The following is a 72089-nucleotide window of genomic DNA, read 5'->3' on the forward strand; positions in this document are numbered from 1 at the left end:
ATTTTGAATCAAATGCAGACAAATGATTTTTACCATTATTGTGCACAAAGCATTTACAACCAAACACATGAAAATATGATACATTAGGCTTACTCCTTTTCCATATCTCATATGGGGTCTGATTGTGTCTCTTGTTGATCATAGTTCCGTTTTGTGTGAAACACGCTGTATTGATTGCTTCTGCCCAGAAGCGCTGAGAGATGTCTGCATCTGCTAGCATTGTTCTAGCAGCTTCTTTAAGAGTTCTGTTTCTCCTCTCAGCTACTCCATTTTGTTGAGGCGTTCTGGCAGCTGAATATTCATGATGAATACCCTGTTCATCCAAATATAACTCAAGAATCTTGTTAGTAAATTCAGTTCCCCGACCACTTTTGATTTTGATGACACAAACTGATTTTTCATTTTGAATCTTTTTCAGAAGCTTGATCAGGAGGCTACTGGTTTGATCTTTTCCAGTAAGAAATATCACCCAAGTAATTCTAGAAAAGTCATCAACAACAACAAATGTATACTTCATTCTCCCTAAGCTCATGATAGGGATTGGACCAAATAAATCCATATGTAATAATTCTAAACACCTTGAAGTTGAATTACTACCTTTATTCTTGAAGCTAGATCTCACTTGTTTGCCAAGTTGACATGCAGAGCATACATGATTCTTAACGAAATTAATATCAGGTAAACCATCAATTATGTTATGCTTCTTGAGATAATTAATTGACTTGAAGTTCAGGTGATTCAATCTCTTGTGCCATAGCCAGTGTTTATCACTTAGGAGGCAACTAAACATGTAGGAACATTTACATGATCTATGTTCCAAGATACTTTGTAAGTATTGCCTTATCTTTTTTCCGTTAATACAGTAGAATCATCAAAATTTTTAACTGTGCATGTGTGCTTCTGAAATGCTACTGAATAACCATTATCACACAGTTGACTAATACTGATTAAATTATAACAAAGATTTTCAACCAAGAGCACGTCATTTATAGTAATGTTACCATGGATAATCTTACCCATACCCATGGTTTCACCTTTTGAGTTGTCCTCAAAAGTTATCTTTGGTCCAGTAAAACTCATTATTTCTGAGAGTAGACTCTTTTTTCCAGTCATATGTATGGAACATCCACTGTCCAGATGCCATGTGGAGCTGCTGATCTTGGTTTTCTTCTCCTGTTCCTGCGAGCACAAGTTTTAGTAACTGGTACCCAATCTATTTGGGTCCGAGCCTTAGCAGTCCTTTAGAAACCCACATTTTTACAATTCTAGGTGACCTTGTACTTCGGGTATCCACAGAGGTGTGTGCAACAGAATGTCTATTATTTCTAACAGAATGCATCTTAGAATGTTGTTCTTCCCTTCTGTTTTTGTTGCTGGCATGTATCTCTTCTGAATAGGTCTAGAATTATAGTACTGGTAGTTTCTAACCTTCATATAGGGTTGTCCTCCTGAGTTGAATCCTTTACTGGATCCAGAACTCTGGTGGACTCTTCCCTTAGGTTCAACATAACCCAGACCATAATGCTTTCTTCTGTTCGTCTTATCTTCAAACCTTTCAAATTGAACCGTTGGTATTACTGGTTCATATACCATACTGGATTTAACAAAATGAATCTATTTCCCTTTGCTTGTATCCAGTTCTGGCTTAGTACTTGTTTCAGAAGTGGTTTCATTATTATTGAATCCGAGACCACTCCTGTCTCCAGATTGCTTCTGAAATTCTTGCATCTTCTCTAATGAAACAGAAGACTTGTTCCATGCATTTACCATAACCGATAACTTCTGATTCTCAGACCTCATTGTCTGGTAATCTGCATTTACTCTGTCATTCTCAGTCTTCAATTTACTTATCTCAACTTTTAGATTACTACAGCTGTTCTCTTGCAAGCAAGTGAACTTACTGATTTGATCTTTTAAGTTTTGATTTTCAGTTTTAACTTCCTCGAATGATTGAGAAAGTCTTGAGTACTCTTCTACCATGTCATGCAGTGCTTTAACCAAATCAGTTCGTGTAAATTCATTAGAGTCAAAGTCAAATACCTCTCCAGATGTCGAGGTTGATTCAGTGTCTTTCATGAGACATTTGATCTCTTCTGCATCGCTATCAATGGAATGACTTTCTGAGTCAGAAGACTCAGAACTAGAATCCGCCCATTTTGATTTGCTTTATTCTACAATCATCGCCTTGCGGTCTCTTCTGGATTTCTTGTCATTCCTCTTGTGTTCCTTTTTCTTTTGATCATCCTTCTTTGGCTTAGGGCAATCAGCAATGAAATGCCCGACTTTTCCACAGTTGAAACACGCCATGTCACCAGGTGGTGAATCCTTCTTAAAGTTTCGGTTAGGACCCTGGTAAGCTCGATGATTCTTCTTCATGAATCTGGAAAATTTCTTCACAAATAAAGACATAGCATCGTTGCTGATCTGTTCAGAAGTCTTTTCAGATGTGCTTTCAATGACAATAGCAGGTGATGCACTTGGAATAACTGCAGCAGTAGCAGTAAGAGCCTTGGTAGGTGAATTTGATGAGGGTTCTTCTCCACTTCTCACTTCCACTTCAAACTCATAGGCTTTTAAGTCTGCAAACAAGTCATATAGTTCTAACTTGTTCAAATCTTTAGATACTCTCATAGCCATAGTTTTTACATCTCATTCTCTGGGTAAAGCGCTCATAACTTTGAGTGCTATTTCTCTGTTGCCATATTCTTTCCCCAGAGCTGCTAGCTCATTAACCAAACTGCTGAAGCGTTCATCAAACTCATTCAGAGTTTCTTCAACTTTTTCATTTTGAGATTTTCAAATTTCTGCATTGCTACAGACATCTTATTCTCCTTTGTCTGTTCACTTCCTTCACAGATTTGGATGAGTTTTTCCCAAATCTCTTTTGCAGTAGAACACATCTTTATCTTACTGAAGTTGTTCTTATCAAGCATTTTGTAGAGAATGTCCTTCACAACATTGTCTATATTGGCTTTCTTTTTGTCCTCGTCAGTCCATTCACTTTTGTGCTTCTCAACCATCTGAGGTGCTCTCTCAGTGACAGCAATAGCAGTGTTAGGCTTTAAAATCTTCAGTGGACCATCTGTGATTACAAACCACATTTCATCGTCTTGAGCTGCAAGATGAGCTTGCATCCGGATCTTCCAGTCATCGAAATCTTCTTTTGAGAACATGGATACTTTGCTGAAATGTGCATTATCTATTGTAAATATTTAGAGCAAGAAAAATCTGCTCTGATACCACTTGTTGGGGATCGAAAAGGAATTTAGAGGGGTGAATAAACTCTTTCCTTTGTTGGATGATTTTGCAAATGGTGCTAGAATCCTGTTAGAGATTGTAGCTGATCTTGTTCGAATGTAAGTCCAGAAGATCACAATAATAAGTGCGGAAACGATCCAATGAAGTATGATAAAAAATAATAAAATAGTATGCAGTTGAACAGTGGTTGTTTCTGGAATTTCGAAGATAAAATCTTCTACGTATCCCCTTCTTCTGTTTCTAGAAGGTATCACTAAAAGACTTTGGATATTACAGTACAACACTTGTACACACCTACTTCAGTAGGGCTTACCTTAGCCTACTGAAACTCTTAGTTACATAACTCGGTAAAACGAATACAACAAAGTTCTGGAAAAGACTCTTTTCCAGTTTACAAACTCTTGTCAATAAAATATAGTAAAGTGTTTAGCTTAAAGAGGTCTACGAAACAGTCAGCAGCAAAAAATGATCTCAGAAGATCAGATAAAGATAATGAAGCGTATGCTGCTTTTCTGTATATTAAGCTTGAGGATAAGTAGACGATGATAGCTCAAAATTCACGCTGGAATAATCGTCGCGTTGATAATGATAATAACATTGTTTTCTATAAAAGATTGACCTCTATATATATAGAAAACTTTGAGTCCAACATCTATAATCAAAAACAGCTTCTGTGACTCCTGAGCAAGATCGACTTTAATACCTAAAAAAAAGGTCCTGCAGAAAGCTTTAGAGTAATCAGTCTTGTTTCATACCAAAACTAGTAAGGAGCGTTAAATGTCTTTGTTCAACATTAATGGTGCAATAAATGCTAGTACTAGGTAAAGTAACGGTAACATTTAAGATTGTAACGATTCAAGTAAAAACGTTAAGTTACTTCTGCTTAAGCTAAGTTATGCTCTTAAAGCTAAGTGCTGCTTCTGATTTTCTAAACCGTTTAAGTACTTGAAGAGTACTGTTTCTGTTAATGCGATACGAGAGCTTCTGATTTTATATTGTCTTCTGATTTTTTGCTATCGCGACTTACTGGTTTTGACTCTCATCACAACAATAAAATTAAGTTTAACAAACATTTTCATTGATCAATTGTTTACGATTATTTTTAAATGACATATTTTCGGTAAGGTTGCATGCATGCAAAATATTTAAACGATTAATTTTCGAAAATGGGAGTTTTTTTTAAAAAAAATTACCAGCATTTTAAATTAGTAGACTTCACAGTGTAGGCCCACAAATATAACCATTATTTCTCTCCAAGATGGTTGGGATTTCAACATCAATCTTTGTAAGGAAATTTCTTATAATTAGTTTGCCTTATGGATAAGCTACACATGGATAATCATTGTGTAAAATAATCTTCTGGCCAGATATAATAGATGTTATGCAAATGCATTCAACATTATTCTAATTAAAGGTTTCAAAATGATATCCATGTCGGCGGATATCTTTAAAGCTAATCAAATTTCTACTAGATTAGCTAGCATATAGAGCATTTTCAATGTACAGGCTTGTATCATTTGGTAAAATGAATTTTGTCTTTCCATATACTTCAATAATTTTTTACGCACCCGATATTGTTGTAACATTATTTTCAGTCAATGTTAACTCCAAAAAATATCATTTATTTTGAAGAATGGTATGTGGTTTACTACTATCTGCTATGCATTCATCATGAAATTTCATCATTAATCTAAAATAAAAATATAACTCAATAAGCTAAAAATGATAAATATATTTAAGATTTCCAAAGGAAATGTTTTATTGAATAATAATAAAAATATTTATGGAATAACAAAATAAACTTTCACGAAAAATATTAAACATGAACTGAACTTTAAAATAAAAATGAGATCAGAATAACCTGAGAAATAATAGAAATCCAAAGTAAAAGCAAGACCAATAAAAAAAATTATTTATTTTTTCCATCTAGATCAGATACGTCAAAGTAAGTTATATCAATTGGCTCATCATTGTCCACAAAATTTGTCTCCATTTTTTCTTTTTCTTTTTTGATTGAGTTTTGGTAAAGATCTACAATTTGCTTTGTTGTACGACAGATATCAGACCAATGCCTTTCCACTCCACATCTATAACATTTTTCTTCATACACTTTGAAACTTTCCTCCTTTGCTTATTCATTATTGGAATTCCACTACCGGCGGCTTGTTTTATTTTTCTTTCTATTTTGTTCCTTATAATATCCTCTTTGGCTACACCTATACCCATACCCACGCTCACGCCCACGTCCACCTTTGCTATCACTATTATGATTTTGAGTTGAATTAACATTTCTCTCCACAAAGTCTACACAAGGAAATCATTCCTTATAGAGAAAAAGAATAAGACACATCATCTAATCATATATGCGATGCGATTGCAAAAATTTCATGTCAGACACAATGATTGAAAAGTTAGTTGTTCATACCAGTACGTATTTCGCAAGTGCAACAAAAATCAGAACACTCAATTACGACTCATCATTCAAAACCATTGTATAATATTTCTTAACTGCAAATCATAAAGACATTAACCACCGAAAATTACTTGAGATTTTAGCAAAACACCACATTTAAAGTAAACGCAATGTTAGCGCAAATATAATACTCTTTACGTAATACTATGCGTAAATATGTGAGAGAAGAAAGCAATATATCATACATGAGGAGGTCTCTTGTGAGACGATCTCACGAATGAAACAGGTCAACCCTACTGATATTCACAATAAAAAGTAATACTTTTAGCATAAAAAGTAATACTTTTCATGGATGACCCAAATAAGATATTCGTCTCACAAAATACGACCCGTGACACCGTCTCACACAAATTTTTGTCATCATACATATATCAAAACACAAAAAAGAATATATATATTCAATGGATAGAAAATGGTCGTTGGACGATAAGGAAGAGCAGAACGACGATGCCTCTGCGGCGGTGGCGAAGGAGCACTATGAATGAAAATTAGGAATCTGGGATGGAGTTGCCTGTTTCAGTCAATTAGCTACGAAAAATTAGGGAATTTGGTGAAGATAATACAAATTTGTTTTGTGATGTTTGGCACAAAAGGAGGTTTTCCCGGCGATTAAAAAATCAAATTCTTGATCTAAAGCCGGATAAGCAGGAAGTTGATGGGTGGAATTCACCTCCCTTTGAGTGTAAGACCAAATTACTGAGATGGTATTTAATTTGGGAACTTTACGGTAATTATTAACACATGATATTTACATGGAAGTGGTTTTAATTTATCATCCAAAGTGATTGTTGGATGGAGCGGGACTAATAAACTCTTCTTATTTTATCAGTTGTCTGGGAAAATTAATTTCAGCGCGATGCAAGCAAGGGAGTCAACTCAACTGACTGCTTTCTCCATTTAGTATTAGAGCTAGCTGATAGGTCAAAGGCTAAAGTTTCTGGTTTGCAAGACATTTATATGTATTTTACTGATTTTATTTTAAAGAACATTTGTTGTCGAAATTTAGAACCATTAATTCTTTTTTGCTTCATCAACAAATTATTGATAGCACAACTCTAGCCTGTAGCAACAAAAACCCCGGTAATCTGGTGGCTGAGCTGCTAAGATTTGAAGATCTAGTGGAATAAAAGCTACCTTTCTGACCGTATCAGCATTTACAACCTGGGAAAGTTTATGGTGAAACCAAGTTGCCAAACACTGGATTGCTTCTGAAAATGGACAGAGCAGGGAACTTTTGACATTTTGATTTCACCATGATCTCCTCCTGCGGACTCGCTACAGATGCAACATCAAATGCGCTAACACTACTCTCTCATGTATCTTCACAATTACTTTATCTATGATTTATGCAAGAGTATAACAGTTTCCAAGAGCAAGGAAGTCCATGTCCATGAGCAAACCATCATGGCTCGACGGATGCCATGCAAACTCTGGCGGCAATTTCCTATTAACTTATTTACAGAAGACTGGTTATCCGATCTCCCTTGTCACCTATCAAGGGAGTTCTCATTATTCTCCCTCTCTTTCTCGGGATGCTCTTCGTCAAGTGTATAAGTCTGATAACCAGCAGGGGTGGACAATTGACCGGATCCACTACAGCTCACCGATCTCTCGATGTGATCAATATTTGCATTCAAAGATATTGGTCTTTCGGGTATTGAAGGTACCGTAACATCCATGTCCAGCATCTTAACGACCTGGTCCATTGTCGGCCTGGCATACAACTGTGGGTGTGAACAAAGAACAGCCACCAAAACATAATTCTCTATTATCTCTGGAGGGCCCAAATCGGGCATATTCTCTTCGGCAACAGACATTGCTCTCCCCTTTCTAACCAAGGACCAGGCCCAATCAGATAAAAGGGTAGGTTGTCCATCATTGAACGCCATGAGTGCTTTTTTCCCGCTTATCAATTCAAGAAGTACAACTCCAAAGCTATAAACATCGCTCCTCTCCGTCAACTGTCCATATAATGCATACTCAGGTGCCACGTATCCCATTGTACCTGCGACTCTGGTACTCAAGTGAGTCATTCCCTCTGGAGTAAACTTCGCCAATCCAAAGTCCGCAACCTTGGGCTCAAACTTCTCATCCAAGAGTATGTTACTAGCTTTGATGTCCCTGTGAATAATAGCAGGCTGTGCTCCATAATGCAAATAGGCCAAGCCCCTAGCTGTACCGAGCGCAATCTTCTGGCGTATAGGCCAACTCAACTTCTTGTCCGATAATGAAAACAAATGATCATGAACGCTCCCGTTTTTCATCAAATCACATACAATTATTCTTTGGTGCCCTTCCATTGGAGTCGTGGCAGTACAGTACCCTCTCAAAGCCACCAAGTTTACATGCCTAACACTAGCGATGACTTCTACCTCGTGCGTAAAATTTGAATCTCCAGCAGCGGAGCAATTCTTGAACCTCTTCAATGCCACTTCAGCACCATCTGGTAATACACCTTTATAAACATTTCCATAGCCACCTTTCCCAACTATATTTTGCCTAGAGAAATTGTTAGTTGCGGCCTTAATTTCATCAAATGTAAACCTAATCAAATTAGTGCTCGCATTGATGGAATCTAATCCAAAAAGCACATCACTAGAATTTCTCATGTTCTTCCACTTTTGCCTCAAACCTCTTGCCTTTTTCCTCCTCAACCACCAAAACCCAGAAAAACCAAGAATCAATACGAGTCCACAAACCGCCGCCACAACAGAAATCACGATCACTCTCGTCCTACCACTCGAATTAGAAGATGTAAAATCGAGATTAAACAAACACTTTGCCGTACCTTGGTCAGTAGGCGCAAACTGATTAGCAAAAGCTGCGGCGTAGATAAAAGGATATGCCGTGCAATCGGAGACATTCCCATCCGTAGGTCCCGAGAGATAAGATGCCTGGAGACTAGAAAGTGCGGTGGTGCACGTAGCGCAAGGGGAGTTGTTGAGCAGCGATTGATTACACGCCGTAACTACGTCCTTCAGCGCGGCTTGCGGGACCACAGACTCAAACGCAACGCGGCTGGTGATGTTCATGCATCCGCGAGCGATCCACGTCGTTTGAAAGCCGCAGCGCTGGCGGATATTGAAATTGGGCATATAGTCGTTGACCAGCGAATCGTACGAGTCCCAGCACGACTCGGCCGAATTGATGGGCGGGAGGAACGAATTGCTGCGACGGAGATACTCTGACTGGACGAGTCGGAGGCCTTGCAGGATATACTGGCACTCCGCGAGGGGATCGACGCTCAGCAGCTTATCGCCCTGCGCCAGGCGCCTCAGCACACTGAAATCCATGGGACATGCAGTCGAAGCACTGGCGTTTTGCTGGAGGGCCCGTTTAGCAGACATAGTAGTGATGAATAGTTGTAAAATCAACACCAAAACACAACAAATCAAACGACCCATCTGGGTTTGGGGATATCAATTAGGTGAGGAAAAAAAATTTATTTTGACGAGTTCGGAAGAAGGCGGCGAAGAATCGCATCTGTGGGTTGAATAAGGTGAACTTGTAGTGGTGGGACTGATGTTGATGTGGGAGGAAAATTGAAATGGAGCTCATTTGGAGAAGCCAAAATGGAGATCTGCGTTGGATTGTTGGTGGGTGGACGAAACCAGGCAGTAGTTTCTCAGAAATTAAAAGAGACGACTGAAAGAATCGAAACACGTTGTTCCTTTTATTCTCGAAACTATTGTATTATTATTTACCTCGAGTAGCTTGAGTTTGTAATTGAGTCGACTTTAAGTGTACGATAAACACCGAAGAATTGAAATTTTAGATTAACGCACTATGCATGGAAGATATCAACTGCCCGAACAAGAAAGTTTTTTGAAATTAAGATAAAATTTAAATCGAATTTAAATCGAATGTTATCAAGTCGAGTTCGAACTTGAAAATTAATACTTGAATCGAGTTGACCTCTAGTTTGAGTATTTTAAATTTTTTTCGAGGTTACATCTCACAATATCGATTCATGTCATCTAAATTTTCATCCAAAAAAAATCAGAGAACATGAAGTGAAAAGTCGCTTGAAGTTATTGATTTGCCCATTTATTCAAAAAACATGTCTCTTGTTAGACTGTCTTATTGATTTATATTCGTGAGACAGATCGATCCGATATATAAATGTAATGAAAATCAATATTTTTTATTATTATTTGGGTCGGGTCGAAGATTTATCTCACAAAAATAAGTCGTGAAACGATCTCTCAAGAGTTTTGCATTCATAAAATAAACATATTTTGAAGATATATTTATTTTGTGTTTACTAAATATAAACAAATTTTTGAAGAAAATACAAATATTAAATGATGATTATACCAATAAAATGTAGTAACTTTTAATTTTCTATCATTTTAAAACCAATTCACTCAAATATGGAAAAATATTAACAAATAAGATGCATTTCTTGTTATAATGAAATACTTAACGATATTAAATGATGACAATAGTATCTTATCTTAAATATAAAAAAATATGAAAATAAGATATAAACTAAGATGAAATAATAATAACACCTATTTTTATTATTAAAACCACCCATTGGTCTTGTTGCGTAGGTTCTGTTCATTTAGCAGATATTTTGATTATATATACACTAAGAAAATGTGTTTTAAATGAAAAATTAGTCACCGAGCATCTTTTAAATTGTCTACAGAGACAATGAAAAATGTAATATTATATTTCATCAATGACGCGACAATTTATATGGGACAGTATGTAAAGTGAAGCATATAACATAAATTTAATTGTGTTTTGTTCAATAATAATCCTGCAGACAGTATAGTCATCTATGTAACAACACAATAAGGCCACGTTTGGTATGAGTGATTACCGGAGGATTAAGGAAGAAATATTGAACTATCCTTTGTTTGACTGGTTTTTTAGCTAAGCAGTGATAACTTCCGGCCCGTGATAATTCCACTGTGTAGCCATGAAAAGATGAGAAAGTAATCCCAACTATTTGGTGGTATACCAAATCCTGACATGAACAGTAGTACATCTTTATGTTTACCCTCCCCAATTTACCCTTTATCCCACCGACCTAAATTACGAACCTCATCTCATCTCTCTTCAATGGCTGGCTCTCGTTTCTGTGAAGGCGTAGTTACTGTTGAAGTGTGACGTACTTTTCTGTTGTCTGCAGCCGTCTTTGTAAGCTTTCGTTTGTGGAGGTAAATGTTGTAGTTGTTCAAATGGGTTTTGTTTTGTTGAGTAATTCATTCTCCCGTGTCATATTCTTGAAAATAATGATTTATGCTGAGTTTTGGTGTCATTTATTTGTATTGCGAGCCTGGAGAAGCTTGTGCTATGCAATGGAAGTGAGGTTTGGTTAGTTGTGAAGTTCCTCCAATTTTTTTCAAACCACTTTTTCTGCATTTTTTTTATCGCAGTGAAAATTAATTGTCATTCTTTTCTTTAGCATACTCTACGTAATTCTTAATGCATAAGTCTTCGGTTTTCTTAATTACCATTTAATTTTGAAACAAATTTTTTTTCTTATTGTATTGAATTTTTTAGAGCTGATAATTGAAATACATATTTGAATTCTGCATTTTGGTTAATATCCATATCCGTTGATCTCGAATCCATTAATCACATGTGTTTGTTTACAATGTCCCTGTCATATTATTGGTAATCACACATAAATTTCCAGTTTTCGGTTGAGTTTACTGACAACATGGAGCAACGTAGAAAAATTGTTATCCTACTACTGGTCAACCATATGTTATGTCGATCTTTTTTGATGTTATGCCTCCTAATACGAGAGCATACACGAATGGTCTCAGTTACCCGTCGTGCCCGTCGAAGACAAGCTGCTTCGTACAGCATGATTGAAAGAGTAAATGCTCAATTGAGCAATTTGCATAGGATTATTGAAGTCGGAGATATACAATGTGTGAATAACTTAAGGATGAATCGAAGCGCGTTTGGACGACTATGTTATTTGTTAACAAACTTAGGAGGTTTAGTTGATTCAAGATACGTACGAGTCGAAGAGAAAGTGGCCATGTTCTTGTCTATATTGGCGCATCATAAAAAGAATCGGGTTGCTGGGCATGATTACATACGTAGTGGACAGACAGTTAGTGCTCATTTTCATGATGTTTTTACAGCGTTGCTAAAGTTACATCCACTACTCCTTGTCAAGCAGTCTCCTGTCGATGAAGATTGTAGAAACGAAGCATGGACGTGTTTTAAGGTAATACCTCATTTCGATCTATCTCTTTTTTGTAGTTTGGTTTCCTTAGTCTGTGGTTTGACGATATAAATGTTACTTACACATTGCTTGCAGGGTTGCCTTGGCGCATTGGATGGAACACATATCGGTGTACATGTCCCTTGCCGAGATAAAGCAAGACACAGAAATCGAAATGGTCCTATTGCGGTGAATGTGTTGGGGGTATGTGACCGCGATATGAATTTCATATACGCTCTCACGGGCTGGGAGGGATCCGCGGCAGATGCTCGAGTTTTAAGAGATGCGCTAAATAGGGATGATTCATTGAGAGTTCCACGAGGTTATATCTGTATTTTAGAGGTTTATATTTCTTTATCACTTTTGTAGCAAGATTTTACATTAATCATTTATAGTAGAAAAGATATGTCAACGTTTTCATTATTGGTGTTACGAAAACGCAGGTTCTTATTATCTATGTGATAATAGATATGCAAATGTTGAGGGTATCTTGACGCTGTATCGCCGTGTTAGGTATCATCGCGATGCTCGGGGCAATCGTGCTTGCGGTCCACAAGATTACAAGGAGTTGTTCAACTGGAGACACTCTCAAGCTCGTAACGTGATAGAAAGAGCATTTGGTTTGTTGAAAAAAAGATGGGCAATCCTTCGAAGTCCTTCGTTTTACCCACTAAAAGTTCAGAACCATATAATTTTGGCTTGCATTCTATTACACAATTTCATACAAACTCAAATGGATGAAGATCCAATTGACAACGTTGAAGAATCTATTGGTAGCCCGATTAATGACACACATAATGATTTCATTAACAGTTTGGAGTCTTCAATTGGGTGGGATGCTTGGAGAGACGAGTTAGCAATGTCGATGTGGAACATGAACAATTAACTTGCTTGTATTTCATTTCAGTTGTTAGCTACTGTACTTTTAATTTCTTGTTCTTTGTTTTGTTATGGTCTATTCACCAAGGCTCTGACAATAGTTACTTTATGTTGACTAATGTATGTTTTCATAAACTTGTTCAATATAGCTTTCGCACTATAGTTTGATTCATATTTCCGTAGGTCTTTACTTCGTGAAGCATTATGACACATTTGAAGTATGTTGTGTTTTGTACAGAGACAGATAAACAACTCAGTGAACTGTTTATGGATAGTGGATCATCGTCTGCGAGCGTTGTCGGTAAGAGCAGAAAACAAGACAAGACCCGACGTAGTTGGAATGCTCGAGAAGAAGAAGTTCTAATCCACGCACTGAAAGATGTCACAACAAAGGGATGGAAAAGTGAGAATGGATTTAAGGCTGGTTATTTAAATCTGCTGGAGAATGCAATGCAGGAATCTATCCCCGGGAATAGCTTATGTGGAAATCCACATATCAATTCGAAGATCCACGTGTGGAAGAAAACATATAGTACTATAGTGACATTAAAAGTGGTGTGGGCTGGAACGATTCTAATAACACAATCGATGTGACGGATGAGACATGGGAGACAATCGTGAAGGTATTGTTTTCAATGTTAATTTTATATATTCGTTACAAAGTTGAATTTTCTTGATGAATTCTTCGATTTATCGTAGACCGATCCAATGTTACATTCAATGAGACACAAGCAGTGGACACATTACCATGACTCGTGTGAGATATTTGGAAATGATCATGCTACCGGTGAGCGCGCAACCAATTTCGAGAATGCAATTCATGAGGTCCTAAACATAGACAATGAACTACGTACTGCTACGTGGCTTGCCGAGACACCTGCATTTGACACAGTTGATGCTGCTGAAGACTCTAAATCTGAGACTAATACCCCGTCATCAAAACGTAAGGAATGTGTAACTTCGAAGATTAAGAAAAGGAAGAAAGCCACTGACGACGAACAGACAATTGTTGAAGCCATCAAAAACCTTGCTGACATAACTCAAAACACAATGATAGATTTGATCAAGAAGCTTGCTTCAGAGATAACCTTTCAGATGCACAAGATCATGTGTTGAATGCGTTGGACGAGATGACTCATCTTTCGGAGGACGAGCAAATGCTTGCTGCTAAATTGTTGTTTAACAACCACAACGACTTGGCTCTGTTTCAACGTTTAGGTAATCGCGGAAAGATTAGTTTAGTGAATAGGCTTTTGGGTGGACAGTAATGGGTGAAGAAGCTGAGCATTTTGTGCAGATGAATCATTTTAACTCGATCATGTATCACCTCTATGATTCTAGTCTTTTTGAAGGGCATTGAACCAGTACTTGTTTTGGTTATGTGTTTTGCTCATTTTCAGTATGTTTCATGGATAAGCACCTTAGTCGTGTGTAAAAAGTAGTTAATGTACGTGTACGATTACAAAAAAGTACTGCATTTGTGGTAAATTTTGGACATCAGAGTGGTACTTATTCAAAGTGTGATACGTTTAATTTTATCCAGAATATGAATGCCATCGCTTACAGAACAGAGAATGTAAAAGAATGCACATCTTGCTTGTCCACTTTGAAATTAGGAGGTGAAGTAGAAAATTAAAACCACAAGATCACAAAAGTAATAGGATTTCTTAGTCTAAGAACACTCCTTTCTCATTAATTTGCAACGTTCATATACAAAATGTTGGTACAAAGTCTGCTCTTCCCCACCGATGGAAACATGACTAACAACGTGTCTAATCTAGTAACATGGTGACAAAAGGGATAGTACTATACCATGCATTCAAAAGTGTGGGGAAAGAACGAAACCTAGTCCACTCTTAAACCTACTACCCACTGTACTCAGTGGTGAGGTCAATGACGAGGATGGCCGATTTTCCATGGCCAGCCAATTTTGTCTTAGACTCTTCACCTTTGGTAGCACAACGAAGTTTGACCTTGGTGTTGTCATCTTCTTCTTTACAGACAGGCTGTAGCTCCATTGTTGGGTGACATAACTTCATTTTCTTCCTCCTGTTTGGCAAATCAGATGATGGTTGAAGCATTTCAACACCCTGGCATTTCACTTCACACTTGTCACCTTTGTGAACCTTATTGGTTTCATCGTCCGAACACAGATCAATCATCGGTACAATGTAGGGGCTTGTGACAGTATCTTCAGAACCAAAGTTAAAAGTAACAGACATGTTTTCGAAAAGGCTAAGAAATTTGCATGAAATTGGAGGATCTGTACGTGCAAGCATGAGTAAGAAGAGGTCTTTAAATATACAAATTTAATGTGGAGGAACTTACCCAACTGCTTCTATTTATTACGAGTCTTTCAACTTGTTCTCTCAATTTTGCAGATTTGTACGTGAAGTCCAAAGAAGATATGCAAATCAAATTTGAAAAGGGTCCCAGGGTGGTAGATATTAGCCTTAATAACTTGGTCAAATATTTACATTAGTAATTATATTGGAAAACCAACCAAAATTGTTGTTCTCGATCCAATTGTACATGCTGCAATACCTCCTCGCGCACACGGGATTGAGTACATAATTTCACCACTAATCTGCAAAGAAATCGTGAAATAGTTTAAACTGATGCATTACCGAAGTTTGAGACCATTGAATTACAAAGTTGTAGGATATATTTCAATTAATCAATACGACATGAACTAATTCATGGACATACAACACTGAAGGAATGAATATTGCACAAAATAATACTGATGATCAGTCAAAGGTTTGTACAACCATAAACAAAGTACACACTTAAATAAAATCGCCTTTGAACATCAAAAAGACAATAGCAGAATGCAGTGGACACTTAAATAATATGTGCTTACAAGTTTAGTACATCAGACATGGAAGAAAATCAAAAAATTTGTACCACACATACTTACGTGGAAATACTAAGAAAGAATTAAACTTCATATTCATAAGTCATCTACTAATCGTCGCTCAACTCCATTTTCTCCAACAACAGAGCTATCTCTTCGGAGTTCTTCTCCATTTTCTTCGCTAGATTGCGATTTTCACGAGTCAAATCTGATATAGCTTGCATTAAATCACCTAGTTTCTTACAAGGCTTACGTTCATTGTCACCAGTAGCATTCGGATTTGAAGTGGACAAATTAGGCTGTAAGCACGAAGTATCATCAGACTTTTTTTTAAAAAAACTCTGAAATGCGTCCTCAGCCTCTTTCCTAGTTTCGTACCCTTTGAAACAAGCCCCAAGAAATCTATAAACTTCGAAGTTTGCTTCAAACCAATTGTCATATACACCAGCTTTTCTTCCAACAAAAAAAGCATAGGTTTTAGGCTGCATTCAAAGATGTTTCATAAGAAACCATGTGGAGCCCTTAGCTCCTAATCGTTATTACAATGCAATCTGATTAGGGTTAATTAATTACAGCGAAAAACGAGTTTAAATTTTCTTTACAATGAGCCCAAATCATTTTATTTGAATACTAAAAATAGTATTCCACCTCACATCATAAACATGCCCACACGTAATCAAAACCAATCACATACAAACAACTCATATCCTCGGGACATGCCCCGGTATATAGATACATATATATACATATATACTGGGAACAAAATATAAACCTCAACTCAAACTGTGACTCTCTCCAGAAGCACCCTCTTCGGTCTCCTGATATCCTGGAGTACCTGCCATTGTCCACACACAAAGACAACAACAGCCCCCCTTGAGGGTTAGCAAAGCTCCGTATGGAACAACCATCATGTATACCACAGATATCTAAACAATGATATATGGTGTGCAATGCATGTATGTCGTGGAGGTATCGGGTCAAATGCCCATCCACTGAGCACATGTCAGAATCAAACGAATCGCTATCAAATCAATGCTCGAGCTGGCACACCGGCCAATATGGGATACTCGTATGATAGCGTCGGCAAAGCGCCATCAAGTCCCAAATCTCATATCCAATCATATGGGGCCACAATTGTCTATGCTTTACGGGCCATATAATACCGGCATAGCGATTGTGTTCACAAACCCCGGAATCCAATCAAATCATATCAGGGTATCCAAGGATCATAGCTCAATGTGCATGTCATGTATCGATGTATGCATAAAATGATGTGTGTTAACAAAACATTTATTTTATACATCGATATCTCAATCTCAATGTCATGTATGCCACATCAATCAACAAATAAGGCATATAGACACATAATCTCATTCCAATCAGTCAAATCAATCCGACATATATCATATAATACAGATACCTGTCGTATGTTACCCGGTCGCAACATACCTCAATTCTTCGTTTCCAGTTGATGTAGCTTGAAGATATCAGTATAAAAATCTATCTACATCAATAACATATTCATTTCAATCAATAACATCATTCAAATTCAATAATACAAGTTTCAAATATCTTTTGAAACTTTGAAAATTCATATCAAATTAAAATCATATCATAATTCAATTCCGACTTCAAAACTTAGTTTCTTGTCGGTTATTCTACCACATATAGGAATCTCGACTTCAAATACATGCTATTTCAGCACTTTCATATTTAGAGGTACTGAAACTAGAAGAAAATTACCTCAAAAGGAAGCTCTTGACGCGAGGATTCTGAATATATAATTTGTTCCAAGTTTGGACAACGTTTCGAGGTGATTTCGTACGTTTGAATTCGAGTTTCCAACTTTTCTCTCGAATTTCAGAGAAAGAGATGAGGAATTTCTCGTAAAACTCATCCTTATCAGCCTTAAATCGTGTGATACAGAGGTATTCGCGCATATGCGCGACCAAACTCGTGCATATGCGCGACCAAACTCGTGCATATGCGCGCATGGTTCTGCCCGCGCGCGCAGTTCTGCGCAGGTGCGCGCCTTGATCTGTCCGAAACGCTATTTTAGGTTTCGAATTTGCAAAAATGGTAAACAGGAAAGTTGTAGATCTATGTCTTAGCTTTCATTTGCCACTGACCTCACTCAATTTGGATATCGGATGCGAGAGTTATGCTCATTCTCCCAAACTGTGTCATTGTAGGAACTACAACGCACACGATACACTTCGGGATGATTTTGCCCATTTCCAAATGGATTTGGACAAAACTCAACACATGAAGGTTTTAGTATTATGTATTATCTTTCCAATGAAATTGACCTCATGTCATTTGGACCAATACTCTGTTAATTATGCTAAAAACCGTAACATGTGTCACTTTTCTGTTGCGGTTCATCACATGTTCCAAATACAAATCAATTTCTAATATAATCTTTCATCCTCACCACCTATTTTCTCACTTTCATTGTCATGATATACATCATATACATAATCACATGACAATTTCATGAATTATCGATAATCAACATAGGATTTACAATAATACGATACACGGTCCTTACATTTCTCCCCACTTAAAAGATTTCGTCCTCGAAATCTCAAGTGTCAATATATACATAACATTGGCAAACATATAGTACGTCACCAATTATAGTATATATCAAAACTAAAATCAGTAAATGGATCACTATACATTGAATACAATGGAACAGATGGAAGAGAATCAAACAAATGCGGATATGAATCTCGCATCTTGCTCTCCAATTCCCACGTCGACTCTTCCACCCCATGTCGTGTCCATTGCACTCGAACTAGCGGAATCGATTTATTACACAATACTTTCTCCTTCCGATCCATAATACGAACGGGTTGTTCGACATAGGAAAGAGAAGGATCAAGTTCAACCTCATCAGGTGCAAGTACATGTGATGGATCTGGTTCATATTTCCTCAGCATAGAAACATGAAACACATCATGAATAGCAGATAGAGCTGGTGGCAATGCCAATCGATACGCAAGATCACCAACTCGATCCAGAATCTCGTATGGACCAACATAACGAGGAGATAATTTCCCTCGCATGCCAAATCGAACAGTGCCTCTAAAGGGATATATTTTCAAAAATACTCTGTCACCTTTCTGGAATTCCAAGGGTCGTCTTCGTTTATTCGCATAACTCGTTCGACGATCCTGAGCAGCTTTCATCCGCTGCCGAATTAACTGAACCTTATCATTCATTTCCTGTATCATTTCAGGTCCAGTCAATTGTCTCTCACCAATCTCATCCCAGAATAACGGTGATCTACATCGTCTCCCATATAGAGCTTCAAACGGTGCCATACCGATACTCGTCTGAAAGCTATTATTATAAGAAAATTCGACCAATGGTAAGGCATCTTGCCATCCCATTCTGAAGTCCATCACAACAGCACGCAACATATCCTCTAACGTTCGAATCGTACGCTCGGTCTGGCCATCAGTTTGAGGATGATAAGCGGTACTCATAGCCAAACGCGTACCCATCGCTTCCTGAAAACTACCCCAGAATTTTGAAGCAAATCTGGGATCACGATCAGATATAATCGGGACTGGCACACCGTGCAGTCTCACCACATTCTCAATGTATAAACGGGCCATTCTCTTATAAGGATAAGTCCGCTCATATGAAATAAAATGTGCAGATTTCGAAAGTCGATCAATAATAACCAAAATAGCATCACAGCACTTGGGCGAACGAGGTAAATGAGTCACGAAGTCCATAGCAATATGTTCCCAATTCCACTTTGGGATTTCGAGACTATGGAGTAAACCTCCAGGTTTCATTCTTTCGGCTTTCACTTGCTAGCAGACAAGATATTTCGAAATAAACTCAGCAATGTCCTTCTTCATAAGTTTCCACCAGAATTGGGGTCTCAATGTCAAATACATCTTTCGACCTCCTGTTGATATTGAATCTCACAATCAAAATCCTTCAGGAGATCCATCCACCTGCGTTGCCTCATATTTAGATCAGATTGAGAAAAGAGATATTTCAGACTCTTATGGTCCGAGTATATAACAAACTTCTCTCCGTACAAATAATGGCGCCAGATCTTCAATGCAAACACAATGGCGGCCAGTTCGAGATCATGAACAAGATAACGTGTTTCATGAGATTTCAATTGACGAGATGCATAAGCAACCACTTTGCCATGTTGCATCAGATCACAGCCCAAACCTTTACCAGACGCATCTGTACACACCACAAATCCTCCGGTACCTGAACGAATATTAAGCACAGGTGCTGTGGTCAATCTCGTCTTCAATTCAAGAAAACTAGTTTCACATTCATCTGACCAAATGAATCGCTGATTCTTCTGTGTCAGTTGAGTAATAGGTTTAGCTATTTTCGAAAATCCTTCAATAAAACGACGATAATATCCCGCTAAACCCATGAAGCTACGGATCTCAGGAACATTCGTAGGTCTCGGCCAATTCAATACAGCTCCGACCTTCGCAGGATCAACAGATATGCCATGTCTCGAAATGACGTGGCCCAGAAATACCACTTTGTCCATCCAGAATTCACATTTGGACAATTTGGCATATAAATGACTAGTACGAAAAATTTGAAGCACCAGTCTCAAATATTCAGCATGCTCCTTTTTCGATTTCGAATACACAAGAATATCATCAATAAATACAATAATGAATCAGTCAAGATAATCTCGGAAGACACAATTCATTAAGTCCATAAAAATAGCAGGAGCATTCGTGAGACCAAAAGGCATATCCAAAAATTCATAGTGGCCATACCTCGTACGAAAAGCAGTTTTGGGCACATCTTCTTCTCGAACACGTACTTGATGATATCCAGAACGAAGATCAATCTTCGAGTATACAGAAGTACCCTGAAGCTGATCAAATAAATCATCAATACGAGGAAGTGGGTACTTGTTTTTCACAGTAGCCCGATTCAATTGTCTATAATCGATACAGATTCGCATAGTACCATCTTTCTTTCGAACAAATAAAACTGGAGCTCCCCAAGGTGATACACTCGGTCGAATATATCCCTTATCGAGAAGATCCTGTAATTGTTCTTTCAATTCTTTCAATTCCAGAGGTGCCATGCGATAGGGAGCTTTAGATATGGGAGCAGTCTCTGGCATAAGATCAATACTAAACTCAACTTCTCGATGAGGAGGAAAATCAGGAATCTCATCGGGAAATACATCTAGGAATTCTTTTGCAACAGGAATCTCAGATAAAGAAGACTCCTTCTTCGAAATATCAATAGCGTAGATAAGATAACCCTCATCTCCGCTAGTCAACAATCGGGACATTTCCAAGGAAGATACCAATGGAATTTTGGCTTGGGAACCCTTGCCATAAAAATTCCACTTGGGTCCATCAATCGGTCGAAATCGAACCACCCCATAACAACAATCAACAGTAGCTCGATTTGTCGTCAAGATATCCATGCCAACAATACAATCAAAGTCGTGCATTGGGAGGACAATCAAATTCAAGAACATCACATTATCCTCATATATTAATACACAATTATGCACAACTTGCTCAGACAAAATAATCTTCCCTGCTGGCGTGGCTATCGATAGGGTATCATACAACGGGGTACACTCAATATCGTGAGATGCAACAAATGCATGAGATATGAATGAATGAGATGCTCCTGTATCAAATAAAACACGTGCAGGATAATCGCAAAGCGTGCAAATACCTGCAATCACGCTACCAGGAGCTTCTCTCGCCTGATCCTCGGTCAGGGCATACACTCTTACTTGAGGAGGAACTTGGGCACTCTGACCACCCGGTCCTCGATATCGTGGGACACTCGACTGCTGAAAGGATGGAACAGGAACAGCAGGTCTCATCATGCTAGGGCCACCTCTAAATCTTGGTTGGGGTTGAGCAGAAGTCGTACCCCTGTTCGGACATACTCGAGAGAAATGGCCTTCCTTCCCACACTGATAACAAGTACCAAACATACCTCGACACTGCTCGATAGTATGTTTACCTCCACAATGACTACAGTAGGGAGCAATCACAGGACTCCCTCTCTGGGATCCACTCGAACTCGAAGAAGACGAAGAAACAGAGCCAGTCTTCTTGAACTTCTTACCCCTCGGCCGCAAAGTAGGCTGCTGAGCTGACACCGGAGGTGGAGGAGTATACTGTGGACCTCCTCTCCTAAGTCCAGCCTCGGCTGCCTTGGCTTGTTCAACTGCCTCCGCGTAGCTGGTAGGCAATCCAAAAACAACATAAGTATATATAGCAGGATGTAATCCATTCACAAACCTATTATATTTTGCCTTCGCATTCCCAGCTACGTGAGGTGCATACTTCAACAGAGTAGAAAATTTCGAAGCATACTCCGCAACAGACATCGTTCCATGCTGCAGATTATTGAATTCATTCTCCTGAGCAGTATAATAAGAAGGAGGGGAATACTGCTCCAAAAACTGGGCCTTGAAGACATCCCAAGTGACTTCAATCCCGGCTTCTTTCAATCCAATCTCAGCGGCTTCCCACCAAGATTTAGCTCGGTCCTTCAACTGATAAAGAGCAAGTTTCAGTCTCCAAGCCTTGGAATACTCAACAATATTAAACAGATGCTCAATATCCTTCAACCAGGCTTCAGCTCTTTCAGCACTCTCAGTGCCAAAGAACCTCGGTGGTTTTAGATCCTGGAATCGAGCCATCACCACATCCATGGAAAACCCTTCAAATTGTCCAACTATCCTCTCAGTACTACTACTCGCAGTCTCATTTGTGGGATCCATCTACAAATCAAATGATGAATATCACAAATCAATATCAATCTCATCATCTCATATCGTCAATCTCATCAGATACTTACTCGAATCAAATCAAGTAGGAGCAAGTAATACAAATAAATCAAACACATACGCACAATTCATTGGTGCCTATTCACGTGTACACAAGACTCAATCGAGCATTCCCAGCTATGCTCTGATACCACTCTGTGTGGGGCCCTTAGCTCCTAATCGTTATTACAATGCAATCTGATTAGGGTTAATTAATTACAGCGGAAAACGAGTTTAAATTTTCTTTACAATGAGCCCAAATCATTTTATTTGAATACTAAAAATAGTATTCCACCTCACATCATAAACATGCCCACACGTAATCAAAACCAATCACTTACAAACAACTCATATCCTCGGGACATGCCCCGGTATATAGATACATATATATACATATATACTGGGAACAAAATATAAACCTCAACTCAAACTGTGACTCCCTCCAGAAGCACCCTCTCCGGTCTCCTGATATCCTGGAGTACCTGCCATTGTCCACAGACAAAGACAACAACAGCCCCCCTTGGGGGTGAGCAAAGCTCCGTATGGAACAACCATCATATATACCACAGATATCTAAACAATGATATATGGTATGCAATGCATGTATGTCGTGGAGGTATCGGGTCAAATGCCCATCCACTGAGCACATGTCAGAATCAAACGAATCGCTATCAAATCAATGCTCGAGCTGGCACACCGGCCAATATGGGATACTCGTATGATAGCGTCGGCAAAGCGCCATCAAGTCCCAAATCTCATATCCAATCATATGGGGCCACAATTGTCTATGCTTTACGGGTCACATAATACCGGCATAGCGATTGTGTTCACAAACCCCGGAATCCAATCAAATCATATCAGGGTATCCAAGGATCATAGCTCAACGTGCATGTCATATATCGATGTATGCATAAAATGATGTGTGTTAACAAAACATTTATTTTATACATCGATATCTCAATCTCAATGTCATGTATGCCACATCAATCAACAAATAAGGCATATAGACACATAATCTCATTCCAATCACTCAAATCAACCCGACATATATCATATAATACAGATACCTGTCGTATGTTACCCGATCGCAACATACCTCAATTCTTCGTTTCCAGTTGATGTAGCTTGAAGATATCAGTATAAAAATCTATCTACATCAATAATATATTCATTTCAATCAATAACATCATTCAAATTCAATAATACAAGTTTCAAATATCTTTTGAAACTTTGAAAATTCATATCAAATTAAAATCATATCATAATTCAATTCCGACTTCAAAACTTAGTTTTTTGTCGGTTATTCTACCACATATAGGAATCTCTGTAGAACCCGTAAATTAGTAGACGTATAAGCCATGCATAATTCTAGATTTTTAAATTTAATTAACTTCATTGCATGATGCATTTATTTGAAGTTAATTATTTATTATTTCAGTTCAGTAGATTGATTTTTAGCGTTTCAGTATTTTCAGTGAGGCCGGACCGGAGTTGGAGTTTTGAGATAGAATTTAAGATTCGAGAAATATTTCCAGAAGTTAATTTAGCTAGCAAGTAAGTTCATTTAAGTTAGAAAGGGAGGTTTGAGGATTTAATTTAATTATTTGAGGTGATTAAGAAATGAACTCATTTAAGTTATTTAATTAAGGGGTTAGCTCACTAAAATTATTTAAATGATTAGTAAGGCTTTCAAGGATTATTAGTTGACTAGATAATCAACATTCCCCTTTATTTTATTATGCATTTTTCGGCCACCCTTAGTGGTAGAAGATTCATTTTCCAACTCATCAACTTTGACCAATTCTTTGCATGTAATTAGTAGGATAATTCTAGGATTTTTGGGAGCACAATTTAATTAAATAAATGGACATATCCTAGTCTAGAACAAGAGAAATTTCGGCCACTACCTCCTAGAAGCATCCACCAACTCATTTGATATCAATTCAAAATTTAAAATTCAAAGGGGAGTGGACTTGGTCTTGATTCTTCCTTATATTGTGCACCCTTGTCCTCACCCCTCATAACCATTTTTCCCCCCCTCTCCTTTTCGAAAATTCAGAGTGAATTCACACTCATTTTCAGTAGAAAAATCGTGAGGTACCTAGCCAAAAAGAAGAGAGAAAAAATCGAGAGCAAGAAAGGTAAACAAGAGAAGCGCTCCACCTCCTCCGCGCCGCGTCGTCGTCGTTTCGTTCGTTTTCTTTCGAAACGACACCAGGCATGTCTAGATTTCTTTCAAACCTCAATCAAGTCATATTATCATTTATTTTTCAGTACATGATCATGTTTATTCAAGTAAAAATCGAGATCCATGTCAAAACATTTTGAAACCACACATGCAGAATTTTCGATTTCCTTGGCAAGCTTCACGGTTTCTTTTGGTTTGTGAGTTTCAGGTATTGGATCGACTCCAGGCTCCCAAGGCGGCTTATATACATGTAGTAGGATGCATTAGGACCATGTTGGTCCATTCAAACCAGCCCCATGCTTGCTGGAAATTCAGAATGACAGCAAGTCCCCATAGGTGCAGAAAATGTTGTTCGAAAATTCAGTTTCTTGTCATGGAGGAAGGATCTGATCTTGGCTGCCCCAAGGGCCTATAGCCATGGTTGGATCACTTCCCTAGCAAGTCTAAGACATGACTAAGTTGCCCTTTTGGCGGCTTGGTCCATGGTTCATCGGTTTTTAATAAAAACAAGAACAGCCCCTATACCCCTTTGGCTTTTTCATTTGTTCAGCTTTTGGTTCGTTCTTTTGTTGCTTGGTATGGATCTTGGTTGGCCTATGGCCCTTAGCCACGGTTCATATCATGCTCATAGATGTCTAGATCATGCCATGGTCAATCAAATGGCCATTGGAATGACACGAGACATCGATCATAGCATAAACACTACACACGCATGCACGTTGCTCTCGGTTGGACCCTTCGGTTGAGTTTTGGTGTGATGCGGATTGTGGCTGGCCTAGGGCCCTTATCCATGGTTCAAATCATTCCTTGGGATGTTGGTAAGAGTCTCTGGTTGGTGGTTCACGCCCCTAATGGCCTATAGTCTCGAAACCAACGCAAGTCTTGTAGTTGCGCAGCTGCTGGAAATTACAGCAAGTTGCTGTGTCGTTTAGAAGGCTCGTTTGAGTTCTTGGTTGGCTTTTAGCCCATGGCCTTAGACTGGACAGTGCCTCATTGAGTTAGGAAGGTCATTTTTTTGACTGTTCGTCATTTGGATCATTTTTGAGGTCGTACGAGAATTTACGGTGCAATGTGCCAAATTGACTCTCGAAAGAGCGTTTCGTGTTTTGGCCTCCATTCCACCTAGATTTCGACCCTATCATTTTAGGAACATTATTTTATGATTTTTCAGCGTATTTTAATCATGACTATACGTTGGTTCAGTGTCGGTTCAGGTTGGCTCGGAGTCATGATTAAATGCGAAGTCATTAGGCGTCATAGTCGCATCTTTTGAACGTAAATTGCATAGTTGGTCAAGTTTAAGCTATTGCATAATTTTCATGGCATAGTTAGGTTGCAGCGAGCCTGGGAACGATCCAATCAAATCCAGTTGGGAAAATTACGGGACATTTTCATTATGCCAGTTAATTATTTTACGTGCATTAAATAGAAAATGATTATTTTTGAGATTTATGCGATATGGCTTGTGGTTCATTCACTATGTGGGAGTGTTATTTTATACGGTCGCCAGTGACCGATCAGTTCAGTATGGTACCACCTGGTCGCCAGTGACCGGCCAGCTCAGTTCAGTTTCAGCCTTCCCGGTAGCCAGTTACCGATCAGTTCAGCTTAGTGCAGTGGCCACAGGCGTAAAACATAATCTCAACAGAAAATTTTACCAGATATTTCAGTACAGGCTCCAAGGAGCAAATATTTTTACAGTGATTTCCAGTTCAATTATGCACGTATTATAATTGCTCAGTACATATTATTTTCAGCATGCCTCAGGACATGATATTTTATCCCATGCATATTTTAAATTCAGATTTTTTTCGTTACCTGCGATATATGCATGCTGAGTCTTTAGGCTCACTAGACTTGATTGTTGTAGGAACTGATGAGGCCAGGGCCGAGGGCGGGGACCACTGAGCCAGCTTGGGTCGGCAGTAGTGGCACCCGAGGACCTCAGAGCAGCAGTTGTTATTTTTTTTCCGCAAACAATTTTATCAGTCGTTGGATATTTTTAAATCGTTGTTGTTGGCAAAACTTTAATTTTCTTCCGCTGCAATATTTTGAAATATTGAACTTGATTCACCAGTGATTTTATGAATGAGGCCATTTAAGTTCTTTTAAAAAGAAAATTTTTAATTTTCCGCCAATTTTCAAGAAAGGAGTTTTAGGCCCTTCACAATCTCGACTTCAAATACATGCTATTTCAGCACTTTCATATTTAGAGGTACTGAAACTAGAAGAAAATTACCTCAAAAGGAAGCTCTCGACGCGAGGATTCTGAATATATAATTTGTTCCAAGTTTGGACAACGTTTCGAGGTGATTTCGTACGTTTGAATTCGAGTTTCCAACTTTTCTCTAGAATTTCAGAGGAAGAGATGAGGAATTTCTCGTAAAACTCATCCTTATCAGCCTTAAATCGTGTGATACAGAGGTATTCGCGCATATGCGCGACCAAACTCGTGCATATGCGCGCATGGTTCTGCCCGCGCGCGCAGTTCTGCGCGGGTGCGCGCCTTGATCTGTCCGAAACGCTATTTTAGGTTTCGAATTACCAAAAATGGTAAACAGGAAAGTTGTAGATCTATGTCTTGGCTTTCATTTGCCACTGACCTCACTCAATTTGGATATCGGATGCGAGAGTTATGCTCATTCTCCCAAACTGTGTCATTGTAGGAACTACAACGCACACGATACACTTCGGGATGATTTTGCCCATTTTCAAATGGATTTGGACAAAACTCAACACATGAAGGTTTTAGTATTATGTATTATCTTTCCAATGAAATTGACCTCATGTCATTTGGACCAATACTCTGTTAATTATGCTAAAAACCGTAACATGTGTCACTTTTCTGTTGCGGTTCATCACATGTTCCAAATACAAATCAATTTCTAATATAATCTTTCATCCTCACCACCTATTTTCTCACTTTCATTGTCATAATATACATCATATACATAATCACATGACAATTTCATGAATTATCGATAATCAACATAGGATTTACGATAATACGATACACGGTCCTTACAAACCAGGGAAGAGTTAATCGTATATATAAGTACAAAAAAGTCATTTCAACTAATCAACATAAATTAACTACACATATCCAACAACTGTGATATAGAACATTTCTTAAATAAGATAATAAAAATTTTTCTACATCATGCTTGAACCAATGACATATAAAAATATTGGATTCACATTGAAAATATTCTTCACAGAATAACAAACAAACATAAATAGTCAGAAAAGCAGATTGGTACATGTAACTTTACAATCAGGAAGAACATGAGCAATGTATTTTAATAGAATCAAAATATCCGTTGGATTGGTAATAGGCTTAAACATACGTAAGATAATACACAAAAATTGCAACAAAAACAACAAAAAGCTCTCAAATGCCATTCCGCAATTCTTCAATATTTATTTAAAAAAAAATTCCAAGAATAAAGATTTAGAAGACATCACCATCTTTTCGATTAAATAGGTTGTACAAGTAGCTGGTAATCTTCACGGACGTCAGTTTCAAAATCGGTCAATACGTTGACAACATTCGAATCAACGTTGAACGACCCTAAACAATACGATGCACAACAACGATTCGGTTATAGAACACAAAATAAACTGAAATCGTATGACAACTGTAATAGGTAGAAGAAAAATTAAATTGAAGTGTGCATAAAACAATTTCACTTCTCTTGCAAGAAATTCACCTTCTCAGTACTCGTCAATCCATGTAATTGTGCGAAACCAAGGTGAGGAAATCAAAATACGGAAAGATATTGTTCCACCAGAAGAGGACGTAAGGGTTAGAAATTGGCTTCAGGAAGAAAATCAAGTGGCCCGTCTTTGTACTACAGTTTTTAACTTGGAAGGGTATTTTTGTAATATATATACTTAAACCTACTACTTATACATGTCTGAAAAATTGAAACAAACAAGAAGGACAATTAGCTCATTTACTATATGTCGTCTGGGGCATTTTTGTCTTTACACTAAAAAAGTACAAAATTAGTACATCATTTTAAAACCATACCAAACACCATGTTATTTATCCCATAATACTATTAATCCATATATCTCATTTTATAATCACTTGAATTACTAATCATTTAATTATCTCATCACACATACTAAACGTAGCCTAATTGTGTCATGAAATCCATCACTCTACTTGAGAAACCTCAATGCAAACTAAGGATAATTTCCAGAAATAAACCTTCTAAATTTGTTTCTACAGAAAATTCTCAAAATATCAAATCCTATGAAGACTAAAACTTGGTCATGATGGTTAATAGATCGACTTGATCTTGAATCCATTTGATACTGGTGGAGCAGATGTCCTGTAACTCAAAGATTGGATGAGGAATTTATTGACTCGGCTGTAATTAACAGTCTTTATTTTAATATAATTTACATTTCATAGTTTCGTTTTGCTTTATCTGTATACACATGCAATCAGTATAGATAAAGACCTTGATTATACATTAATAGAAATGAATCGTAAATCGATCTTGAAACTCATTTATAAATACTGTATATTCTAAATTCTTTCCTAGTCGATTCAGCCGCCTAAAAACAAGGATAAAGGCCGCCTGAACTTGAGACTAGCATATGTGATGTTGTGTACAGTTTTTCATCGTAATGACATGGAGATGTCCAACTATGCAGATAGGTAATCATATGATGATTGTACTGAACAACCCTTCTTCGAACTTTCCAACTGGTTGTAATTCATGAGATGAAAAGTATGTTGTTGTGATTGTACATTATTAGTCCTTACGATCCGGGACAACACTAAGGCTCTACATACTAGAATTGTACTTTGACTCGTTTACCGACTCCACGACGGTCACAAAATGGTGAGGTTGGGTGCAATTGCGACATGCGTAAGAGCCAGAGTATTGTAGTCTGAAATTCATTCCTCACCTAAAGGTATGGATATCTTATGTGATCTAATGAAATAGTAGTGCATGAAATCTCTGGTTAGAGTGTAAGATGTACATTAGGACAAGGGTTCTCTAGTTGTGCATGCGATGACACTATGCATATTTCTTCATTGTATGACATAGCTATCGAATCTAGTATGCAACCCTCGATGAATCAATGGTTGCAGAGTCAATCGGGATATATGAGATGAAGGGACCGTACTATACATTTGTAATGCCGGAATTTTAAAAAAAAAAATGAAAACAAGTTAATATTCATGAGTTACTGTTCAAGCACTGCGACACTAGAATAGTAGCGCCTAGGCGCTAGAGCTGCGGCAATTGTGGCGCTGCGGCACTGGCGATAAGGTGCTACAGACGCGAAAAGTGACTATCTAAACTCACTTTGACATCCATCATTCGTTCTCCATCATTTTCCTCATCTTTCACGCAAACCCTCATCTACCACTTCTCCATTATCGAATTTCTTTCCTCATTTTATGGGATATTTTCCTAAGAAAATTTTGAAATGAAGGTAGATTTGTGATCCTCTCATCACGGGCTTCAAGATGATGTAATTATTTCCCATTTTTATTCATGTTTAGAAATGGATTTAAATTTAGAATTGATATTTGAGTTGATGTTTGAGATGTTAAGATGTTGTACTTGAGTTGGTTTGAATTTAAAAGGGATATGAGCATGGATTTTTGTTCTATGCACAAACAGTTTTTTCCTTCTGTATTTCGTGTATATGGGACGGTTGTAGTTGGATTTTGATGTTAGGGTCTTCATCCAACTTGTAGATCATCAAGTTACTTTGATTTGGTTCTTGAATCATTCAATTCCATCAAGTTACTTTGATTTGGTTCTTGAATCATTCAATTCCAGGATGAAATGAAAGAGATATGTGATTTGTACTAAAACTGATCTGGAACTCAATTAATTATGAATTTTGTATGGAAACCGCTATGTTTTGATAAATGATCTTAGTTTTTGACTTATAGTAGACTTCAGGGGTTCGAGACTTCTCAACTACACCTTTCGATCTCCTTTTGGCAATATTTGAAAGATATGTTATGGTCGGTAACATACGAGGTAAAAGTATAATTTTTATTTTAAATTGAAAATTTTATGGCTCAAGAATTACTTGTGATTTGATGATAATTGTTGTCTTGAGATGAGTTTATTATGATATATAGAAGATGATATTTATTTGCATAATTACATTGCATATTGAGCCACTTGTTGATTAAGATTTGATATGGCGGAGATCGCCTTGATTTATCGATTTGTTGGACGTATGGGGCTATAATTGAGTTGGCATAGTGTATGCGGAGGTCGCATATATGGCCTGAACACTCTCTATAGGCACATCATAGTCCTGGGATTGTAGAACACAACACCCCACCCTGAGCGGATGAGTCGGTGGATGTTGCTGGGGGGTTCTCTACCCTTGTGTACCCTATGACCAGATGATTCACTTGATCTTGAGATTTATTGATAGCACATAGCTTCTGATCATGCATTGTATTATATTGTATCTTTATGAAATTCATATGAACTATTTGTCATTTTAATTCTCATATGTTATTGATTGTATTATACTGGGTTTATACTCACCGGCACGTCGGCTATCTCTTGTTTTCATGTGCTTGAATGTAGGAAAGGCGATTCTTGGGATGCCAGAGTCCATGAAACGTCTGCTCCTTAAAATTCTTTTGGATTCTTTTTAAAGCTATGACCGAAAATTCACACACTCATAAATATTTAAATAATTTAATCAGGCATTTTAAAATTCATCCAATCACTTAATAAAAATAACTGCAATTACACAAAATCTTAAAATATAATCAATATTCTAGTCTACTATTTTAAAAGAACTCAACATCTGTGAAAATCATCAATGTATAAAGAGATGCAAAAATATTGTTTACACCCATAACTCATGATCATATTATGCGAAAGAAATGCAAGGTCCTCGGGTTTTCACATGCACCACCAGCTCCGCCTACTCAGTCTTCGGCGCCTCCAGTCTCCTCATCAATATGCTTACCTGCATCGTTCACACATATTGAGTTTAAGGACTCAACACACCTGAACCGTGATAGCAAGTACATATACATAACATACAACGATGAAAAATACTGTAATTAAAATATCTTTCATGATCTTAAAAGTGTGAGCTTAAACATAACGTGTCAAAGCATAAACGTGTCCATAACATATCTCATCATGTCAACATATACGTGTTCAATTTTTCTTTATTTGAATTCCGTTCATTAGTTCTGACTTTCGTATCAGCTCAAGTCAATGGATCCATCTACGTATAACCGCAGTATCAAGCAGCGGGGATATCAGCGACAGTATTATCCATCCACTGAGGTTAATGTTTACCTGCTGGAAGAGGATGAAGGGGGCGGCCAAGTGTAGGGTTAGGATTAGCAACCAAATACAACAAACATGTTTCAGTCCTCCTCTAATCATCTTACTGCTGATCAATAATCGGTTCTGATTCGTTATCTGATTTGATTGCCTGTGATATCCCTGCTGTGGGGACCCGAACCTAATTCATCTTCTTAATCATTATTAAGATTCAATATAACAATTAAGAAATGTGGGACATAAAATTTTTTTTTTAAAATGCAAGTGCGGAAACTTAAAGTAATCAATCTGATATGAATATCAACATAAAGTACAAATCATGTACAACATATGTTTATCGCAACTAGAGTTCAGTCACTACATCAAGTACTGAAAATCAATCTACTCTAAGTCCGGATCTCCACGCTAATTCTGAATCTCTCATCCTCTTCCTGATCCTGATCGTGCCCCACCTGTTGTCATGTACACATACAAACAAGACAACAGCCGGATAACTCCGGTGAGAATTACACCCCAGTATAAACAATGTAAACATGCAGTAATATAAAGCATATATAAAAGCATGAAATACATATCAATATCATGTATCAAATCAGAAGACATGTATCGATATAGAGCTGTAAATAAAACTCTGGACTCATCATCTCAGACTCAACTCATCTCTAATCTAGGGATCCCGGTTCTGGACATTGTATCATATATCGAATTTCAGCGATAGGAATGAATCAACTCCTAAGCGACATCGATATAAACCAAACATCCAGTGTCTTGGCGAATCAGCCGGAGACTTGGCACATCAGCCAATAACTAGGCACATCAGCCCTTGACTCAACACATGCTCTGCTATAAATCAATAGACTAAGCATATCAATATCAAGAATTGCAAATATCAATGCAATAACCATTCAGTATGTGATTTAGGGAAACTCAAGTTAAATCAAACTCGAGTTGTGCAATCCCAGATCAACATTGATTTATACCTTTCTTTCTGTCAATCTGACTCTATCGAAGTCTCGGACTCAAATCTGTCAATACTCAATCTGGCGATGACAATAACGAGAAGTATATTATCAATGTACAACTCCAATCAATACTGGATATAATCAGAACCCAATCTAATTCTGTTTCAACGGCATAACTGCATAATCTCAATATACCCAGCAATACCAATCAACATATATCAATTCCAACATCTCATAATCAATACAACACAAATCTGATATCAAATCAACTCTGAAAATCATAACAATTTCAAATGGTATCCGTTCTTCAATCTGCTTTCGATTATACGATGTCTAACATATCGAAAACACCATATATGAATCATATCTGATTCCTTCAATATCATATTTTCAAATCATAATAAAACGTAGTAAAACTTACGTCCAGTTGAAGCTCTCGTCAATAGAAACACGGTACTGAAGTCGGATTGAAAATCTAACGAACGGATCGTACAAAATCAGAATTCGAAGCTAAGATGAATTCTTCAGTGTAGGGTTTTTGGATGGTAGGTTAATTAAAATATTTAGTGTATAATAAGGCCATAATTAAAAATAATGAGGTTAATTAGACTTTTGGGCCAATTATGCATTAAATAAACCCATTAAGCTCAAAAAATTCTCGAAAAATATTTTGTTTAGGTACATTTTTAAAATTATTGTCCGAACCCTCAAAAAGTCCCCCGACTTGCTAAATTTTGCGTATCGGTTTAAAATATGGTGTAGGACCGAGTGCTTACCGCTTTACCAAAAGTTATAGCTAGCGGTAATGATGCAACTCAAATCTTTTAAACCGCACAGCAGCTCAATCACCACGGTTCGATCGCTCCACCAAGCAAGGATAATTATTGCACCCAACAATCTCCCTCCCAATAATTGTACTCCTTGCAATCAATGGGAATCAAACATGTGACCTTGGCTCTGATACCGATTGTAAGACCGAGTTCTTACCGCTTTACCAAAAGTTATAGCTGGTGATAATGGTGCAACTCAAATCTTTTAAACCATACAGCAGCTCAAGTACCACGGTTCGATAGCTCCATCAAGCAGGGACAATTATTGCACACAACATATGGCTCGTTGAGTAAAAATACCTTGATAAGCCTCATTTTCGAAAATCATACATATTTACACAATATATTAAATAATTAAAAATAATTATTTAATAAAATATTTTTCTGTAACTGTCACCGGTCTCCGTTCCTCGTTTGAGCGCGAAATACTGCTAAAAGCCTAGTAAATAAAATCTTAATGAGTCAAGAATTGAAACACATATTCATGTCACAATCATGCATTAAATGCATTGAAAGTAATTAATTAAAATACTTAAGAAATTTGATAACTTGCATGCATGTTGTTCACGTGGACCCTCAAATTTTTTGGATGTTACAATCTATACCCCTAAATTGAATTTCGTCCTCGAAATTCGTTTGTTCTCGGTAATCAAAAAGTTTACTCTTAATTATAGTATCCCAATAACACACGCTTCTGCTGCGCCAGTCTGATTGAATAAGTGTTAGGATGTCCTTATGTCTCCTCAATCCTAATTAAATTTACATTTGAAATCCCCATTTGCGAATCGCAACTTAAAACGCTATGGTGACTTAGTTTTATTTTATTATGACCTCGAATTTTGACTTTTCTTGCAATTCCTAGTACTAGAAATGGAGGTCTAAACTTATCGCACCTTACTTTCCTTATACTATACCCAAGATGTTCATCGACCTATTATATTTCAACATTAAAATCCCAAAAGCATTTTTCTTAAATTTTATTGAACTCAGGGTATGCTAAGGCTTTAAATCCAAATATTAGCATTCATGCAGTTCAACTTAAGAGATCTTAGCAACAAAATTTACTAATCGACTTCTATCCTAGGTAATACACCTAATAGCTTAACCTTATCTCAACCCTATAACAGTATTAGCCTAAAATCCTTGAATCAAATCTTTATCTTACGAAACCAAACTAACGTAACTTAACTATTTACAAGTACATCCCAAATATCAAATTTTTGCAAATCTTAATTTTGAGTAGTGTTAATCCAAAAAACCCAAAATATACAATATCGATCTTCTACCTATGTAATAAAACCCTTCTAGCATCAATTACATGCTTAAGCTATTTTCTTCCCAATTATTATATAGTTGAGGCCTAAGACACTTGGACTTCCCTCATTGGAACGAATGTCGCATTCTGATGTATCTTTAGTGCTTAATTAGTTCTAGCGTATAAAACTTAATAAGTTATCCCATGTTAGCGTTAGACTAGCTTTAATAATTTGACTTCACTTAAAATCAATAGAATTCTAGAATCCACATACCAAGATTTTAGATTGCTTACTCGATAAAAATATCTAAATATTTGTGTATTGGTAATATATGTTGAACACAACTAATTCTTTTTTGTTTTTTTCGCCCAAAATTTTCATATAAACACATATATCATAAACTTGTAATTCAATCTTAAACAACTCCAATCGTCTTAAATAACACAATTCCAACACATATATCCATTTAATCTCAAGTTTTTTAATGACTTTCAAAAATTCCTTAAGTACCTTTATTACTTATAAAGTATAACATCTAAATTTTTGTGAGTATACCATATTTACTTACTTCCAAATATTATATTACTATACTTTTAAGAACAATAATTTTTAATTTCCCCAAGACATGGTGTATATCTTACTTCTTACTTATGTCTCTCAAGTAACCTAACCATCAATCATACCCCAACTTTCTAAAAAAATTTAATCCTAACAAATGTATAATTTTAACTGTTAAAACCATGACTAAAACTTATGATACATTAAACTTAAGTTCTCAAAAATATGTTAACTTAATGTCTAATCCTATAACTTAACTAATTGATCAACTTTACCTTAAATTGTCATCACTCTAAATTCTTAATTTTCCACAACATTATTCCACAAACACTTAAGATTTTCAAGCCCAATATTGATTCATCCTACAATGCCCTTGATTATCATTCCTTATAACATTATAACCCAGATATTTCAAGGTTCTAAAAATCCCTTCAAGCCTAAATTATCGAAAATTCCTATCATTAAAACCATTCAATTCTCAGTTATTGCTAAAATAGTCCCCAAATTTCTTAACTATTGCAAGATAAATTCCTAATTTCCTCGAAAATTATCCAAAAGGTCCTTAATTTTAAGAATTCTACAATTACCCATAACTTCTTGGAGTTTCTAGTTCCATTTTATAGGTTTCTCGTAATATAAAGTTCAATCATCTTAAGCTTATTAATCCCAAAATCAATTTTCATAACCAATCTTACATTTGCATAAATATCTAAAATCCCAAATTATACATTTTTTTATTCTAAAGATCGTCGTATTTTTTGAATCATTATTCTTTATATGAAATTCTCAATAAATTAACTCAACTAGTAACCACGAATCATCAGTATTTTCTTAGAAAATCTACATGTCCAAAAAGCATTCATAATCTTCATGACTAACTTATGATCCAAAAAGTAGAACATCGATACTACTAACCAAAAATCAATATATTCAAATCATTTTCAACATTTCTTAACACCTATTAGCCAAATTCTTAATCATGTTTAATTTCACCACAAAGCCAGCATGCATGAAAATCATATAATTTCTTATTTTTTATCGTAAAATGCATAAAAATTATAAGGCATATATTCTCAATACATATAGACAGATAAACATGTACTGAAAAAATATAACAAGTAAACATGCATGTGATGGCATAAAACTTTTAAAACATTTAAAACATTTAAACTTACATACTTGAGGCTTGACGACTGAGCTTCTGAAGCTGGCGGTGGCACAACCCTTGGTGGTGTGTATGTGTGTATGAGAATTTATATCTGAAAACAATCCGAAAGGTGTTCTCACACACTGAGAAAATGAGCTTCTATACTAAGCTGATATATCTTGAAGTGTTCCCTCTGGGCTGATTGCTTCTTTGTAAGCTGATATTCAATAAGCGTGCTCTTTCTTTTCTCTCTTGTTTTTCCACTTGTTCATATATGTTTGTTGATGGTCTTAGTCCGTATTTATAGCAGTAACGCGACCATACATCAAGACTCATCTCATGTGATTGTTGCAGCTTGAATGCGTTCCTTGAAGTTTGTGTCTGGACTTTTCTGACAGCTATTCTTAAACGTTTTGTCTTAAAGCTTTACTGCAACGTCTATTATTGTACTATTGATAGTACATATGCTTTTGTACCTTTGTCCACAGCTGAATCCTATTGAATAAGCTTGTAAAGTTCCACAATTAATTGGTTCTAACTGATGTTCTAAACTGGTCAGTTGAACTGGTCTTGAAATGGTGAGGTGAAATCAGTTGACTCGTCAGCTGAACTGATTTCGCTGATTCAGTTGAACTGATCAGTTGAGCTCTTCATCACTTGAACACTTCATCAGCTGGCCGGGCTTCTGAAAGTTTTCTGCTGAATCACCTATCAACTGTAAAATCAGTTGAACTGCTTTTGATACTTCAGTAGTACTGGTTCAGTTCGATTAATCAGTTGGCACTTTCAGTTTGTATTCTTCGATAGCTTCAGTTACGTTCAGCTAGCTTGCAAAGAGAACATAGCAGTAAAACTGATGAGTAGCAATGAATTGAAATAGAAATTTTTTTGATACTATCTCTTTGATATTACACGATTTAATTCCATTTTTACTGCATCTAACCAAATGGATAACCAGCTGGACATTTCCTTAGAAATTTGACTAAAATCCTATGTGAAAACAATTTTTTCCAGTATCCTATACTCTTTGTTGAGCATTAGGTCGTACAGACCTTCATCAGTTACTAGGTCAGAAGTGTGAATGACGTCCAGACAGCACTTATATTTGATTTCAGTTGCCTTCTGTTCATCAGTTGCAACTAATCTATCTCTTTGAATAGTCTGTAGATCATGAACCTTTGTCCAGGTGGACATTACTTTGTCAAAGAAAAAATCTTCGACATCCATCTTCCATATTTCCACGAATGAAAGCTTTCCTGAAGGATTATATTTCTTCGAAATGCTTGCTTTGCTTATCTGCGATTGATTTATATTATCTGTAAAAATGTTTCGTGTCTGATAAATTTGATTTTATTTATAGACATGCTCATTCTCTTAATCTCTTTACTTATATGCATCTATCTAGGGGGAATATCGATAATAAATTGGTTAACTGATAAGACAATAGTCAGTTGGTCTTCAACTGAACTGATTCAGTTCTCAATTTATCATTAAATTATTGACCTAACTAATCTTATCCACAAGTTGACTAATTAGCGATTAAAATTCCATATTAAATGATGAGACTGATAAGATTACGCACTTAATTACGCCTTTCATTGAATAGGTGGCCCCACGTAGTCCAAGCACTTTTATTCACGATTACACATGACGTACGCACGTTTTTACATCAATTCATTTTGGACTGACACGTGTCCAAAAAATTTGAACAGTCACCAACATAAGAAATGAACCCGCTTCATTTCTATAATATCCAAGCTTGGTGAACGGTACGGTTTAAGATTTCTTATGTTTCTGGACTATTTGGTTAAGTTTAAGTATAGTTTAGATGTTAAGAATTTGGATTTATGATTCATAGTATTGTTGATATAGAGGATGTGTGGTTATAGTGTAGCGTCGTTGCGATTTAATTCATGGTAATTCGTAAGTTGATCCAATTGGTATGAGGCCAATTGTAATGGTTAGATAAGATATAGAGTTGCAACTTTCATGTTGAGAGTGTTGCCGAATTATGAGGAGAAGCGACATTGCGATTCAATTTTGTAGCATAGAGTTTATTGTTGGCTACAGAGGAGAGTGCACCCGCACTGGAAAAGGCACCGCACCCGTGGTGTTTGGGCAGAGGCGACACCGCATCCGCGGTCCAAGAGGCAGCGCACCCGCGGTCGCTTGTTTTAGATTTTTGGCTGTACTCCAGTAGGCTTAGCGCACCCGCGGTGTATATTTGAGCACACCCGCGGTGCGTGAATAGTAAAGTCGTGTTTTCGGTTTTAAGTGATATAATAGAAGTGTTGGCTCTTATTTCTCTCATTTATCTCCTCCACTTCTCGAAAATTCAGCTCAAGGGAGACTAGGGTTCCTACATTTCTTTCTTCCCTTTCTTTGATTCAAGCATCTTGTTGGGTATTTGAAGTGAGAACAAGGTTCTTTAGAGTTTAAGGAGCTAAGGTAAGCTTGTGGGTTTGGTTATTATTTGGATTATGATGTTGGGAAATAATGGGATGTTTGATTGTGTTAGTTTTATGGGTTTTATGGTATGGGTTTGTGATTATTGAGATGTTGATGGTGCAATTCATGGTTTATTGTTGTAGGATTTATACCAAGAGTTTAGAATCAAGTGCTCCAAGTGTAGTAAGTGGAATTCATTCCTTGTGCTCACATGAAGTATATGTATTGTATTTCAATGGTTTTAACATGCTATTCCCTTTCATTTGATTCATGTTATTTATTGATACACTTTGTTGTATATTAGAGGCATTTTTATGTCTCAATTATGTACAAGGGAATGCAAGATAAAAGAGTCTTCAAAGTGTTTGATTTAATGCCAAAGAGAGAGTTCAAATTGATTTATTGGATTGATAAAGAGATAGTAAGAGATTGCATGCAATTAGTTGATCAACAACCATAGGCTTATATCCCAACAAAGTAATCGATTTATATCGATGGGATATAGGTACAGAGACAGAGATACTATTTAAATGTCAATCCATCAGAGAAAAGAGTAATACCATCGTTATTATTATGTTATACTATGTTATTCATGTTTCAAGAGTTAGATGGTATTTAATGATTTCAAAGTCATGTTTTACAGAGTATTATACGTACAGATTGTTATGTAAGAGTTTCACTTGCTGAGTTTTATACTCATTTCAGTTATTTCATGTGATGCAGATAAGAGTGACGGGCCGGGACGTTGATTGGAGCCGAGGTCATATGCATAAAAGATGGAAGGAAGAAGGCTATTTTGTTAGCATTTTGGACATGATCAAAAATGATATTTTGTATTTTGATGCAATATTTGATTGATCATGTATATACTTTTGATTGTAAATGTTTTATGTCAAGAAAAGTTTTAAATCCTTCTTCCCTCTAAGTAAATTTTTAATTTTCCGCTGTGTTATTTAATAAAATCAGTCGAGGGCGTTACAATTTCAGTTTCTTTACGAGCACTTCAACTTACAGAGCAAATCAAACTACCAAAGCGTTTCTCTTACGCAAATCCTCCAACACCTCAGAAATAGCAAGCCAAATTCTCGCATACATCCTCAATGCTATGGCTATTGATTTTGATTCAAACATCTCTCTTAAGGATGAATCCATTCGAAGTGTCTTTCTGAAGCTGGAAGCAGCTGGATTGAAGAAGTTTCTTAGGTCATCTACTCAAGAAATTTACTCTAAAAATATTCAAGACTTCTACGACAACGGCTACATCACTGCTGAAGGGAAAATCACAACCACTGTCGACAGTAACTTGCTGGTCTTAGATGAAGAATCATTCAGCACCTTTTTCCAACTGCACTCGGATAGTCTTTCTCAATTCTCTGAAGTGAAAGTTGCTAATGTTGAGGATATGCTAACACTTTTATCTGCTGATGGGAAGAAGATAAAAGTTTATGATCCCAAGAAGGAGCTCAAGTATAAATATCAGTTGCTGGCAAATATAGTTGCCAAGGGTGTTTTGGCTAAGGCAGGCTCTTTTGTTGCCCTCACCCTTGAGAAATTTCAAGTTATGGCAGCTGTGATAAATGCACAGAAATTGAATTGGTCGGCCATTATTTTCAACACTCTGAAAAAAATTGTCGAGTCGAAAAAACACTCCAAAGGATATGCCGTGCCTATCAGCTCCCTCTTGAAGAGCAAAGTTTTGGTAGATGACTCGGTTGAGAAGTCATCCAAATACAAGGTCTTCACTGCTAAGAATGTTCAGCCACCGAAGACCAAGGTGTACATTTCTCCCGAACAGTTTCTAAAAGTCAAAAAGGAGATTGGGACACAGGCAGCTCCCAAGTCAGTAAAGAAGGTCAAGGACTTGGAAAAGTCAAAGAAGGCAATCAAGAGGAAATTGATTGTCAGTGAAAATGAATCGAAAAAACCCCTTCTTCGAAAATTTTGAAAAAGCCAAGGACCCAGAAAATCAAGCCTATTGCAGCCATTCCAGTTGAGAGACTAAATCCAACTGGAGCTAAACATCCCATAATTGCAATACTGATCAAGGCAGTTCCAGTTGCTCCCTCAACTGATCCTCAGCAACCTCCTCCAACTAATCGTTCAAAGAAGACTATCACAGAATCTGGTGATAAACCAAAACAATTTGGAGTGAAGGCACCACTGATCACTATCACCGGTCCAACTAAACTACCTTTTGCAAGACCAAAGGGAGTGGTGATACGTGAGAAATTGGATTCAACAGTCTCTGGGCTGAGCATTACTCATGCCCTCTGTGACCCAAAAGTAAGGCCCAAATGATTGAAGATCTCAGACCAACAAACCCGATTCAGACTCATGTTGACCTGATATAGGAAGAAATACATGAGTTCTCTGAATCAAAGATGAAAGCATACAATGAACGGGTCAGATTCAGGACTGAAGTGTTTGCCAAGCGATTGCAGAAGAAATAGGTTTTGGAAAAATTCATCACTTTGGAAACAATAGTCCTTAAGGTAGTTAAAGCTGCCACGATTTCTCAAGCGCTGGAGAGTAGGACTTACTTCTTCGATCTAATGCGTGCCAAAAAGCTGGCTCGAGTCATAGCTAAGCTACGCAAGAATTATGATCCTACCTGTCTAACTGTCTTCATTGACAAAGCAGTTTTCGATCAGTTGGCCACGGATCTCTCATAACTGCGGATGAAGATCAAAGATTGGGAAATGGGACAAGAATTGATTATTGCTAATTCCCAAAGTCTATCTTCCGAAGAGCAGACTGAAACTTCGACGCATCAGCCAGAGCCATCCCTAGAAGCAGTTGCTGAAAAGTCTGAGCGAGCAACTGATCTTTCTTCCAAGTATGCTCAACTTTCATCTTCTGCTCTTCCATCTCCTCCAGCAGGTCTTAAAATTTACACCGATGCTGAGTTGTCATTGGAAAACGTTGATGAAGTAATACAATCAGTTGCCGCTAACATCCAGCTGAATGCAAGAACTCATGAACTAGTTGAAGAACTCATCAATACTGAACAAACAGCCTTAGAAGATGTAATATCCAAAGTTGTAGAACCAGTTCAGTTTCCTGCCACAACTGAACAAGTGATACAAGCTGAAACTGATATGGCTCAGTTGCACCCGGTGCCAACTGAAGAGCCAATTGAAATGTCAGCTGACAAACCAAATGAAGAGCCTATCAGCTCTACTGCTGCTCAGACTTCCACCCAATTTCAAGAACCTCAACAGGAGGTAGTTGAAGAAATTATTCAAGAAATGTTTACAGCTGTGACTGAATCACCAAATAGGGCCTTGGTCATTTTCAATAAAGAAGATAGAGAGCAAAAACCATAATCATCTGATGCCTTGTCTCCTCACATAACAATGGCTACTGATACCATGATATAAGATATTCAGTCCAGTCTGCACAATTTAATTTCAACTATCTCCGATATGAAGTAAACCCAATTGTTGCATACTTTGAAGATTGATTCAACAAAGGAGAATACCTTAAAGAGCCAACACCAAGTTACTAAGGATATCACTTCCTTATTTCTCTCATTGGATCAATTGAAAAAGGACAGAGTGACAGTTCCAGCACTTCTCCAGACTCAGGACATGCTAATCAATATAATGGATTTTATACAAACCAGCATGACCAAGAGAATGGATCTGATGCAGGAACAGATGATGAATGTTATATCTATAGTCACCTCAGAAATCCGTATATTATCCAGCAAGGTTGATGGGTTTGACAAAAAAAGGGGAAGAACAACAACAACTATCTAAGAAAAGATCCAGTCAACCAACTGGTCAAGGACCGGCTGATAAAAGAGCAAAGAAATGAAGAAGTCCAGATCAGTTAGAAGACGACATATTTATTCAGTTGAGAGTTTTGGCAAATTTTTCAGTCAGTTATTCTTTTATGCTTTGTTCGAATCCGTACACTGAAAGAAGAATCTCTTATTCAGAAATTCTTTTATTTTTTCACTCTTTGTACGAATCTGTACATTGAAAGAGTTATCATTAAAATATTATTTTATCTACTAGATCTCAGTTTAATCAGTTCATATATCTTAAGTTTTGTCAAACACCAAAAAGAGGGAAATTGTTGGAAACTAAATTTCGGAGTTTGACAAATTAAGCGTGAAAAGATTGAACAAATGATCAAGAAAATTGAAGGTAACTGAACTGAAGATTCGTAAACTGATAGTTGCCTAAACTGAAGATTAATACGTATATAATTCTAGGCAACTGAACTGAGCAAAACTAATGTGTTTTCAACTGAACGATCAGTTGAGATTGATCAGTTACACTACAATCAGTTGAGAATGATCAGTTAATCCTATCGGTTAAAGAAGTCAATTGATTTTATCGACTTTATACGTCATCAGTTAAGGACGTAGCCAACACTTGTTTAACGTCTGTGTCAAAGACTACATACACAATTTTTACGTCTTTGTGAAAGACAGAATTTGAGTGTTGGTGTGTATGTGTGTGTGAGAACTGATCTCTGAAAACAACCCGAAAGGCGCTCTCACACACTGAGGGAAATGAGCTTCTATACTAAGCTGATATATCTTGAAGTGTTCCTTCTGAGCTGATTGCTTCTTTTTAAGCTGATATGCAATAAGTGTGCCATTTCTTTTCTCTCTTGTTTTTCAACTCGTTCATATATGTATGTTTATGGTCTGTATTTATAGCAGTAACGTGATCGTTCATATATGTATGTTTATGGTCTTGAATGCTCTCTTTGAAGTTTGTGTCTCGACTTTTCCAACAGCCATTCTGGAACATTTGCCTTAAAGATTTGCTGCAACGTCCATTATTGTACTATTGATAATAAATATTCTTTCGTACTTTTGTGCACAGCTGGATCCCATTGAATAAGCTTGTCGAGTTCTACAACTGATTGGTTGTAACTGATGTTCTGAACTGGTCAGTTCAAATCAGTTGACTCATTAGCTGAACTGATTTCTCTGATTCAGTTGAACTGGTCAGTTGGGCTCTTCATCAGTTGAACACTTTATCAGCTGGCCGGGCTTCTGAAGATCTTCTGTTCTAAGAATATATACACCGATGAATTAGATCGAGTTTGGTTTCACACCAAGAGAAAAAAACTCGAAGTAATCATTCGTTAAGAAAAAATGCCAGATTTTGAACAAACTTTTAGCTTGTGTAAACCAATCGAATGAAATATGGGGAATCAGTTCTGGCTTCTATCAGTTCAGCTATGGACTTAACTAAACTGATATCAGCTGAACTGATCAAATCAATTTAAAACACAGTTAAACAGTAAATACATAAGATATGTTTATGGATGTTCGGAGACTTCAACTGCTCTTACGTCACCCCTTCTACCACCTCGGGTAGGATCCACTAGAATACTTTGATTTATACAACACCTTGTACAAACCCACCCAGCTTAGGACTTACCCACTTCCTAATGGAACTCCTAGTCTAGACTGAAGGCATCACCTTCCAGCCAACACTTGTTTAACGTCTGTGTGTCAAAGACTACATACACAAGTGTTACGTCTTTGTGCAAGACGAAATTTGAGTGATGTTGTATATGTGTGTGTGAGAACTCATATCTGAAAACAACCCGAAAGTTGTTCTCACACACTGATGGCAATGAGCTTCTATACTAAGCTGATATATCTTAAAGTGTTCCCTCTGAGCTGATTGCTTCTTTGTAAGCTGATATGCTATAAGCATGCCCTTTATTTTCTCTCTTTTTGTTCCACTCGTTCATATATGTTTGTTGATGGTCTTGGTCTGTATTTATAGCAGTAACGGGACCGTACATCAAGACTCATCACATGTGATCGTTGCAGCTTGAATGCGTTCCTTGAAGTTCGTGTCTCGAATTTTCCGACAGTCATTCTGGAACATTTTGTCTTAAAGCTTTGCCACAACGTCCACTATTGTACTATTGATAGTACAGATGCTTTTGTACCTTTCTGCACAGCTGGATCCCATTGAATAAGCTTGTCGAGTTCTAAAACTTATTGGTTCTAACTGATGTTCTGAGCTGGTCAGTTGAACTGATCCTGGACTGGTGAGGTGAAATCAGCTGACTCGTCAGCTGAACTGATTTCACTGATTCAGTTGAACTGGTCAGTTGAGCTCTTCATCAGCTGACCGGGCTTTTGAAGGTTTTCTGCTGAATCACTTATCAACTGGACAATCAGTTGAACTGTTTTTGATACTTCAGTTGTACTGGTTCAGTTCGATAAATCAGTTGGCACTTTCAGTTTGCATTATTCGATAGCTTCAGTTACGTTCAGCTAACTGCACACTTAGGTAAAATCATTATTAACAAAATAACACGTTTTTTTTACATAAAAATCAAGTAAGATTGCGAACATGAAATGTTCCAACATCCTTTACAAGAAACATGGCTCTGATTCCAACTGAAACGTCTACTCCTTAAAATTCTACTGAAGTTTTTTTAAAAAATAGCTATGACTGTAAATACACACACTTATAAACATTTAAATAATTTAATCAGGCATTTTAAAATTCATCCAATCACTTAATAAAAATAACTGCAATTACACAAAATCTTAAAATGTAATCTATCTCCTATTCTACTATTTTAAAAGAACTCAACGTCTGTCAAAAGCATCAACATATAAAGAGATGCAATGACATTTAAAATAATTGTTTACACCCATAACTCATGATCATATTATGCGGAAGAAATGCAGGTCTTCGGGTTTTCACGTCCACCCCCAGCTCTGCCTACTCAGTCTTCGGCGTCTCCAGTCTCCTCAACAATATGCTTACCTACATCATTCACACTTAGTGAGTCGAAAGACTCAACACACTTGAACCGTGATAGCAAGTACATATATATATAACATGCAACTATGAAAAATACTGTAATTAAAATAACTTTAATGATCTTAAAAGCATGAGCTTAAACATAACATGTCAAAGCATAAACGTGTCCATAACATATCTCTTCATGACAACATATATGCGTTCAATTTTTCTTTATTTGAATTCAGTTCATTAGTTGTGACTTTTATATCAGCTCTAGTCGATGGATTCATCTACGTATAACCGCGGTACCCGGCAGCGGAGACATCAGCTACAGTATTACCCATCCACTGAGTCATGGCCTTACATGTTCGTGTTCGTGTTCGTATTAGTCACAACCAACTCCTTTCCTTCAAAAACATATAATCGTATTCATGACTTATAAAAATCATGCATATACGTTAATTTCCTTCAAATCAAGCATGCAATGTATTTTTCGTATTTCCATAAAAAGTCATGTTCCTAATAACATATACATTTAAAACATGTAATTATGAGATCAGAGAGTTGCTAGGACCAATAACTCGTTCCAGGTGCAAAATTATCATTTTGCCCTTAGAAGCCCTAATTGACCATTTTACCCCTAAGATCATTTTGCCCTAGAAGCCCTAATTGACCATTTTACCCCCGAACCTTAAAATTTCAAACCGAAGCCAACAAAACTCCTTAAAACACCTCAAAACATAATTATAATTATTTCCTAGACGTAACCTTGAGCTCGTCTCATAACTTTTACGATTCTTTTTAAAACTTGGACCGGGGTCCCGGTTTTAACCCGAATAAACCCGAAACTTAACCAAACTTTTCCAAATTTCAACCACCACTTATTCACACCCTACCAGACCATAGAAAACCTAAATCATACCAATTAAGACCTTCATGTGCCGCTGAAACCTTGTTGGAATTTTCTGTACATGTGTGCCAAAAACCCTAGTTGTACCTAACACTCAAGAACTCGATCTTCGCCCAAACTAGACTGGACCAGCCTCGAACCAACCAATCATATCCCACCTTTGAACCCCTCCTGGACTGAACTAAGAACTACCCTTAGCCCCATGCACGTGCACCCCTCGCTTCACCATGAAACAACTGATCTAGCCACTATCTCGTCTTAATCCGCCTCCTCTCTTCGCTCCATGCATTTTCACCCTACTAGTTGATCATGGACCACTCCAAGGCCTTGTCATAGACCACTCACATCCCAAACCCTCCTCTGGAATGAGCCATGCACGGCTACTCCTCCCACTTAACTCGTTCTAGCTGCTACGTGCCTCCTAGGATTCAAGCGATCGGCCTCTTTCCCTTAGACCTGAACCGACACCCTCTCCACCGTATTCACCATAGAGCTTGACGTGTTTAGCCTCTTGGAACCTATACCTAGCAGCCCCTTGCACAAAACCATAGAAAACATGAGGTACATGTGGAATAGTATGCATATTTCATGACAAACCTCGCAAAACAGATGCGCAACACTATAGTTCTAAGAATTTCTCATGCATAAACACGCAAATAAGCAGATAATGATGTGAATGTTGAGAAAAACGAGATTTAGTATGTGCCTTTGTGTATATACGTCTGAAACCTTAAAGATATTCGCGTAGAACTTGCACCGGAGAGATGGGAAAGGAGTACTTTGGAAGAAGCTTGAGAAACTAAGGAAGATAGCTACTATATTTTTTGAAAATGGGTGCTGGAAGAGGATGAAAGGGGCGGCCAAGTGTAGGGTTTTTGGATGGTAGGTTAAATATAATATGTAGTATATAATGTGCCCTTAAATAAATATAATGATATTAAGTAGAATTTTTGGCCCATTATGCATTAAATAAACTCATTAAGCCCAAAAACACTCCCGAAAAATATTTAGTTTAGGTACATTTTTGACATTATTGCCCGAACCATGAAAAGGTCCATAGACTTGCTAAATTTTGCGTATCGGTATAAAATATGGCTCGTTCAATAAAAATGCCTTAACAAGACCCATTTTAAAAAATTATACATATTTACACCATATATTAAATAATTAAAAATAATAATTTAATAAAATACTTTTTCTTAACTGTCTCTGGTCTCCGTTTCTCTTTCGAGCGCGAAATACAGCTAAAAGCCCTAGTAAATGAAATCTTAATGAGCCAAGAATTAAAACACATATTCATGTCACAATCATGTATTAAATGTATCAAAAATAATTAATTAAAATACCTAAGAAATTTGATAACTTTCACGCATGTGATTCACGTTGATCCTCAAATTTTTGAGACGTTACAGTCCAGCTCCAGACGAGGAGATACGAGTTAGAGTGGGATTCTCGAGTATTATGAGCTATTTGATGATATTTGGATTACTTTAGCTCACTAGTTTATTTTGGCATGTTAAAACTTATATTTCAAACATTTCAGATCTTTAAGTTATTTTGACGATGTTTATGTCGGTTTGTGAACCACAAATTATGTGTTTTACTCAATCGTTTGGTTTTTTACATTTATAATTATTAGTATTAATGTAGGACCCAGGGCTCCACAACATTAATCATAACCGATTTGTTCTTGCAGGCACTATCAGTGATACATAGGAAATCATGGTGTGATGCTACTAGACGCTCTTAGCATGATTCGATGGGTTTAATCAGAAAATGATTTCTGACATTCTCATGAACAAATGATGGTGCATGGAATGAGGCAAATTAGGGTAAGCCCGAATAAAAGAAAATGTCTTGAATCATAATGCACTGTATCCCTAAACCATTGTTCAACCCAAATCAAGCCATTTAGAACCCTCGAAAATACCTAGACAGCCTACTTAATTTTCTGCACCCTTTGTTCAAACACTAATCTCCACCAATCCTCATGTTCTTCTACCCTAGCCCCTAACCAACAAGTCTGGACCCTATGCAACCTTCCTAGGACCTAGACTGAACCCTTAGGACCCAACTGGACTGAGCCTAGTGAGCCATGCACATGCAGCCCTCCAACATGTGCCCTTCATGAGTCGCTCGGCCACACCTCACGCCTCCAGCCCTCGTCCTTACAGTAGGCTCCCCTATGAACATATGGCAACCCTCTTAGGACCTTTGGACACGCCCCAACCGCAGCACGCAGCCGCACCCTTCAAGAACCCAAAAGTAGAAACTATAGTTCCTCTAAAAACCCAACCAACGTTACCTCCTTCCTTGAATCATACCAGGCCTAATTCATGCATCTAAGGACCCTTAAACCCTCTGAAAATCGATCCCATAATAGCCGTCACCTGGCAGCCCCTTTGTGCATCAATATCATGAATTATAAGATATGAAAATCCATGTTTTGGCATGTATATTCGATAAAAACGAAAATAATATGATGCTTATTATATTTTTCATGCAAGAACATATATTCACACATAATATGGTATGAACGATGAGAAAATAAAGAATAAATTGTGCCTTTGCGTGATTCATGCACAAAAATCAATTCTAGACACGAAAAACGTAGGCGGAGAGACGGAGAATCCTTGCTGCGTTTTCTTCCTTAAAAAACTTACGGGATTTCGCTAAAAACATGTGGTGCGTGTTTGTGTGGGGTGGGGAGGGGAGATAAACCCTAGGTTTCTAATCCTTTTGAGTGTATGATATGAAGTGTTTTGTTGTTCAGAAACTCCATCTTTTAATATAAATAATTGGGTAGAAAGCTAGGCCCAATAATCCTAGTATAATAGTCCCATTATAAAATAGAAAAACTATCTCGTTTAGGAAAGTTTTCGAAAATAATAATCGAGCCTCCAAAAAGTCCTTGTTTTATTCCAAAATCGATTACCGGTTTAAAATACGACTCGGCGTGTAAAAACATCTCAAAAAACCACTTTCAAAAATCACCTATTTAATATGATATATATTAAATAATTAAGAATAATAATTTAATAAGAATATTTTCTCTTTACGGTCCCTGGTCTCCGTTCCTCGGGCGTGTCTCGAATAACCCTTAAAAATACTATTTTATGCATTCTAATAGAAAACTCTACTTTTAACATGTAAACTTGCCTACCACAATTAATTAATGCTATTAAAATTATTTAATTAGGCATTTTCTATTTTCTCTAGATTTACATGCAGTTGGATTACGTTATCGTATTTTGGATCTCAAGGAAACGTCGCTCTTCAGCAGATAGATGGTACAATGAACTCGGTCAGCGTCAGTTATATACATATAACGAAAGATAACCTCCAAAGATCAAATCCATCCCTCAGAAACGAATGGATCAGTAGTGACATGAAAATCCTAGGGTTCATCCTCCGAAAACGCTCATAGACTGCCTCTGGTCGAACCCAGCATTTCCAACATGCTGCTCAAGTAATTGTGCCATGCCCGCTAGTACACGAGCTCTAGCATCCTGATTAGGAGGAGGCTGTGGAATTTGCTCCTCCTGTCTACCCTCACTACCACTGCGAAGAACTCGTCTAGGAGGCATCTTTGTACAATTCGTCCCAACCACGTGACCAACATGCACTTAAAATTTTAAAATAACATGCACCTAACCTCTATATCATGCATCATGTAAGCATTAAAGAATTTAACATATAAAATATAAAGCATTAAAAACTCACATATTTGAGACGTGAATTCTTGAGCTTCTCGGAGTAGCAGTACAAAACCCTTTGGGGATCCTTAGCTCTGATACCACCTGAAACGATCCTCACTTTTGATTTTAAAATTCCACTAATTTTGTTTCCATTAATTCGAAAACCAACAATTAAAATAACTTAACATTTTCCATAACTCATAATAATTTAACAATTTAAATCTCAAATGCATAAAATCCCTAAACATCGACAATTACCAAAATTCAACTTCTACCTTTATCATGATCAAAATTAAATTCGAAATAAAGTATAAAATATCTAATGAAATCCATAACAAAAATCCTTTAGAACTTTCAACTAACAAGCTAATGCGGAAAATAAATTCCCTCGGAAGTGTACTGTCGTACTCGATCCACTCAAGGGTCAGCGCCTCCCTCAATATCATCATTACATGCAGCATTCAAACCTAGTGAGTCTAATGACTCAGCACGTCCTGAACATTAGTTACAAGTAATATATATACAAGCACATGCATTAAAATCGTACTTTTATTTAAAAAAATTTAAGCATAAATAAATCATATATCGTAAAATCATGAAATCTTAAAGCTTTGCTTTATTTATCATTTTGCGTGAAGTTTGATCCTTGAAAACGACTATCTTTTTATCCTCTGGTCGACTGATCAGTCTTAGCTCACCATTGCCCATGGGGACAGGCACTAGGAACCGACGTAAAAATATGAAAATACGATCGTCGGGCTCCCTCTGGGCCTTGTCCCATAAACGAGCTCCCTCTGGGGCCTTTTCCCTCATAATATTCTCACAAAATTGTAAGTTTGTTGTTTCTTTCTTAAAACGGATCCCCCACATATCCTTTATCCTCTTTGTCACACTCAATTCACATCCTTCGAAATATTTTTCCTTTCTAATTTTTTTCATAAAATATCATGAATTTCCGAATATAGCATTTTTACAGTCAAAATTTCACAGATTTACAATAAATCGTAAAATATCATATTTTCATCAAAATCATCATAATATATCATTTAACATGCATTATGACCTTTCAGGACGCTGCCAACTCTTTTCGTACTACCAAGGTGTAAAATGACTGTTTTGCCCTTGGATGTGGAATTTCTCGTTTTTGATTTTTTCTTACTTTAGTTGAGTCTAGACCATCTCAAATCATTATTTAAACTTAAATTAAATTTTTAATATTTTTATTTGACTTAAATTCGAGGCTTTCGAATTTCCTATTTATTAATTCGTGAAGCGTTTAATTCCTGAATTATTTCAAACTTTAATATTTTCTTCCCAAATTTTAAATATAGACTTTTTATCCCCAAATTACCCTCGTGAACCATGAATGGACCCCCGTGGACCATGGTTCGACCCTTTTCTTTCTCTCGACCCTAAAATTCGAACCCTAAACCTATTCGGCCTCCTTATTTCCAAATTCTTCGAATCCCTTTCGAACCACTTAGGACCAGACCCTCCTAGACTATGAAGGGCTCGTCCGGAATAGTACCGAACCAGCCTAGCCAGACCACCACAACTTTTCCTTTCCTAGAGTCCACGTCGCAACGCCTCCTCCTAGCCACGCACAGCCAAGACTCAGCCGCCAGCCCCAGACCCCTGTCCCCTACCTAGGACCGCCATGGACCCTTCTGGACCCAGCCTAACCATCGAGCCCTCCTCCCAACCAGCCTGAACAACAATCGCGCAAGTCCCTTACCCATGCAGCTTTGGTTCCCTAGTAGACGCGGCAGTGCCCATCCGCCCTAGGACTCCTCCTAGCCTCTCCACTCAACCCACACTGAGCCCTGACCAAGCCCTGGCCGAGCCCAGGCGCTGCTCTCCTAGCTTTGCCGTAAGGAACCCAAGTTGGTCCATGAAACCCTAGTCTATATTCATCAACCATGCACGGCTCCTTCTCTTCTTCACGTCCAGCCTTCATCTCATCACTTCCCAATTCCATTCTCGTCCCTTAATTGTCCTATGTTGGCAACGTAGTCGTTAGAAATCATAATACGTTCATATATACGTAAAAACTTTCAAAACTTTAAAAATAATCGTCAAAACATTACGGCATTTTAACCCCAATATTTTTCATGAAAAATAAGCAAAACATGCATATTATGGATTGAATGAAGCGTCAAGGGACTTTAGTACTGTGCCTTTGTGTTTTAGAAAGCTCGAAAAGACGATCGTCGGCGTAGGGTGCGAGGAAGAACGAACAGGCGACGAAGACTCATTGTTTTTTCTCCTCCAAATTTTTAAAAATATGTGGTTATCTGTGTGTATTGTTTCAGCTATTACGGTTGTAAGGTCCAAAAATAAGACGACATAATCCAACTGCATGCGAATCTATGGAAAATGGGTAATAGCTAATTAAATAATTTTAATTGCTTAAATTAATTATGTTTGATATGTTTAGATGGTTTTAAAGTAGTTTTCTATTTGAATGCTTAAAACCGTATTTTTTAAAAGGTCATTCGAGATGCGATTGAGGAACGGAGACCGAGAGCTGAAAAATGAAAAATATTTTTATTAAATAATTAATTTTAATTATTTTAAATAAGGTTGATGCTTTATGATATTTTTAAGATTAAGAAGTTTTAAGGTGATTTTATATGCCGAGACGTAATTTTTAACGGTATTCGATTTTCGACGAAAATGTGACAACTCGGCTAATATTTTCAAGAACTTTCCTAAATGAAATATTTTAAATATGCACTAATGGGCCTAATTAACCATGTTATTGGGCATAGGCTTGTTTACATGGTAATTAACAAATTTATAAGCCTAAAAAACTCTCCCCCATTAATTTCATAGCACACGCCCCCATCCCCTAAACACCAAGGACTCTCCCCTCCCCCTTAAAAACACGCACACACGAGTAATCAGCAAGGGAAAGTCATGTTTATTCGAAGGAAATCAGAAAGGGTCCTCCGTTCGTTGCCGTTCGTCGCATTTGAATGTATTTGTCGTGCGTAAAATACGCAAAGGCATGCATTACCTTTATTTTTCTCATCTACCACACGATATTATGTGTTGAATTACGTTCGCATGAAAAACATGTTTATCTTTTGAATAATTTTGTTTTTAAGCTTGATATGTCAATAACATGAAATTTTTATGCTTCGTAACTCATGTATGTTTTGCACAAATGGGCTGTAAAGGGTCATGGTTTAAGGGTCTAGACATGCTTACACCATGGCTGCACACACACAGAAGGAAGCCGAACAAAAAATATCGCATGTTGGTTCACAAGAGTTCGGCTAGGGGTACTGCACCGAGAGCTTGGCCAGAGCTGGGCTGCAGCTCGGTGAGGGGCATGATAATGGGGCTGGAAGGGTCATAGCCCTGCTAGGACCCACGGCTGGTCGTTAGGGAAGAGCCCATGATCGCATGGACTCTTCCCAAGCAAAATTGGTGCGGCCGCGAGGGGCGGCTGCATGGAGGGTTCAGGCGTGGGCAGGGTGATCTAGAATAGGGTTTAGGGTGGTCCAGGGTTAGTCAAGAGGGTTTGGGCTCGGGAGACGGCTTGGGCGAGGAGTCCTAGTCAAGGGAGAAGAGTCCTATTCTTGTAAGGAACTCGCGTGGCTCGTGGTATTCGTATAGGAGGCTGCAACGGGTTAGGGATGGTCCAGTGGGTGCATGATGGTTCCTAGATGGGCTGGGCAAGGGCTGGCTTGGGGTGGCTTGGGTTCGGCTCAAAGATTTCATAAGCTGGTTCGAGGGTGGCTTTGTAGGGTTCGAGTTTTAGGTGTAAAAAGCTTAAGGTTTGAACTGTGGGTGCACAAGGTGGCTCATGGTTCACAAGGGTATTTTAGGCAATAAAAAGTCTATGTTTAAAATTTGGAAATTTAATAATAAAATTTGAATTAATTCGGTAATTAAACGCTCTACGATATAATAATTATGAAATAAATAGAAAGCCTTGAATTTAAGCAAAATAAAAACATAAGAAATTTAATTTAAGTTTAAATAATTATTTGGGACGGTCTAGTGTCAACGAAAGTAAGAAAAAGTCAAAATCAAAAAATTTTACGTCTAGGAGTAAAACAGTCATTTTAATCTGAAAAATAATAAACGTCTTGGCAGTGTCCTGAATGCTATAAAATATGTTAATATGTTGATTCTAAATGTTTATGAAATTTTGTGATTAAACGTTAACGCTAAAAGACGTGTTGCATGCTTGGTTTAAAAGAAAAATGATTATTATTTGCATTAATTTTATAAAGTGATGAAAATATGAAATGTTGAAGGAAGTGAAGTAATTTGACTAATACGATGATACGATAATATGATTATATATAAGGTCAATGCTCAGTTGATGGATGAGAGTGTCGCTGATGTCCATTCCGCCATGTACTGTGGTAATACATAGATGGATCCATTGACCTTCAGCTAATACGAAAGTCATAATTAACGATCTGAATTCAACGAAAGGAAAAGTATATGTATATGATGAAAATGAATATGTATATGATGATATGAAATTTTTTTAAGTTTATGCATGTTTATGAAATGTTATTTTAAGTAAAAGTATTTTCACGGTTGCATGCGATTGTATACGTATTACTTGCTGTTATGGTTATGGTTTGCCGAGTCAATAGACTCACTAGGTGTGATCGATGCGGCTGAGCACGATGTTGATGTTGTTGAGGGTCTTGATAGTTGATCTTATTGGACTGAAGGTGCACATAACCCGAGGACTAGCGTTAGTTTTCCGTATTTATGATTTAAAGTTTATGTTAAATATTTTTACGACTTTTATGATGATCTTGAGTGGTTTTTGAGAGGTTGATAGAGTTAGCTTCATTTCGAAATATTGCTAAGTTTAGGTTTGGTAAAACATTTGAAGATTTTATGCTTTGAATTTTTCTTTGAATTTTCAAATATAGTTGTTACGTTTTATTTTAAAATGGTGTCAAAATTTTTTTATATATATGTATATGTATCGGCCGAGAGTTAGTTTAGGGAAAAATAAAAAAAAATTCTAGTACATTTTAAAGAAAAACGAGTAGTGGACATCTCAGTTGATATCAGAGCAATGTTCCTGCTAAGGGTTGTGCCACCACAGTTCCTGGAAGCTCAGTCGTCAAGCCTTAAATTTGTAAGTTTATATGTTTTATATAATTTTATGCTTAGTACCTGCATGATAGCATAGTTTATATGTTTGAGATGCATGTTTATTACAATTTAATTATATTCATGTTTAAAACTTAAGGATAAATGAAATTTATATGTTGCATGACTAGAAAAATGACAAGCTTATTTGCTTATCAGCTTTCAAGAAGCAATCAGCCTAGAGAGAATACTCAAGTCATATCAGCTTAGTTTAGAAGCTTACTTCCCTCAGTGTGTGAGAACACCTTCGTGGTGCATTCCCTGTTCAGTTCTCACACACGAATACATACCACAACTCAAATATAGTCTTGCACAAAGACAATAAACTTGTGTATGTAGTCTTTGACACACAGACGTTAAACAAGTGTTGACTGGAAGGTTCTGTCTTCAGTCTACTCTAGGAGTTCAGTTAGGCAGCGGGAAAGTCTTAAGCTGGGTGGGTTATTACACATGTTGTAATTATTCAAATTATTCTAGTGGATCCCACCCGAGGAGGTAGAAGAGGTGACGTAGGAGCCGTTGATGTCTCTGAACGTCCATAAATATATCTTGTGCATTTAATTGTTTAACTATTATTTTCAAACTGACTTGATCAGTAAGAGCATCCGTCAGTTCAGTTTTTCACCATAACTAAACTGATATATGTCACAACTGATTCCCGTTATTTTCAGTTATTCAGTTACACGGGATATAAAATATATCAGTGTTTCTTAACGAAGGATTATTTTGAGTGTTTTTCGCTTGATTGAATACCAAACTCGATCAAATTCATCGGTGTATACATTCTTCGAACACGAGCTATTGCAGCTCTTGGAGAATATTTTGTTTGAAACACCTCAAGGTGTCCAGCACACGATCCTTCAATATTCTTAACTACCTAAGGAGGACTAAGAACTTGTTCATGATCTATGGGGGTGGAGAATTAAAATTGGAAGGCCACTCTGATTCTTTCTCCCAAACTTACATAAATTATTCGAAATCGACCTTAGATTTTGTATTCATGCTCAATGGTACAGCTCTTTCCATTCACTCTGAAAGACTTCTGCGTGCAAGACAGCCCTTATGGATTGGACTTTCTAGCTATGGATATCCCCACTTCAAAACTACCTGTTGTACTCTTGTTTCTGTATCTCAGAAGAGTTCCAAGCAAGACACCATTGCGAATTCCACCATTGAAGTTGAATACATTGTTACATCTACTGCAGCCAAAGAGGAAGTTTGGAGGAGGAATTTCGTCCAAGAGTTGGGTGTTATTCCTAATGGAGTTGATATAGTCCTGGTGTACTGCCACAACACTGGTGTCATTGCACAAGCAAAGAAACCAAGTCTCATCAACGATCCAAACATATACAGAGAAAATTCTACATCATTCGGGAGATTGTGGAAAAAGGAGATATTTCAGTCGAAAGAATCGCCTCTATGGGACTAAAGTTTATGAGTAGTTGGTTTTAAGGAAAGTGAAAGGTTTTTAGAGTAGATACCCTGTAAGCCAACGTTTGGCTGGCGAATTTATTGACTCAGTTGTAATTAACAGTCTTCATTTTAATATAATTTACATTTCATGGTTTCGTTTTGCTTCATCTGTATACCCATGCGATCGGTATAGATAAATACCTTGATTATACTTTAATACAAAAAATCGCAATTCGATCTTGAAATTCATTTGTAAACAATATACATTTGAAATTCGTTCCTAGTCGATTCAGCCTCCTAAAAACAAGGATAAAAGACGCTTGAGATTGAGACTGGCATGTGATGTTGTGTGTCGTATTTCATGCTAAGGGCATAGAGATGTCCAATCTTGCAGATGAGTAATCGTATAATGATTGTACTGAACAACCCTCCCTCGGACTTTCCAAGTGGTTAGCATTCATCGAGAGGAAAATTTTGTGGTTGTGATTGTTTATCATTAGTCCTTACGACCTGAGACAACACTGATTCTCTACATATTATAATTGTATTTTGACTCATTTACCCACTCCGCGAGGATCACAAGGTTGGGAGGTTAGGTGCAAATTGCGACTTGTGTAGGAGCCGCTGCATTGTAGTCAGTATTTCACCGCTCACCTGTGGGTGTGGATATTTTATGTGATCTAACGAAATAGTAGTGCATGAAATATCTGGCCATAGTATAAGATGTATATTAGGACAAGGGTTCTCTAGTTGTGCATGCGATGACACTATGAATATTACATGATTATATCACATAGCTATCGAATTTAATATGCAATCCTCGATGAACCATTATTTGCATATTCGATAGAGATGTATGAGATGAAAGGACTATACTGTACGTTAATCATAACCGATTTGTTCTTGCAGGCACTATCAGTGATACCTAGGGAATCATGGGGCGATGCTACTAGATGCTCTTACCATGATTCGATGGGTTTAATCAAAAAATAATTTCTTACATTCTCATGATCTAATGTCGGTGCATGGAATGAGGTAAATTAGGATAAACCCGAATAAAAAAAATGTCCAGAATGACAAAGATTTATGAACCTACAGCTAGTTGTGTCCCTGAACCACTGAGGGTCAAACAAGCACCATATCATTTGCTCCCGTGGAGACAATAAATTCAAGAAGTTGAATTTATATAAAATTATGAGATAGTAAATTCAAAGAGTTGAATTTATGAAAACTGAGATTTTAAAACATTAAACTCAAAGGTTGAATTTATTAAAGATTAAATTAAATGTAGTGAGAAGTATGTATAATGAGCTTATAGAAATACAAGTCGTTGCATACTAAATAATTAAATTTCTTAATGAAATTTAATATAATAATTAATTAAACTAGTTAGACTAGTCAAATTAATTAACGAAGTCCATTAAGTTTAATTAAGGAACCCTAAACCTATAATTAAGAAAACTAGATTAAGGGTTCAATATTTAGCAAGGAGGTCACAAACTCCTACCCTCCATAATATGCAATTTTCAAAAACTCTCATCCACAACACCTCTTTCGGCCAACTCAAAATGGGTTTAGGTTTGAGCCATCAAATAATTTTTTTTTTTACCTCAAACAATAAAAATCTATTCTAGGTTTTCTAGTGTAAATAGAAGAGGAGCAAATCTTCTAGTTGTGGACTTAATTAGAGAAAGAAGATTTCAATAAGATCGTTCCTAAGGAATATTACAATAGTTATTTCTGTCAATCACGGAATAGTTGGTGTCAAGTGATTAATTCACTAAAGGTATATTCATAAACACCCTTTGAATATTTAATTTTGTTTAAACCATACGAGTGTCCAAAGACGTTACTTGAACGTCAAATTAAAAATTTTAAAACTTTCGTTGTGTTTTGAACACGAGAAAATCGATTTCCCAACAGTGGTATCAAAGTCATATCGTATGGTTTAATTTCATGTTAAGTAAATTATTTCTAACCATACAAGAAATTTTTTAGAAAATTGATTCACCATTAAAATCCAACCTGGTTTGTAACACGGTCGGATTTTAATCCGAAAATCTGTTGAACTTGTCGTGAATCGAACCAATTCCGATATTCTAGTTGAATCATAATGGTTTCTTGAATTTTGATATGGAAACCCGGTTCCAAAACCCGGTTTGGAACACGTTGAATTTTTAATTTATTAATTGTAGTAATTTTGGTTTTTTAGAATATAACCAATATTAGTTTATTTTTTTTCAGATTTTTTGAGTACTTTGTTTGTTTTATAAGTGTCACATGAAGTTCTAAATTTAATACATTATAGAATTACTTTTTTTATTTTTGTTTCTTTTTGTCGCAATAAATTTATAAAATAAAATTATATTTAAATTGTCAAATAAATTTTTTTAAATAATATTTAAATTTTAATGAAGGAGCAAGTAACTTAATTAAACTAAACTAAACTAAAATAAAACATGTACTCGGAAAAAATTCTTTAAAATGATTTATATCATTAATTCAACCAAAATTAAGAAAACAAAATATAAACTAAGACAGGTGAAATGGTATGCTATCATTTAATGGGCAGGAAATCCTTTTTCTTTTACTCCACAGGTGAAATGGGCCTAAGACACTTTTCTTTTATGTTTGGGCCGTGAAAGGTTTTGGGCTGGAGTTGGGTCATGATAATTTATCCAATTGATCTAAAATCAGTCCATTCCAATCTGGTATGCTATCGTACAAGTTTGATTCCATTATTTTACAACCCAAAATCTATTAAGTATGTTCTGATCCAGCCGATTCGAGCTGCTGTAGGATGCCTATACCATAGTAAGTAAAGTTCATGATATACTGAAATAAATTTATAGGAAGACCTAATGTTGGAAATTCAGCAATCGCTTAAGTTATAAGATTGATCCAAAATATGATGTTTGAGTCGTTGTATTACTTAAAAAAAAATTATTTTATCATCACAAGTTATAGTTTCTGGTAAAAATCCAAAAGTGTACGTTAAGCAATTTTAAAATCTAATGGTGCACTTGGATATATAGATTTGAAATTCATAGATTTCGATTAGTTTTATTGTTTACTATGAAATAATAAATCAAATATTCAATTCACATCTTACTTTTTTACACATTAGTAATACAAAATAGAATTAATTTCAAATGACGTCATTATTGGTGAATTTGAAATTAATCTTTATTAACATGAATTGACGTATGAACGTGTAAGAGCTGTATTTGAAGTTTATACACTTTACTTTTTTAAACAACCAATCTACATTTGAAATTTATGTATTTAAAATATATTAATCTAAGCACGACATAAAAATGATGAACACGTTGTTGATAAGTCGTGATAATCATAATCAAGGTGGCGTGCCAATGTGAAAATAATTAAGGAGAAAATTTCACTCAGCCGTCTTCTTTGATTGAAATTTATTTATTTATTTGTCTTTGCCAACATAATTAATGGTGTCGGAATTGTTCGCGACTTCCTATTTCTCGAAAATACAATGACTATTAATTGTTGTCCATTGTGAAAAGTCAACAAGATCCTTTTCCATCATGAAAATAAATGGGATTAAAGACAACAAAATAGATATTTTATTCACAAATAATTAATATTCATTTCACGAATCAATATGAAACATCTCTTGCTTTCAACTTTAAATAAATAATTGAGAATTTTTTTATATATATAATATTTTCTTAAAATTCGAAACCACCACCACCTAAATACTTTAACATTTAAAGTATGAAATATATAAAATTCCGTAAATCGTTAATTATAAAACGTAAATCGACTTAAAATAATCTAACAATTTAAGCTTCAAAATCAACCATAAAATTCCATAAAATAATCCACAAAATTTTGCTTAAACTTTAAATATTAAGCTAATTCGGAAAATAGATATTTGTCCATCGGGAGTGCACTGCCGGATCCGATCCATTCAAGTGTCAGCGCCTCCCTCGATAACATCTTTACCTGCAACCATTCAAACCTAATGATTTTAATGACTCAGCACGTCCAAATCATAACTAACAAATAATACGTATATAGACACATGCACTTAAAAATCATAATTTTAATTAAAATAAGCTGGCATAAAACTTGTGAGTGTAAATAAATTATAAATCATTAAATCATAAAATCTTTCATCATGTTATATCATTTTGGGTGAAGTTTGATCCTTGAAAGTGATTATCCTTTATCCTTCGGCCTCTGTTCGATTGATCAATCTATAAACCAAGTACATGGGGACGGGGCGTCAGCAACTCTCGTTACTGAGTCGTGGCAAAGTATAAAAATACGATTGTTGGGCTCTCTCTGGACCTTCTCCCCTAAACAGGCTCCCTATGAGACATTTTCCCTCACGATATTCACATTTGTAAGTTCACCGTTCGTTCTTAAAACGGATCCCCCACATATCTTTTGTATCACAGTCAATTTACATCATTCAAAATATTTTTACTTTATTTTATTTATTAAATATCGTTTTCTTTCAAAAATCGTAAGATAACATTTCTTTTTTCCGGTAAAAATCGTATAAACATTGCATATATCATAAAAATATTATATTTTCATCATAAATATTTTAAAATATCATTTAACATGGATTATGATTCTTCAGGACACTGCCAGATCTCTCGAACTACCCGAGACGTAAAATGACTATTTTACCCTTGGACCCGAACTTTCCGATTTTGACTTTTTCTTACTTTTCTTGACTTGAGCATATCCCGAACCATCATATAAGCTTAAATTTGACTTTTAATATTTTTCTTAGACGTAAACCCGTGTCTTTCGATTTAATGACCTAATAGCCAAATCGTGAAGCGTTTTAAACCCAATAATTTCAAAACTTATTATTTCTTCTCAATTTGAAACATATCTTAATCGTTCCTAGTCTACCCCGTGAACCACCCTCCAGCCCCCCGTGGCCTATGGTTCGAACCCCTTTTTCCTTCCCTAAGCCATGATCGAATCGTCTTTTTCCCAACAAGCCATCACACCCAAAACTCTCGAACCACCTTGGACCAGACCACGTCCAGCCACCAGCCCCCCTCCTGGACCCTAACCGACCAGCCTAGACCAACCCTATCCAGTCGCATAGCTTTTCCATGCTTAGAACCCGAGCCACGGGCATCTAGCTTCCCCTCCTTGCGGTTTGCGGCAGCCCCTCTCATCTACCCCAAGTCCAGCCACCTAGAAATCCTATCCTAATGACGCAGCCAGTACCAGGCTAGGACCACGCCTTGGTCGAGCCGCCTCCCTTAGTCGATCTGACCATCCCAAAACCATGCAAGAAAACCCTAAGTTCTAGCTTCACCCAAGCACGACTCGTTTTGCATATGACCAGCCATAATCCTACCGTTAATCGACACTTTACCCGTCACTTAAACGTCTCGTATTAGCAACGTACCCTTTAGTAATCATTCAATTAAACAGTTAATCATAATAATTCATATCATTTAAGCATTTAAAATCAATTAAATAAAATAAATAAGATATTTAAATAATTTTCATGCATGCGGTTTACGTGAAATGATTTTCTCGGACGTCACACAATTTTATAAGATATATCAATAAGACTGAGTGATTACCGTTTTACCAAAAGTTATAGCTGGTGGTAATAGTGTAACTTAAATCATTTAAACCGCACAGCAGCTCAAGCATCACGGTTCGATCGTTCTACCAAGCATGACAATTATTGCACCCAACAATCTTCCTTTCAATAATTGCACTCATTACAATCAACGTGAATCGAACCCGTGACCTTAGTTCTGATACCAATTATAAGACCGAGTGCTTACCACTTTACCAAAAGCTATAGCTGGTGGTAATAGTGCAACTTAAATTTTTTAAACCGCACAGCAGCTCAAGCACCACGGTTCGATCGCTCTATCAAACAAGGACAATTATTGCACCCAACAAAATTTCAAATCCGACCAAAATCATGAAAATATATCATTTTTTTGACAAAATTATTATTTTTTACGATAATTATAGATCAAATCAACCCGTTTCACGAATAGAGAGCTACTCTTTTTTATAAAGGTAACTATTTTTGTCTATATTGTGATAACAAACTTTGGCAGCTGTCGTGGACGGTTCTAGCCATTGATTTTGTTTCTCAAGAATTCCTAATTTTCAGACATGGAACCTAAAAAACAGCTAATCCTACCGAGGACAAGCCCTTCTTAAGACATAAAAAAAAATTGTGTAATTAAGAAACCAATGTCGAATAATCCAACAAAACAACAAAGTTGTTCATTACAAAATCGAGAGCTAAGGATTTCTATTTATTTATTTATTTATTGCAAAGGCTTTGGGTCACCTTTAAAAAAAAAAAAAAAAAACTATTCCCATTATATCATTTCAGTGAAAAACCTATCCAGGAAATTCGATAGCAAAACTTTTTTTCATTGCTTTTAAAGTTGGTTCTTTCAAAATTAAATATAAAAATCGATAAATTAAAATTAAATAATCAATAAATTCATATATCAATAATTAAATGTGTGTTCAGTCTTTGTCAGACCGATTCTTTTTCTGCCATCTTTGACTAACATAAAAAAATGTTTCTACATTCACTGGACCCGCATGTATTTTTTCGGATGAAATTCGAAAAAGAACATTGAAAATTTAGAAAAAATATATGATATTTCAGAACTAAATTTTTTAAATATGACACTAATATATGATTTTTAGTATTCAAACATGTACACCAAATTTTCATATTAATGACACGTCGGATGAAAATTTGATATAAAACCTTAAAAATCATATATTAATATATGTTATTTGAGTACTAAATGTTTCAAATCTGACGCTAATATATAATTGTTTTTAGTACCCAAAAATGTACAAATTTTTTTGATATTAATGACACATATTTTTCAGATGAAAGTTTACACAAAAAATTAAATATATGACACTAGTATATGATATTTCAATATAAACTATTTTAAATCGGATAATAATATATAATATTTGAGCAAACAAAAAAGTGTAATAAGTATTGATATTAATATAATTGTTCCGAGTTTATACTCAAAATTATATCTTGTATACCAGATATAAAACAATTTGTAAAGGCCTGTAATTCGTATCCATATTTCGCGGAATTTTTAAAATTTTTCTCTTTAAATAAATAAATAACTTGTCTCATTCATAAAATAAATCCGTAAATAGTTTTAACTTTAAAATAATAGCAGAAGTAAATATTGTATTTCAAAACAACACCTTAAAAATAATCCAACATATTAAAAACTGAGTTTGAGTATAAAAAGTGCATAAACTGAAACATGAGGTCTTCGAGTTCCTACTACTGCTGACCCAAGCTAGCTCACTGGTCTCCGCCCTCGGTCTCGGCCTCATCCGTACCTACAACAATCAAGTCTAGTGAGTCTAAAGACTCAACATGCATATATATCGTGAATAGCAAGTAAATATATCATAAAATCGTATGCAACGTAAAATATCGTGTCGTAAAGCGTAACGTAAAAATCGTGTCATGGGTAAATATAAATACGTGCATATTTGAAAATCGTACGTAAAAGATTTGCTCGATAGAGTTCTGTCATAAAATACCATATCAAGTTGTTCTGGCAGAGATAATGTTTCAACGCAAGTGGCCTGTAACATAACATGAACGTCTGATCAGACTAAACCACAGTATATTGGGAGGTAGAGATCACCACAGCCCTTGGACTGGATGTCCGTACCCATACATAATCGTAAACCGGTCGTAAGTCATCGGGTGAAGAGATCCCATAAGCGTGAGGTGGCCACAAGACATATCGCATATATCTCAAAATAAACATTTTATATTTTATGCACGTAATATAATTATAACCATGTTTTTACCGGGTGAGTTTTTACCGGGTGAGTTGGATCGTATCCAGGCTTACTGCGACCTAATCCTAACATGAGACACTTGACAAAAACTTCATATCCGAACCAAAAACGAGACAAACGAGACCAACAACCTAATTTACAACCATGGCTTTGTACCAACCCGAACAAACATTGAACCATCGTTTAGCCATGATTAAAATACACTTAACATAATGAAATAATATCCATAAGAACTGCAATACACGAAAAATAGTGAATGAGGCCAAAATCATGAAACGCTCTTTCGAAAGTCACTTTGACACATTGCACCGTAAATTCTCGTACGGCCTCTAAACTCAACCAAATCACGAACGGCCAAAAACATGACCTTCATAACTCATTGGGATACTGTCCAGTCCAAGGCCATAGGCTAAAAGCCAAACAAGAAATCAAACAAGACCCCTGAACCGAAACAATGCTGCTGTCAAAAGCACGGTGGCAGCAGCTATGCATTTGCTAGTTATTTTAGGGAACTAATGGCCATTGTGCCTGAACCACCGACCAGAGTCCCTTACCAACATCCTAAGGCGTGGCTTGAACCATGACTAAGGGCACTTGGCCAACCAGAACTCAAGCAAATACCTAGGACAACCCACAGCTTAAACCGAGAACACCAAATTCTGTGTAGTGTGGTGTGTCGAAGTGTTGTGCTGTCTTGTGTTGTTCCAGTGGCCATATGATCGACCATGGTTCGATCTAGACTTGATGAGGCATTGTGTGAACCATGGCTATGGGCTAGAAGCCAACCACAATTCACCAAAACACCTCAAAACTGAAAGTTCACTCACACAAACCAGAAACGAAACCGAGGGGCACTTGTATTGTTGTTTTAAAATTTTGATGTATCCGTGAACCAAGTCTTGAATTACTAATTATTGGTGATTTAAAGGTGGGGGAATTAATATATCATGAAGGGCCATTGAAGGGTGACTAGAATGGAGAGTTGCCAAACATATGTGAGTTGATCTATGGGGTGGCCGAAATTTGTTACTACTTAGTAAGGTAAATTGTTGATTGAATCTTGTATTTTAAATCCTTAAGGTTTTAAACACCCATTATATATTTTAGTGACTTAATCAATTAAATTAGGATAAAAGTTTCTTGCATGCCATGGCTTGGTCTTAAAATTAATTATTAAAATGTTATGTTATAATTTCTTGAATATGTTAGGCCTAGATTAATTTTATCCCAATTGGTTACTCCTTTTAATTTAGGCTTTAATTAAATATTGGACATAAAAGAACTTATTTAATAACTTAACTCAAATTAATTTAATAAATCTTAAAAACATTCTTTATCATTAAAATAAATTATTCCTTGGCTTAAATTACATTTAGGGATATTTTCTTATTATTAATCTCATCTCACTTCTCCAAACTCCAGTCCGGCCTCGCGTATTTATCTGAAAAGATAAAACTAAACTTCTGCGATTAAAATAAATAGTTGTGACCTAACAAATTTTAAAATGAATTAAACACTTCATACATACATATATATATATATATATATATATATATATAAATCATTTTTAATTTAAATAATAGCAATTATGCATGGCTTATACGTAATCTGATTTTTCGGGTTCTACAACTCTCTCCCCCTTAAAAGAAATTTCGTCCGCGAAATTAAAACTTACCGAATAACTCGGGATATCGACTCTTTATTTCTGGCTCAGATTCCCACGTAGCTTCTTCCTCCGAATGGTTAAGCCATTTGACCTCCACTTGCTTCACCAGTTTGTTCCGAAGCTTTTCTCCTGTCTGTCTAAGATTTGCACTGGTCTTTCTTCATAAGACAGGTTTGGAGTGAGCTGCAATGGTTCGAAGTTCAAGACATGCAAAGGATTCTCCATGTACTTCCTCAACATAGAGACGTGAAACACGTTGTGTACTCCGACCAGATTCGGCGGAAGAGCAACACGATAAGCTAACGTCCCAAACCTGTCGAGGATCTCAAATGGTCCGATGAATCTCGGACCGAGCTTTCTTTTCTTCCCGAATCGCATTACACCTTTCATAGGTGCTATCTTCACGAAAACATGGTCGCCAACGGCAAACTCTAGATCTCTCCTCCTCTGATCTGCATAACTCTTATGTCGACTCTGAGCAGTCCTCATCCTATCACAGATCTTGACTACTATATCGGCAGTCTGCTGAATTTTCTCCAGACCCAATTCTGATCTCTCCCCTACTTCATCCCAATGAATAGGCGATCTACACTTACGACCGTACAATGCTTCATATGGAGCCATACCTATAGACGGCTGAAAACTGTTGTTATAGGTGAATTCCACTAATGGCAACTTCGACTCCCAACTCCCTGAGCAATCGATGACACATGCACGGAGAAGATCCTCCAGAATCTGGATAACTCGCTCTGACTGACCATCCGTCTGGGGGTGGAAGGCTGTGCTAAACAACAACTTCGTACCCATAACTGAATACAAACTCTTCCAAAATGAGGAAGTGAATCTAGGATCTCGGTCAGACACTATGAAACGGGAATACCATGAAGTCTGACTATCTCTCGGATATACAACTCTGCATACTGAATCATGGTGAAAGTCGTCTTAATAGGCAAGAAGTGCGCTGATTTGGTAAGACGATCAACAATCACCCAGATAGCATTTGACCCTCTGACTGACTTCGGCAAGCCGAAAACGAAGTCCATGGTAATATTCTCCCACTTCCACTCGGGAATAGGAAGAGGCTTGAGCATACCTACTGGGTCTCTGATGTTCCGCTTTCACTAGCTAACACGTCAGACACTCGGATACAAAACGTCTGATATCCTTCTTCATCCCGGGCCACCAATACAACAACTGCAGATCTTTGTACATCTTCGTATTCCCAGGATGAATAGAGTATGGCGACATATGGGCCTCAGATAAAATATCCGCTCGAATAGAATCGCTGCTAGGAACCCACATTCTGTCTCGATATCTCACAATACCGTCGCTAACTGTATACAAGATACTGCCCTTGGCCTCATCTCTCTGCCTCCACTTTGCCAATTGCTCGTCTGCTAGCTGTCCACTGCGAATACGGTCTAGAAGAGTAGAATGAATCGTTAAAGTAGATAGACGAGGAACTCTACCTCGAGGGTATGTCTCTAAATTAAACCTCTGCATCTCAAACTGAAGAGGTCTCAGAACCACCAAATGTGTCATCACTGCGACTTTCCTGCTCAACGCATCCGCAACTACATTAGCTTTGCCAGGGTGGTAGCTAATGTCACAGTCATAGTCCTTCACTAGCTCCAACCAACGCCTCTGACGCATATTCAACTCTTTCTGCGTAAATAAGTACTTGAGGCTCTTATGGTCGGTAAAGATCTGGCACTTCTCTCCGTACAAATAATGTCTCCAAATCTTCAAGGCAAATACTACGTCTGCCAACTCTAGATCGTGGGTAGGGTAATTCTTCTAATGGATTTTTAACTGACGAGAAGCATAAGCTATCACCTTCCCATGCTGCATCAACACTTCACCTAAACCGAGCTTCGAAGCATCGGTATACAAAACAAAATCTCCGAGCCCTGACGGCACGGCCAATACTGGCGCTGAAATAAGAGCTTGCTTCAAAGAATCGAAGCTCTTCTGACACTCATCGCTCCACACGTACTTAGCATTCTTCTTGGTCAACGACGTGAGTGGAACTGCGATAGAGGAGAATCCCTGAATAAACTTCCTAGAGTATCCTGCTAGTCCAAGGAAACTACGGATCTCTGAGGCATTTTGCGGCACCACCCAATCTCTAACTGGTGCAACTTTTGCCGGGTCTACCTCAATACCGCTGCTAGAAATGACGAGGCCTAAGAACGCCACCTTCTCTAACCAAAACTCGCACTTAATGAACTTTGCGAACAGCTTGTGCTTCTGCAAGGTCTGCAAAACTGCGGTCAGATGTCTGCTGTGAACCTCTTGATTCTTTGAGTAGACTAGAATATCATCTATGAATACTATCACAAACTGATCAAGATACGGCTGAAATACGCGATTCATGAGATCCATGAAGATTGCTGGCACATTCGCCAAACCGAATGGCATCACAAGGAACTCGAAGTGTCCATAACGAGTCCGAAAAGCAGTCTTGAGAATATCGGCGTCTTTCACCCTCAACTGATGATAACCAGAACGCAGATTAATTTTTGAGAATACTGAGGCTTCCTGCAACTGATCAAATAAATCTTCAATCCTCGTAAGTGGGTATCTGTTCTTCACTGTAACTCTGTTCAATTCTCGGTAATCAATGAAGAGTCTCATCGAACCATCCTTCTTCTTCACAAATAAGACTGGCGCGTCCCATGGAGAAAAACTCGGGCGAATGAATTCCTTGTCAAGAAGTTCCTGAATTTGCTTCTTGAGTTCTGCCATCTCTGTCGGTGCTAATCGGTACGGTGCTTTTGAGATCGGTGCGGTACCTGGCATAAGCTCAATAGAGAACTCCACCTCTCACACAGATGGCATACCAGAGACGTCATCAGGAAAAACGTCTAGAAAGTCTCTGACAATTGGGACATCGGAGGCTGATTGACTGGGTGTCTCGGGAACAGATACAAAAGTCACTAAAAACGCTCGGCACCCTCTACTCATGAGCTTCCTAGCCTCGACACAAGATATAATTCGCGGTAAAGGAAAGTACCTTTCTGGCTCGAATAAGAACTGTTCTCTCCCAAGCGGTCGGACTAGAACATATCTCCGCTGGAAGTCAATCAAAACTATGTTCCTTAATAGCCAGTCCATACCCAGAATGATATCAAATTCTTGCATTGGCAATACGATAAGATCCGCATAAACAAGATTACCATGAAGTTCGAGGTCTATGTCTCGGACCACATTAGTAGCTGTCAGCTCCTCTCCAGAAGGCAGTACTATCGAATATGCTATATCTAGCCCAATGGTCTTGACTTTGAGAAATTTTACAAAGGTCTCCGAAATGAACGAATGAGTAGCCCTGAATCTATCAAGGCATTTGTAGCTGCACCAGCTATAAAAATTCTCCCTGTCAAGAGCATCGTATCCGGGTTTGTCTCCGCTGCGTGGAGAGTTAAACTCTGCCTTGGGTAGGCAGACTCCCCTGAGGGCAATTCTTCAGTAAGTGGTCAGGACTACCACACTTGTAGCACTTTCCCGAACCATACCTACAAACTCCAATATGGCGGCGTGTGCACTTGGCACAGACTGGATACTCCGAGGACCTCGGGACTACACGTCCGTGCTGTTGCTTTCCTCTGCTCTTGGATGAGCCTTGGAAAGGCTTCTTACTCTGATGTCGCTTACCATGGCGATCGCTCTCAATATCATTCTGATCCTGCTCTACAGCTAGAGCTCTGGAGACAGCGACATCATAGGTAGTAGGGCCAGCCACCCTAACATCACGGCACAAGATCGGCCGTAGACCATCCATAAAATGCCTCAACTTGGCTCCAGCATCATTTGCAATCAGTGGTACAAAATGGCAACCCCTCTCAAACTTACGGTTAAACTCCGTAACAGTCATGTCTCCCTGCCTCAGGGTCATAAACTCCCTCATCAACCTGAAACGCACCTCGTCAGTAAAATATTTAGAGTAGAATATCTCTGTAAAGCGCGTCCAGCTCAGAGTGGCCAAATTCAAGGCTACAGATGCTCCTTCCCACCACAGTCGTGCATCTCCTCCAAACATATAGATTGCACAATAAACCCTATCCTCATCTCCAAGCCCCATGAATACGAAGATAACCTCAAGGGACTTAATCCAGCCCTCGGCAACCAAAGGATCTGTCGTCCCTGAGAATTCCTTCGGCCTCATCTTCATGAACCGCTCACAAATGGCCTCAGGCCCCGTCTGCCTGGCTACCACAGCATTGTTCCCCGCAAACTGTGCGAAGAACTGAGTCATCCCAGCTAACACCTGGGCGTTCATGTCCGGTGTAGGGGATGGCGGTAAATCTATCTCCTGCCTATGATCCTCACCGTCCTCATGACGATGCTCCTCATCTCTCGTGCGATCATTAATGCGTCTAGGAGGCATACTGTTCCATGCATAACCCACACATAACCAACATGCATAATTCTATTATTTCTTTAAATTTAAATAAATACTGCAAAATCATAATCTTAATATAAAATATTTCATGAAAACATGCTGTTAAAATATTTCATGCTTTAAACGAAATGCGTAAACGTAAAACTTACAGACCGAAGACGTGACTTCATGAGCTTCTCGAGATTAGTAGTAGTACAACCCTTTAAAAGAACATAGGCTCTGATACCAACTGTAAAGGCCCGTAATTCGTATTCATATTTCGCGGAATTTTTAAAATTTTTCTCTTTAAATAAATAAATAAATTGTCTCATTCATAAAATAAATCCGTAAATAGTTTTAACTTTAAAATAACAGCGGAAGTAAATATTTTATTTCGAAACAACAACTAAAAATAATCCAACATATTAAAAACTAAGTTTGAGTATAAAAAGTGCATAAACTGAAACATGAGGTCTTCGGGTTCCTACTACTGCTGATCCAAGCTAGCTCACTGGTCTCCGCCCTCGGTCTCGGCCTTATCCGTACCTACAACAATCAAGTCTAGTGAGTCAAAAGATTCAATATGCATATATCGTGAATAGCAAGTAAATAAATCATAAAATCGTATGCAACGTAAAATATCGTGTCGTAAAGCGTAATGTAAAAATCGTGTCATGGGTAAATATAAATACGTGCATATCTGAAAATTGTACGTATAAGATTTGCTCGATAGAGCTCTGTCATAAAATACCATATCGAGATTTTTCTGGTAGAGATAATGTTTCAACGCAAGTGGCCCGTAACATAACATGAACGTCTGATCAGACTAAACCACAGTATATTGGGCGGTAGAGATCACCACAGCCCTTGGACTGGATGTCCCTACCCATACATAATCGTAAACCGGTCGTTAGTCATCGGGTGAAGAGATCCCATAAGCGTGAGGTGGCCACAAGACATATCGCATATATCTCAAAATAAACATTTTATATTTTATGCACGTAATATAATTATAACCATGTTTTTACCGGGTGATTTGGATCGTTCCCAGACTTGATGCGACCTAATCCTAACATGAGACACATGCAATTAATCTCAACTTGACAAAAACTTCA

The 72089-nt window shown here is 37.1% G+C and overlaps 2 protein-coding genes across 2 annotated transcripts; one reads left to right on the top strand and one right to left on the bottom strand.

Moving 5' to 3' along the window:
• Positions 1–6665: 6665 nt before the first annotated feature.
• LOC142531187 (putative LRR receptor-like serine/threonine-protein kinase RKF3) lies at positions 6666–9381 on the bottom strand. Its single transcript, XM_075637258.1, has one exon. It carries the CDS (start codon positions 9133–9135, stop codon positions 7219–7221), a length of 1917 nt encoding a protein of 638 aa, XP_075493373.1. The 5' UTR covers positions 9136–9381; the 3' UTR covers positions 6666–7218.
• Positions 9382–11366: 1985 nt separating this feature from the next.
• On the top strand, positions 11367–12818 carry LOC142531563 (uncharacterized). The gene is made up of 3 exons (XM_075637741.1): positions 11367–11930; positions 12024–12249; positions 12371–12818. The coding sequence occupies exons 1-3, from the start codon at positions 11409–11411 to the stop codon at positions 12811–12813; spliced, it is 1191 nt and encodes a 396-aa protein (XP_075493856.1). The 5' UTR covers positions 11367–11408; the 3' UTR covers positions 12814–12818.
• The last annotated feature ends 59271 nt before the right edge of the window (positions 12819–72089 follow it).

This window comes from Primulina tabacum, chromosome 17 (assembly GCF_025594145.1).
Source record: "Primulina tabacum isolate GXHZ01 chromosome 17, ASM2559414v2, whole genome shotgun sequence".
NCBI lineage: Eukaryota > Viridiplantae > Streptophyta > Magnoliopsida > Lamiales > Gesneriaceae > Primulina > Primulina tabacum.

Coding starts and splice junctions, on each gene's coding strand:
- LOC142531187 (XM_075637258.1), bottom strand. CDS start 9,135: ATGGGTCGTTTGATTTGTTGTGTTTTGGTGTTGATTTTACAACTATTC.
- LOC142531563 (XM_075637741.1), top strand. CDS start 11,409: ATGGAGCAACGTAGAAAAATTGTTATCCTACTACTGGTCAACCATATG. Junction 11,931..12,023: donor AAGCATGGACGTGTTTTAAG/GTAATACCTCAT, acceptor CATTGCTTGCAG/GGTTGCCTTGGCGCATTGGA. Junction 12,250..12,370: donor TTCATTGAGAGTTCCACGAG/GTTATATCTGTA, acceptor ACGAAAACGCAG/GTTCTTATTATCTATGTGAT.